The following is a 72,089-nucleotide window of genomic DNA, read 5'->3' on the forward strand; positions in this document are numbered from 1 at the left end:
TTCGATAGGATTAGAAAAATGGAACGTGTAACATTAGGTGAAATTTATATTGTTAAATATTGTGGGATAGTCAAAATTGTTGGTTAATATCTGGAAATTATCTAATGTGTCGGGTCCGATTTTAATTAGCTTTTTTAGTTGTAGGATGAAGACCTTTGTATACAATTTTATTCTTTACATAAAAACACATATAATTAAAATTAGATATAAAATAAAGTTGTAGGAAAATATTTATCTCCTATAAAATTACAAAACGCAATAAAAATATTATTATTCATTTACTTTTCAATAAATATTAATGTATTTATTTGCTTTTCTTATTTATACAATTTTATATTTACTTACATATACACATATATATGTTTATATTTTTCTTAAATAAATACTAACTTTTTAACAGACACTTTATAAAAAAATATAAAACAATAATGTTTTATTTATATTTATAAAAAAAAAAACAAAATACCAATTATTGTACTTTTTATTATACATTAATTTATTTATATATTTTTTATAAGTAGTTGCTGTTTTATTTGTATTTTATTACAAATAAATAATTTATTTACTTAAAAGAGGTAATAACATAATTAACTCCTGTATTTAATTATTATTAAATATATACATATATGTACAATTAAAAAATATTATTTAACAACATGCTATAAATACTAATAAATTTATTAAAATTTATATATGTATAACATTTGTTTAATCGATATTGTGGCCAATTTGTTTTAATCCAATATGTGGTTTTATGACTTTGGCAATCGTTTAATATTTATAAATAATGTTTGAAATAATTTTCTTAATACTTTCTTAAAAAATAGGTATTACCGCTTTTAAGCTATCTGATTTAAGTTTAATTCAAAATAGTTATTAAAATTAGTCTAGTCTGTAGTCTAGTCTATAGTCTAGTCTAGTCTATAGTCTAGTCTATAGTCTAGTTTATAGTCTAGTTTATAGTCTAGTCTATAGTCTAGTCTATAGTCTAGTCTATAGTCTAGTCTATAGTCTAGTCTATAGTCTAGTCTATAGTCTAGTCTATAGTCTAGTCTATAGTCTAGTCTATAGTCTAGTCTATAGTCTAGTCTATAGTCTAGTCTATAGTCTAGTCTATAGTCTAGTCTATAGTCTAGTCTAGTACTATAGTCTAGTCTATGTCTAGTCTATAGTAGTCTAGTCTATAGTCCTAGTCTTAGTCTAGTCTATAGTCTAGTCTATAGTCTAGTCCTATAGTCTAGTCTATAGTCTAGTCTATAGTCTAGTCTATAGTCTAGTCTATAGTCTAGTCTATAGTCTAGTCTATAGTCTAGTCTATAGTCTAGTCTATAGTCTAGTCTATAGTCTAGTCTATAGTCTAGTCTATAGTCTAGTCTATAGTCTAGTCTATAGTCTAGTCTATAGTCTAGTCTTAGTCGTATATAGTCTAGTCTATAGTCTAGTCTATAGTCTAGTCTATAGTCTAGTCTATAGTCCTAGTCTATAGTCTAGTCTATAGTCTAGTCTATAGTCTAGTCTATAGTCTAGTCTATAGTCTAGTCTAATAGTCTAGTCTATAGTCTAGTCTATAGTCTAGTCTATAGTCTAGTCTATAGTCTAGTCTATAGTATAGTCTATAGTCTAGTCTATAGTCTAGTCTATAGTCTAGTCTATAGCTAGTCTATAGTCTAGTCTATAGTCTAGTCTATAGTCTAGTCTATAGTCTAGTCTATAGTCTATACTCTAGTCTATAGTCTAGTCTATAGTCTAGTCTATAGTCTAGTCTATAGTCTAGTCTATAGTCTAGTCTATAGTCTAGTCTATAGTCTAGTCTATAGTCTAGTCTATACTCTAGTCTATAGTCTAGTTTATAGTCTAGTCTATAGTCTAGTCTATAGTCTAGTCTATAGTCTAGTCTATAGTCTAGTCTATAGTCTAGTCTATAGTCTAGTCTATAGTCTAGTCTATAGTCTAGTCTATAGTCTAGTCTATAGTCTAGTCTATAGTCTAGTCTATAGTCTAGTCTCTAGTCTAGTCTATAGTCTAGTCTATAGTCTAGTCTAGTCTAGTCTAGTCTATAGTCTAGTCTATAGTCTAGTCTATAGTCTAGTCTATAGTCTAGTCTATAGTCTAGTCTATAGTCTAGTCTATAGTCTAGTCTATAGTCTAGTCTATAGTCTAGTCTATAGTCTAGTCTATAGTCTAGTCTATAGTCTAGTCTATAGTCTAGTCTATAGTCTAGTCTATAGTCTAGTCTATAGTCTAGTCTATAGTCTAGTCTATAGTCTAGTCTATAGTCTAGTCTATAGTCTAGTCTATAGTTAGTCTATAGTCTAGTCTATAGTCTAGTCTATAGTCTAGTCTATAGTCTAGTCTATAGTCTAGTCCTATAGTCTAGTCTATAGTCTAGTCTATAGTCTAGTCTATAGTCTAGTCTATAGTCTAGTCTATAGTCTAGTCTATAGTCTAGTCTATAGTCTAGTCTATAGTCTAGTCTATAGTCTAGTCTATAGTCTAGTCTATAGTCTAGTCTATAGTCTAGTCTATAGTCTAGTCTATAGTCTAGTCTATAGTCTAGTCTATAGTCTAGTCTATAGTCTAGTCTATAGTCTAGTCTATAGTCTAGTCTATAGTCTAGTCTATAGTCTAGTCTATAGTCTAGTCTATAGTCTAGCCTATAGTCTAGTCTAGTCTATAGTCAAGTTTATAGTCTAGTCTATAGTCAAGTCTATAGTCTAGTCTATAGTCATCCATACACAGAGGTACAAAGCTTAAAATGATTTTGGAAGATTGGTATGGTTTAAAGTAGTAGGACCAATATTTTTGGGCGGTAGAAACATCAGCACAAACGCTCACTATAGTGGTGTAGGGTATAATGAGTTTTAGTTTTATTATAGGGTCATTTCAGAAATTATTTAAAGTTTGAAAATTGGGAAATATTTGTAAATTACCGTAAGATTTGAAGACGAATGTTGATGGTTTTTTTGCTCGATAATGATATGAGTCTATGACAACCCTGATTGTCATTAACTGTAATACATTGGGGTCAAATAAGTGATTTTAGTCAAGTGAAACATTAGACAAACTCCCATTGTTATACGAATACAAAGAAACTCCTGAAACGGAATTCCGTCATCAGTCTTCCCATAGTACGAAATAGTACTAAAAATGTTCCCTTTTATAAGTCCTCATTTACTTCGGGCCCTACATGCTTAATTTTATGTTTCCATGTTCAATATTATAGAAAATTCAAAAAGTACATTTTGAAAAAACGATAAAGTACTAAACATTTTCCTTTTATAAGTACTCATTTACTCCGCGCTCTTCATGCTTAATTTGATGTTTCCATGTTCAATATTATAGAAAACTAAAAAAAATTTCCCTTTTATACTTTCTCACTTACTCCGGGATCTACTTAATTTCATGTTTCTAGGTTCAATATTATAGAAAACTAAAAGAACGGAAAAGTACCTAAAAGTTCGCTTTTAAAGGAGACTACGGACTTAATTTTATGTTCCTAGTTTCAATATTATACAAAATTGTAAAAGTACCTTTTGAAGAATGAAAAGGTACCAGACAAACTTACATTCAAAAAGTACCTTTGGTGAAAGAAAAAGTAAACAAGTAAGAAATAATAGTCGGGCGAGGTCGACCATATAATACCCACACCTGTTACAAAAATAAAATGTGATTTAATTTTCATAATGAAGCATTTAAGTTGAATTGTACCTTGTCTCAGATATACTTAAGCCATTTATTATGGACATTTAAGTCAAATTTTGAAGGGGGCTTTTTGTAGGGGCTAGGGTCAAATGAGGCCCTATAATTTTAATCTTCATGGGGGTTATTAAGGCTAGTATAGAACTTGGTTTTACAGCTTTTTGTCGAGATAGGAGTATATTAAACATAATTAAGAACTTTAAAGGCATATTCGGAAGATCATGTACCAAATTTCATTGAATTATCTCCAAAATTGCGACCTGTAGTTTGATTACAATGTTTACAAGCCCTATTCGAAGGTTCAGTTGTATGGGGGCTAGGTGAAATAATGGACCGATCTTAACCATTTTCAAAATTCTTCGTCCCTAGGACAACAGAAGAAGCAGATTGGTATAATTTAAGGTGGATATATGACCAATATTATTGTGCGTTACAAACATCAGCACAAACCCAATATACCCTCCCCAATAAAGTGGTGTAGGATATAAAAAAAGTCCCCTTTTATAAGTACTCATTTACTTGGTGTACTACATGCTTAATTTTATGTTTATAGACAACTAAAAAAAGTATTTTTTGAAGAACAATAAAAGTACCAAAAAATTCCCTTTTATGGGTTCTCACTTACTACGGGCTCTACATACTTAATTTCAAGCAAAATCGATATCCTCTGGGCAACTCTTATGTAAACAAATCCTTTTAGGATCAAATAAGTGTAATTTTTGTTTTTAACTCTATACAAACCTGTTATACTATAAAGTTAATAAATAAACAAAATATTTAATTAAACAACCATGTATTTCATGTAATAAACAAAAATAATTTTTATTAATTTAAAATATATATATTTTTTTATATAAAAAATAACTTAAATATAATAATAAAAAATAAGAAGTTGCACTGGGTATTATTTATAATTAGCTTTGTTTTCATTTTGATTTTTTTTTTTATTTATTTTCATAAAATTAAAATAAATTTTGAATTTTTATAAAAAAAAAAAAGAAAAATTTAGAACCATCTTTAAGATGGTTGGAAAATAAAATAATATTAAATTGTTTGTAAATTAATAAAAAATAAATTTATAATTAAATTGCCACAATAGTTATGTTTTCATTATCATATTTTTCTTATAATTTGTTGTTGTTGTTTTTTTTTTTTAATTAATTAAATCTAAAATAGTTTTGTTATTTTCTCTTATATTTGGTATAAATTGTGCAAAAGAATTTTTTTTAAATTAAAAAAAATAATAAAATTAATAATTGCTAAATAGTGTAGTGTAGAGTATTTTTAAGATACAATTTCAACTTAGAAATAAAGTTGTTTTAATTATTTAATTAATTTTTGTTTAATATACAATTATTAAGTATTATTAAGTGCCTTTTACACACATACATACAATTTATATTTTTTTGTTGGTTTTTATTATTTTCTAAATATAATTTAACTTTTACTATACAAAATGTTTGTAATTTTTTTTATATTTTTAATTAATTTACAATATAATTTTTACAGTTTTATTTTATTTATATCTACAACAACAATAATAATAATAAAAATTAAAATTATTACGTTTTACGTAATTTTAATGTATTTTTTATTAATGTTTAAATTATGTTAAGAAGATATGTTTATTTGAAGTCATTTTTTATTTAAATTTTAATTTGTGATCAAGTTATAAATTTGAGCTTAAATTTAAATTGAGAAAAAAACATCGATTTTGAGACCTTGGTATATAAAAAGGAAGATGTTTGTGGGTATATTTCGAGAAATTTTATTGGTGATTTGTGAACATGCTGAAAAAAATTTTAACGATGAAATTTAGATATGGAAAAGTAATTGTTTGCAAAATTAGTTGCAACAACCGAATATATATAGAAAGCTTTCAAGTGCAACTGTATGGTTTGTGCATTTAGTTGCAGCAATTGAAACTGTTTTAACAGATTGTGAGTCTTTTACATGAAGTAATATTTAAAATAAAGTCTAGGAAGAGCTTTAAATGGAGAATTTGTTGTAACAACCGAAAGCTTTCAAGTACAACTGTATGGTTTGTGCATTTAGTTGCAGCAAATGAAACTATTTTATCAGATCGTAATAAGACTATTACAAAAAATAAAATTCAAAATAAAGTCTAATTGTGTAAGGAAGAGCTTTAAATGGATAATTTGTTGTAACAACCGAATATATAAAGAAAGCTTTCAAGTACAATTGTATGGTTTGCGCATTTAGTTACAGCAAATGAAACTGTTTTATCAGATCGTAAGTCTACTACATGAAGTTAAATTCAAAATAAAGTGTAATTGTGTTAGGAAGAGATTTAAATGGAGATTTTCTTGTAACAACCGAATACACATAGAAAGCTTTCAAGTACCACTGTATGGTTTGTGCATTTAGTTGCAGCAAATGAAACTGTTTTATCAGATCGTGAGTTTATTACATAAGTTAAAATAAAGTCTAATTGTGTTAGGAAGAGCTTTAAATGGATAATTTGTTGTAACAACCGAATATATAAAGAAAGCTTTCAAGTACAATTGTATGGTTTGCGCATTTAGTTACAGCAAATGAAACTGTTTTATCAGATCGTAAGTCTACTACATGAAGTTAAATTCAAAATAAAGTGTAAATGTGTTAGGAATTTAAAAATGGAGATTTTGTTGTAACAACCGAATACACATAGAAAGTTTTCAAGTACAACTATATGGTTTGTGCATTTAATTGCAGCAAATGAAACTGTTCTATCAGATTGTGAGTCTATTACATGAAGTAATATTAAAATAAAGCCTAATTATGATAGGTAGAGCTTTACATGGAGAATTTGTTGTAGCAACCGAATACATATAGAAAGCTTTCAAGTACAAATGTATGGTTGGTGCATTTAGTTGCAGCAAATGAAACTATTTTATCAAATCGTAAGTCTATTACATGAAATAAAATTCAAAATAAAGTGTAATTGTATTAGGAAGAGCTTTAAATGGAGAATCAGCAATAAAGTTACAAATATATTGACTAGACGACCACCAGTATGGAAAACATTTTTAAAAAATCTCAAAAAAAAAAAAGTTTTAATATTTTGTACTTACATTAAAATTATTTTACTCTCTGCAAATGGATTTTGAGCTTAAAGTTTTGATAACTCAGTTATGGGTTAATCTGTAAAAAGAACGTTGGTATTTCAAATACAAAATGACTTCAATTTGTGTGGTAAATAGAAAAAAATTAACAGCTAAAATTTTAATTAAATTTAAATAAATTAAGTAAAAACAACTGAAATATTTAGGAGATAAAAACTATTTACAAAATAAAGGAATTAGAAATATTTTAACTATTCTTTTATACATTTTTTGCTATTTAAAAATACAAATTTAATTTAATTCTTTTTTTTTTTTGGTTTTTATATTTTTTGTAATTTTTTTAAATTTTTTTTGTATTTTAGATTTTTTTTTCCATTTTATTAATTAAATAATAAATTACACTACTTGACATCCACTATAAGAGGAACTTCACTGATATCGATTAAATTTGGTGACGTTACTGGCTCAACATGGTGGTGAAGCTGATGGTGATGATGATGTTGGAGATGCTCATGATTGTGAAGAGAATGAAGATGATGATGATGTATATGATGTGGGTGAAGATGACCAGCAGCAATATCACTAGCTGTAGCATTTGTCGATATAAGTGATGCTGTATTAACCAGAGTTATGGAAGGCGATGTTGTGGCCGCAGATGAGACCGACGACAACAATGATGCAGATGATGAAGTGGTTGAATTTGTTGACGAGGCTGAGGATAATGCTGAAGATACCAAAGCTGTTGCCTCATTGTTCAGTGGTGAAGAGTTTTTCGATAAACTTGTTAAATCATGTTCATCATTACTAGTGCTGCTGCTGGCATTGATCGCATTTTGACAATTGGCCATTAAGGCGATACGTTGTTGCTGTTGTTGCAAACATTGATTAGCATTAACAGCAGCAGCTGCCATCATCATAGCGGCATCACAATAATTTGTCAACATTGCTGTACTAGCAGAAGCCTGCATAGCTGCTGCTGATGTAGCGGCAGCAGCATATGTTGAAGTATTGGCCATTAAAGCGGTTTGTGTTAATTGATGATGATATTCATTACCAAAAAATGTTGCACCATAATTAACAGCAGCGACACCGTTACTAGCAACACCACCGCTACCCGTATTCATCATATCATTTGGACTAACTGCACCTGTTTCTTCGCCTATAGAGGATGTTGTCGTTGTGGCTGTTGTTGCTGTTGTTGTAGCAACATTTGTATTATTATTATTACTACTATTATGATTACTTGGTGGTAAACTTGTTTGTATAGCATTTAAAACATGACTATTATTGTTGCCATGTCCACTATGACTACTATTTGGAAAATCATTTGCATTTACACTACCAACAATTGCACCACCATGTGTATAGGCATTATGTTGCATTTGAACTGCTGCTGCTGCATTAAACGTTTGCTGGTGTTGTTGCTGTTGTTGTTGTGTGGTTGTTGCAACTGCTGCTGCAGCTGCCACGGCAGCAGCGGATGATCAAGTTGTTGTCAATTGTCTCCACATTGTATGTCACATCGATGGTAAGTAAGGCCAAGAGAAACTGTTACCGGACAATAACATGTCACGTATCAGTGTTTCAATGGGTGTTTTACCGACTAGACGGACAAAAAATAATTGTTCAATGACCTGAAATGAAACGAGTAAGAAAATTACAATGTAAGAAAATTTAATGGAATTGGTTAAAGGAAAATAAAAGTTATTAAAATGGTTTATATTACAAGATAAGTGTTGACAATTTTTTTAACGGATTTTTATAAAATGTATTAAGTTCCTAGTCACTTTTCAATTAAGCAATTTTTTATATATTTTCAGATTATAAATCAATAATTTTTCAAATTAGTTCCATTTTATTTGAGTTTTCAATTTACAATCGATGAAATACCCTTTTTTAGAAAATTGATTTATAGATCGCTATTAAACGGTTAGCAAGGACACTTTTTTATAGCATCTAGCAAAGACACCTTCCTATAGATAAGATCTTAACATTTTACTATCTTCAGCAAATACGTTTCTCTTTCTCGTCAAGACCACTTCTCTTAAGTATGGAGCTGTTCTATATAAAGGTGTTAGGAGAGACACTTTCTATATAAAACTTTTCCATATACGAAAATCTTCGCAAATACACTTAGCAAAGACACCTATCTGTGTGTAAGATATTAATATTTTACTCACTTCTCTATAGTGTCAAGCAATGACACTTGTGTCTAGCAATAAAACTTTCCTATAGATAAGATCTTAACATTTTACTGTAGAAAGAAAAAGTTTCCACAAATAATCTTTTCTATAAAAGAGAATTTGATAACGAAAAATATTTAGCAAAGACACTTTTCATTGCTTAGCAAAGACACTTTTGTATTCGACTTGAAAATGTTTATGTTTAAAATTTGTAATTGAGTCAAGGGCCTTAGGAAAATCAATATAATGACGGTACTTTGCTCAAGTACTCGATCTGTCTTATCTCTGACCAATGCTCAATTTCCGAGATGCAGAAAACCTCACTAACGTTTACAACCACGCAAATGGAAAGGCCACTATTAAGTCGGCAACAGCATCTAAACACGTATGCGATAGGCCGAAACACGAATCCGTCAAATAAGCCGAGAACTCTGTTCTTATTCACAGAGAACACACTGTGGTAAATTTGGTATGATAGATGAAGATACCCTTCCTCCACCACCTTTTAACCCAGCACACTTCTCATTCATTCGACACACCTATAGAGAACAACATCCGACATACTCATTCTAGTTATATGGGGGTAAGATCCGTATATCCCTACATTCCTCTTGTATTATACACACTTAACACCAACTCATTTCTAACGGTTAGTCCCACGATCACTCCTCTGTGGGGTATCTGTTGACGTCGGCAACAGCACCGAACTTATCCCGAATTGCAGATACGGATACACGGTAAAACAGTATTTTAACCGACATTAACTTCCCCCGACTTTGGGTTTAAACCATAGCCATCACATGCACCCTGAAGGGATTTTTCCAATAACCGTGACAAGACAAAGTCCGAAACTCTGCCCTACGGGCTACCGGTTCTCGTGGTACCAGGTTTTGGGGTTCTCTGGTTCGACCCCATGTCAAATCATTCTAAGGAAAGGCCGAGGATGTATTTGATCATCACCAGTATATAGTCCCGGCAGATTAAAGGTATTAGCAGCACCTCTTTTCCACGGCATTGCCATCATACCAAGATGGGGGAAGGTAAGTGTTTACAATTGAAATTCATTACCAAGTTTTTGTCTCGAAGAACTCCCCGGGTGCATGTTTCCTTGATGAAAGACCCTCATCTTGGTGTATTGCAATCCTGGAGTAAAGAGGTGCTACCAATACCTCTAGTCTGCCGGGACTATAAACTGGTGATGTCACTTCACTCCTCGGCTAGTGCTTGGTACGATTTCATATGGGGTCTAACTAGAGCACCACATAATCTGGTACTACGGGTGGCCAGTTGCCCGCTGGACTTGTCCTGGCTGGTCAGTTGGTTGAGGTTCCTTCGGGATCCATGTTGTGGCTGTGGTTTAAACTCAAATTAGCGGGAAGAATGAGTTGCGGTAAAGTCAATATTTCGGGATAAGTTCGGTGCTGTTGCCGAATGACAACAGATAGCCCACAGAGGAGTGACTGTGTGACTATGCGTTGGAAATGATTTGGTGATAATTGTATATGATACAGGATAAATGTAGGGGTATACGAGCCTCACCCACTCGTATACGTAGAATAAGTGTGTCGTATGTTGTTCTCTTATGAGTGTGTCGGACGAATGAGAAGTGCTCTGGGTTGAATGATGATGGATGAAAGGTATATTATACCAATGATACCATTGAATTTTCCTTCCTTGTCCAGGTATGTTCAGAGCTAACTCTGTTCATACCAGAATTACCACAGTGTGTCACTGTGACTAAGTACAAAGTTTTGGCTTATTTGATGTATTCGTACTTCGGTCTACCGGTTACGTCTCTAGGTGCTGTTAGCGACTCAACAGAGGCCATCCCATCTGTGTGGTTGTAAACGAAAGTGATGCTTTTGCATCTCGGAAGTTAAGCAACGGGGCAGCAAGGGTCAGAGATTAGATAGCTCAAGTGCACGTATACTGGACCGGAACTTCCATAAACGTAAATTGCCACCTGTGTGTAGGAAACACAATGGGGCGGTGTTGAGTCGCCATAAAAGCTTACCCAGTGGTTGAAAAAGACCACCGTAAAATAGGCCAACATGGAAGGTGTTCACGTAAAGCACTTCGTCATTCATTTGTCCCGAGGAACATCGTTTTTAAGAATATCATATAGGAATATCAATGCGTTTTAAAGTACTGAACACGTCCTCAGTTCCCTACCAGAGATTAAAAATCTTGAACTTGTGATAAAACATCTTCAATCTTTTTTGAAATTACGGATCGAGCTTAAACATCTCTATTTTGTTACAATATTATATTTCAGTCAAAATAATTCATAATTGACCCAAGTCCCCAGGGGTCACAACCTTTATTTTTAAATAATATCTTTAAAAAAATACTTACTTGTGACGAAACCGTTCTTAAAGATGGCAGCCTTAATAATAATTTACCAAATCGTGTGGGTTGATTTGGATACTGTGTCCTACAATATTCCTCTAAAGCACACTGGGATTTTTCTTGCAGGGATTCTATATGTGTAACATCTGATAAACCACAGGCATCTAAAAATTGTGATAAAAAAAGAAATATTAGAAAAATATTATTTAAATTAAATCATAAATTTTTTAATTATATTTTACTTATACTAAACTATTTGTCATACTTTAAACAATATAAAACTGCTTTGAACTTGGTTAAAACCGCTTTCAATAAAATTTAACATAAAAACACAAATGATAACGTCATTTAAACACAATTTTTTGAGAATCCAGAGGCTACTACTTTAATTGAAACTAATCAAATATAAAAGAAAACTGTTTGTACAAAAATTTCCGGGGCGCAGGAAATAAAAACTTTATTAAAATTTTTATTTTTTTTTTTATTAAATATAATATAAGAAATATAAAAAATTGACTTTTAATAGACTTAAAAGAAAGACTTTATCTAAATTTTTAGAGTCTGTGTTATAAGCAAAAATACTACTGTTTAGAAACTTAAACAAACTTCGGTTAACGTTTGGTTGCTCTAACCATTTATTCCCAGACTTCTTTTTAATGAAAATTTTTGCAAATAAAAAGCAACAAAAAGTGTTAAACCTCCAATCATAGTTATCATTCGCAACAAACACGTTATTTTTAACTGCAGCTTTAACGTTTCTTCTTAGCAAACGACGCGACATAATATTAACCACATATTTATGGTCGATTTAAGTGGACATTAATTGATAGTTTTATATGTCTGCACAATTGCCTCTTTAGTATGGAGTAAAATAAAATATTTTATTTTAAATTTAAAAGTCTTTTTTGTTTGTTAAATATATATACGACATATTGATGTCATTGCAAAACCAAACATAATTTTGGGGTTTATGTTGGTTTAATAGGAGGATTTTAAATAACGTCAAGTAAAACAAGACATAAAATGTTATTGAAAGTTTATTCAAAAAATAATAAATAACTTGGAAAATACAACTAAGTATGTTTTTATACAAAAATTAACAAAATCTTTTAGAATATCCACAAGATCTGTAATAATTTCATACATTTCCCCTTAGTGCTATAAATAGCTTTTAATCAAGAAAATAACTCTACTAAAGTAATAGCGGTTGCTCTAATTATCCCAAAATAAATTAAGTATTTAATTTTTAATTTAAATGTTTTAGTTTTAATATTTCTTATCAGTTACATAAAAAATTACTTTACCATTATTATTAAATAATTTTTCAATAAAATTAATGTTTGGCTAAAGCAAACAATTTGTTTTTTAGCAAATTTAAAATTATGTTTTAAAATAAGTTAGAGAAACAAAAAAAAATGATTTCTAAAGCAATATATGAACAAATTTTAGATCAAGTTTATTATGAAAAAACTCAGCATGAATAAGCAAGTACTGATCGGATATAAAATGGTGTTTGGTGAGTAGTTCAAACACTAGAGACTTGTTTAACAATTATGCACAAATTTTTAGAAGTTTTAGATCTTTTTGAAGCAGACATCGGCAGAGAGTACTTTTAAATACGTTTAAAATCAAAAGATAGAGCTTTTGTGTATCGTTGGTTTAATGCTCTTTGAGATTTTCTGTGGGCTTCTTATTTGATCACAGCTTTTGCTTTTTTCTCTCCAAACTCATCTGTAATAATACATTTAAAGCAGTTAAGAGAAGGAATACATAGAACATAGATGAGCAAAGAGATCTTCTGTAAATCTTCTTGACTTATTGCTTTTACAAATGAGCTATCCGATGAGTTTTTTATACAAATGTATACGTTTGAAATACATTCAAATCAGTTATGAGATGGGAAATAGAGCTCTCCTATGAATCTTCTTGCCTTATTCCTTTTACAAATGAGCTCTCCGATTGGTTCTTTTTACAAATGCGAGTATACCTTTAAAATACATTCAAAACAGTTAAGAGAAGGAATATAGAGATAGGCAAAGAGTTAAGAGAAGACATATATACAGATGAGCAAAAAGCTCTGCTACGAATCTTCTTGCCCTATTGCTTTTACAAATGAGCTCGCCGATGGGTTTTTTTATACAAATACCCATACATTTGAATTACATTCAAACCAGTTATGGGAAGGGATATAGAGATAGGCAAAGAGTTAAGAGAAGGAATATAGAGATGGGCAAAGAGCTCTCCGATAGGTTTTTTGTAAAAATGTGAGTATACATTTGAACTACATTGAAAGCAGTTAAGAGAAGGAATATAGATATGGCCAAAGAGCTCATCTCTATATAAATCTTCTTGCCCTACTGCTTTCACAAATGAGCTCTCCGATGAGCTTTTTATACAAATGTGAGTATAAGTTTGAAATACATTGAAAGCAGTTAAGAGAAGGAATATAGATAATAGGCAAAGAGTTAAGAGAAGACATATATACAGATGAGCAAAGAGCTCTAATACGAATCTTCTTGCCCTATTGCTTTTACAAATGAGCTCGCCGATGAGGTTTTTATACAAATGTGAGTATACGTTTGTAATACGTTCAAAACAGTTAAGAGAAGGAATATAAAGATGGACAAAGAGCTCTCCTATCAAAGATCTTGTACTACTGATTTAACAAATGACCTCTCCGATAGGTTTTTTATACAAATGCAGGTATACGTTTGAAATCAAGAGTACAATAAAGCTCTTAAAGAGTTCTCTACTCATTGCTGTTTTAAAGCTTTCTAAGATTTCCAAATGTTCATTAGCTTTTGCTATTTCTTCTCAAACACTTCTGTAACAATTCATTGCAAGCAGTGTTGAAGGCAGTTAAGAGAAAGAACTCTTAGCGTGGAGATAGGCAAAGAGCTCTTATGTGAACTTTCTTGCCCTATTGCTTTCACATGTAGGATCACATCAGAGAAGTTTTTGTCTAAATTTTTATGTCAACTTTATCTCAAAACTATAAATAGATGTGCATTGCAACACTGACGAACTCTTAGAAACTGTTTTCTTATAATCTCCCTTGCCCTAGAATATCATTCGGAGAGCTAAATTTCATTATCTGTTAAACCTTAAAACTAAAAATAAAAGTTCATTAAGTTAAGAACAATCTCGACTGGAATATTTTAAATATTCATAAGAAAGAATAATAATGATTTTCGAAGTTAGAGGATCTAACACAGACTTATAACAAAATCTTTAAATGCTTTGAAAATTATATTGTTTATGAAGAATTCCCTTCAGTAGAAAGAGAGAGCGAGAAGTTTAAGTAGATCAACACAGTGTAGATCGCATACACTTTGAATGAATGATTGTCAGCTATTAATCCGAGCGATTAAAGTTTATTTTTATAAATTTGTTAAACCAGGCTTTAGTGTACTAAGACCACACTATTATGGTTTATTGAGAGGCGTGAAAAATGTATCATGTAAGTTCGATTATATGCGTCTGGCAAGAAAAAAACTAAATACATTTTATAATAAAAAAGAAAATCGCAAAATTTTTAAACCACAAAACGCAAATACACACATAAATCTTTATGATTGGAAAACTAATTTCAGTATTGAACAGCGGTATATGTAAGATTTAAATTGTGTAATTTATATAAAACTTCAGAAACTATACAATGTAAAATTATTTATCTAAAAGTAATATAAGAAAACTTAAAAACTTAACAAATAAAAATAAAAGGAACTTTAAAAGCATTTACTTATAGATATTAAAATAAAATTCTAATTAAAATAAAATATATATTTATTGCCATTTTATAACTCTTAACCAAATAAAAAGCACTGTGTGAGAATTATTTATTATTTTCTCTACTTTCCTCTTTAAGCAAACTGTTACAAAAGAAATTGATCGCCTTAAACATTAAAACCATTAACAATTAATAAACGAAAACAACACGATTATAAAACAGTAATAATAATAAAATGTTTTTCAAACTGCTGCTATAAAGCTGTAGTTTAGGAAATAGAAAAGCTCTGCGAAAGAAAACTGTTGTGATCACTAAAATCACTCAACTTAACAATAATTGTCAATTGACTTTCTATTAAACCAATAAAGTTGGTCACTAAAATCATGTACTCCCAGACAATTCAAAATCAAAAACCAACCACCATTCTTAGTAAGTAAGTAGTATGTTGAGAAAAAACACCAAAAACTATAAAGAAGAACTTGAAGTAAAATATTGCAAAAAAATTATAAAAAACGTATCGTTAAAATTAGTTGGAGTATAGACCTAAAGCCGCAAATAGTTATTGCCAGAAACCGTGATACTCTATAGAGAAATTGAATTGATTTTTATAGACGAAAAGAAATAAAACAGTAACAAATGCAGCTATAAAGTAAGACAGTCATAAGGTGGGGGTGTTGGTAAAATTCCCGAAATAATACAGACAAAAAAACAACAACAAACGTAAAATAAATTTCTTTCTTAGGAAGCAGAGTACAAAAGGAAGAAATCAAAATTTCATGACATACACACGGTACAATGTAAGGTATGTGCAGAAGTGTTAAATAGTGTATTCATTAAGATTCTAAAACTCTAAAATTTTGTAAAGAAAGAAATTTATCGTAAATTTTCCAAGAAAAAAGTTTATCGTAAATTTTCTATATAAAAAAGTTTATCGTAAATTTTCTAAAGAAAGAAAATTTATCGTAAATTTTTTAAAGAAAGAAAATTTATCGTAAATTTTCTAGGAAAAAAGTTTATCGTAAATTTTCTAAATAAAAAAGTTTATCGCAAATTTTCTAAAGAAAGAAAATTTATCGTAAATTTTTTAAAGAAAGAAAATTTATCGTAAATTTTCTAAAGAAAGAAAATTGATCGTAAATTTTCTAAAGAAAGAAAATTTATCGTAAATTTTCTAAAGAAAGCTAATTTATCGTAAATTTTCTAACGAAAGAAAATTTATCGTAAATTTTCTAAAGAAAGAAAATTTATCGTAAATTTTTTAAAGAAAGAAAGAAAATTTATTGTAAATTTTTTAAAGAAAGAAAAATTATTGTAAATTTTCTAAAGAAAGAAAATTTATCGTAAATTTTCTAAAGAAAGAAAATTTATCGTAAATTTTCTAAAGAAAGAAAATTTATCGTAAATTTTCTAAAGAAAGAAAATTTATCGTAATTTTTCTAAAGAAAGAAATTATATCGTAAATTTTCTAAAGCAAGAAAATTTATCGTAAATTTTCTAAAGCAAGAAAATTTATCGTAAATTTTCTAAAGAAAGAAAATTTATCGTAAATTTTCTATAGAAAGAAAATGTATCGAATGTAAATAAAGCGTTTATCGAACGCAATTTTACGCTAGTAATGAAACCATAAATATTTCATCTAAAGGTTTTCACCCTTGGAGGAAAGAATTCCTGCTGACAAGCTATAGTAATAACAAAAGATCAAAACTTTGATACCAGAAAGTTGTCAACTAGATTTTCAACTAAAATTTATTACTTTACACTACTGCAACTAAGAGTATAAACATTTTTTTTCGTCTTAAAACCATGGGTAGTCAAGCACTTAGTCAGCAGCTCTAACAAGTCATCTGCAAAGTGAAAGACATTCCTAATACCTGATTCTATATACCATAAAAAATGCATACAAACTGATTTACAGGCATTGAGGGTTTGGGAGGGAAAATAGTAAAAAAAAAAAACAAAAATATCCCAACTGTTGTGAGTAGTAAACCTAGTTTGAACTTGGATTATTTTAGATATATATAGTAGAGGATTTCGTTTTTTTCCTATATTAAGTACGTATGTGTAGGTTCAGTTTACTGTGTATAGCTTTTATTCTAGATATTGTTGTTGTTGGTAAAAAGTTCAATGCAGTATTTTTGCCGTTTTTTTTTTTTGTTTTGTTCGTATTTTGAAAAGATCGTGACCGCATGTCTTAAATGCATAATGACCGTAAATGCATTTAAAGTTTGATGCCACAGCTAAAGCCACAATAAACTCCAGAGTGCATCAAGCAAGAAAACAGTTGAAAATGAACAACAACAACAAAATTGCCAACCAGAATAAAATCTCTACTTTAAAACTTATGTTACAATATTTTTCAAACTATAAATGTAGTACGTTTTTTTTCTCTTAAACATAAAAGAAAATGTTTATATAGAAATAAGCCCAAAAACCAAAATCGCACAAAAAATATGAGTTTCTTGACAAAATATGATGGTGTAGAAAAGGTTAAACCGTTTTTGAGTATTTATAAATTGTAGCATAAAATTTATAGCATTTATATATTTTAAATTTTTTTTTTTCTAAAAAGAATATTTATTTATTTGTTTTTGATATTTTTTTATTATTTCTGCTCAAAGTAATATATTTTATAGAAAAGTTTATAACTTTATTAGTTTTGTTAATAACACGTTTCTTGAATAGTCAACTGTTAATATAAGTACGTATGTATGTTGTTTTTTGCATTTCTGCTTTGGATTCGTTGAATAGTTGAGTTTTGAGGTCATAGTACAATTGAATTTATGAACAATTGCTATTTAATGAAAGTTATAAGATAGTAAAGTAAGATATTAGCTACATTTAACTATATATGGTTTAAATACCCCATACCATTTATACCCTATATCAGTATTTTGAACTACACTGCCCTACATAAAGTTTCAACTAATAACACGTTTAAAGGAAAACTAAAATTTTAATATTCCTTTCAGTTGCTAATTAACAGCATCACTTCCTACAACTAACAATAGATGTCTCTCTATGATATATTTTTAAATTAATCAAAATCCCTGCTATAGATGGCGCTTTATTAAGTAGAGTATTCATAATTCGTATTATTGGTTACATGTGCAGAGAGATAAAAAAACTATTACATCTCATATACATTTATTATTGCCTGTCATTAAATCTGTTAAAATATTTCTAAATTGTACTACTCGTATAATTACGAATACTAATGATTTAATACATTTATTACTATTAATACATTATTGCATTTGGCTGTAAAACACATGCTAAAAACAAAAACAAATTCTTGGAATATTTAACGTATTGACGTAACAAGCTAAAAAAAAAACGTGTTTAATTTGGTAGTTTTAAAAAAAAACTCTAGATTCTTAAATAAATGGGTATAAAAAATTACATACTTGTATATTTTAAAGTGTACACGTAACTCAGATTCAGAAGAATGACTTCTGATTTGCATAAAAATTATTACGGATACTTGCATTTTAAATATTTTGGAGAGCTTAGATCCAACTGGCAACAGTTATGAAATGAAATGTCTTATAGCTAAATATTTTAGTCACCCTTTTATAGAGCGGGTCCATAACATAAAAGATATTGTACGGATTCTTCTCTATCGAAGTAGCAAATACTATTGAATTTATGTCTAGAGCTGAAAAAGGGAAAGATAATTCTTTCTAAAATCGTATTACTTACGAGGACCTGTTAATGGTAAGACAATACATGTTAATGTTCATGATCGAATTCTGAGCATTTAGTTTTGGGATTTAATCTCACAGCAGCTAAAATGGCACCAACTAGTCTATAGAAAAGTATATTGACTAGCCTGTGACCTAGTCTATGAACTATTCTATGAATTAGTTAATGGACTACTGTAGTGATTAGTTTATTAACTAGTCCATTCACAAGTCTTTGAACTAGTTTATGGACTATGTAGTAAATGAACTAATCCATGAACGTTTTTGTGAACTAGTCTATGAACTTGTCTATAAACTATGAACTAGTCTATGTACCAGTGTATGGCCAAGTCAGGGGAGTAGTATTATGGAACTAATCCATTAACAGGTCTATGAACTAGTCTATCTATAAACTTCTCTATGAAGTAGTCCATGAACGGGCTTATGAACTAGTCTATGAACTGGTTTATGAACTATTCTATGGACATGTCTAAGAACTCATCTGTAAACTAATCGATGAACTTCTCTATGAACTGGTCTATGGACTAGTATAACTATTGACTAGTCAATGGACTAGTCTATGGTCTAGTATATGGACTACTATATGAATATGGACTAGACTATAGACTAGTCTTCTGACTAGTCTATAGAATAGTATATGGCAAACTAGTCTATGACCTACTCTATGAACTAGTTTATGGAATACTCTATGGTCTAGTTTATGAACTAATTTATTAACAAGTCTATGGACTAGCTTATAGACTAGTATATGAACTAGTCTGTGGACAAGTCTATGGACAAGTTCAATGACTGGTTTTTGGACTAGTGTATGAACTATTTAATGTATTATTCTATGAACTAGTCCATGAACAGGCTTATGAACTAATCTATGAACTGGTATATAAACTGGTCTATGAACTATTCTGTGGACTAGTATAACTATTGACTAGTGTATGAACTTCTATATGAATATAGACTAGACTATGGACTTGTCTTCTGACTAATCTATAGAATAGTATATTGGCCAGTCTATGGCCTAGTTTGTTGACTAGTCTGTGACCCATTAACATGTCTATGAACTAGTCCATGAACAGGCTTATAAACTAATTAATCAATGAACTATTCTATGGACTAGTATATGGACTATTCTATAGATTTGATTTCTGACTAGACTATTCACTTGACTTCTGACTAGACTATAAACGAATCTATGAACGAATCTATGAACTTAATCTGAAATTGTTCGAGTCATTTACCCTTTTTTTAGAACTATCAGTATACAATGTGAACGAACTATCAGTATAGAATGTGATCGAATTTTTTTGAAGAATCTGTTATTGGTATTCTGGTCCGATGTTCTGCTGAAAAGGTTCTAGTTATCATCAAATAAGGTACTTAAAAATAGGCCTTATAATTACCTTCCTCTAGTGAACAATATAAAGTTTGAAAAGTGTCCCAATTTCTAGTCATTTCCTTTTAAGTTTTAGAACTATCAGTTTTGAATGTGATCTATTTTTATTCGGATTTCGGAAAATCCTATCAAAGTATTATATTTAGTTTATATATTACTGAATTGAATTGTTGTTAAGTACTGTATCAGCGAAAATGTTAGGCTCAAATGTTTCTTATATAAAGTTTGAAAAGGCTCCCAAACCTTGACTTTATGAATAGAACTTTTTTACGAGGGTATCTATATTTGGAACAGTAATCACCCCAGGATTAATGTTCTGAATCACTGTAACTCGATTCGAAAGCAAAAATGTTCGAATTTGTATGTTAAATACACTGTGTTTCGAAAGCTTTTTCTTTCGCCTCGAAATACGGACTTATTTAAAATAAAAATCGGAAAATATTCATTTATATAACACGAATTTGAATTAAAATAACAAATCCTAATAGGCTAGTAAGCAAACTAATCATCTCTATAAGCAACAGATGAATTCAACTAATTTTCTCCATAATTTGCACACTATTTAAATATAGGTCATTTTATTTACATACATATCTTTATCTACATAATATGACACATATTTTTTTTCATTCTAACTTGCCAACAGCCAACTTCCTAAATTACCGCTAACTTTAATTTTATTTCTAAACAAACATTGACAGCAACTTCTCTCCTTCATACTGTATATTATAAGAAAGCAAATAAAAATATGCATAAGTAGAAGAAGTATCGGCAATGTTAATGTTAAATCGTTTAGACATCGTTACATACACATTTTCCCGGAGTATCTTTCACAAATAACAACTGTTTAATGTTATAACGATTGTGTTTTTTTCCTGCTTATTTGCTTCCTTTAAACGTTTGTATTTGTTTGATTTTGAAGTTGTTTACTTCTTTTTATAGTGCTGCTAAGGCAATAGCAATTGCTATTGCTTAAACTCTTTTAAAAAAAAGTTTTGTCGTCTTGTTTCGATTTTCTTGCAGAATATTTTGCTAGAAAGATTTTTAATGCACATTTGTGAGCCTCCTTGCCTAAGCTGCAACTGCTGCTGGAGAGGAGTAGAGTAAGAAGAAGTAGTAGTAGGCATCAGTGTGGTTGAAACATAAGCATAAGAAAACAACATGTAAAGATTTGCTATGCTGTCCTTTACTTAAGCGACGACGTTTATTGACGTCAAGATTGCACATTATGAACATTAATACAACACTCGTTTATGTCGCTTATTTACAAGCAACGATCATCGTTTTCATTGTATCTCTACCACATTCATAGATACGTACATACATACATACTCATACTGTAATGTAAAGTACTAAAGCTACACTAGTGTGTACATTGTACATTTTAAATTTTTACGTTGAGTGCTTTGTTCTTTATTTTTTTTTTTTTTTTCGTTGCCTGTTGGTCTTGACTAAAATAATGAAAATAATTTCACCAATTTTTAAGAGGCATAACATTGATGTTTCTTGTCGTTGATGTTGTTTTTTTTTGTTGTTGCAGTAGTAGGAGATATGTTGTTAAACATAAAATATCAGAAATTGTTAGAAAACTACACTGAGGTTTAGAATTTCCAATAGCATTAGGTTTTTTTTACAAATAGTTTATAACTGGATTTAAATTTGATTTCGTCTTAGTCCATAAACATAATAAATTGTTTGTTAATTTTGTGAGTATTGATAAATTAAAAGTGTGTAGTAAATTTTGTTTAGATTTTGAAATGTTTAGAGAGCGAGCAGAGGAAACATATTGGTGAATCATACACAGAGGGAAAAAGAAATATAGACGCCTGGTACCAAATTGACACCAAAGTGTTTATCATTTTTCAATAACATCCGTTGTCAAAGTATATACATACGTACCACAATACTAAGTAATGTTGACAACGCAACGTTGTCAACATTGCAACAATTCGTTGTCACTATTGGCAACGGTGAGCTTACCACGTTTGTTAACGTGCTTTAACTTTACGAAAAAAATGGCGTAACTACTTTGTTCGTAATATTTATGAACATTTCGTGTATAATATGAAATATTATTTAATCAAATCGTTTTGTAATTTTACGAAAGTATAAAAACCTTTTGTTATATCTTCTTCGTAAATTTTTACTAAATTTACAATTCATATAATAAAATTTTTAAAATATTTCGTAGATATTACGAAACAATTTCGTAATGCGTAGCAACGAAGTATTCGCAATTTTTCTTATATATATATTAGGCATGTTTTATTTTCAGTTCCTTACATTGGGACTTTAGGTTAGGTGGTTTACTCGCTAGTTAGCAAGTTCATACGGAGGCCTTGTGGCCCATTGTGATACCCTTGGAATTGTCATTCCCTTATGTCGAGAGAATGGTTTCCCTCCCTAATTTCGTTGACTACTTGGTTCTTGCGGGGTCTTCGTGTTTCTAATAAAACCGATCATGTTTACTATTAACGCATCTCTGAGACAGTTCAGATCATGGAAAAGAGCTCTACCAAGATAGAGTAGTATGTGCTCTTGTAAGGATGGGCAGTCACATAAAAGGTCTTTCACCGATTCCACTTTTCTTCTTTGTCCAAGCAGATTCTACAGTAGCTATAACGAGGGTAAGCCCATACCTTCCGATATATGTCCAATCATACAGTGCCCAGTAATTATACCAGTTAGAAGCCTAATCGAGTTCTTACTAAGAGACAAGAGAGTCCTAGTCCTATCCGTTGTCAGAGTGGGCCGATTTTCTACAAGTGGTGATATTTGACCACCTGAGTTCCGTCTTACTCAAAGCCCAGTCATCTATTAATTTTGATAGAGTCACCAGGGGAGTGTGAATATCCCTTTGCGCAAGGGTTAAGTCTAGGGACGACCCTTTGGTTGCGCATTTATCACATATTTCATTTCTCCGGATGCCCTCATGTCCTGGAACCCATATCAACTCAATGTGATGTTGTGTCAGTTGTGCCAATGATTGAATACAATTGAGAAGACATTTCGACTTAATAACATTGGAATTAAGAGCCTTGATTGATGCAAGGCTGTCCAAGTATGGTCGAATTTTCGAGATTTAGTTCCCGGATTCTTCTCGCGGCTGTATCGATATCATATATATCTTCCTGAAGAACCGTGCAGGTGTCAGGTAGTCGAAGAGACAGTTTTTGGGAGAACATTCCCGATCCCGTGTCCCTTTATGTCTTTGAGCCATCAGTAAATTGAGATCACGTCATCCCTTAAGACAGTGTTATCCCTTGTCGATATTCTGATCTTGAATGACCTTTTAATTTGGGACTTTAAATTTTATAAAACTTTAGAAAAATAACAAAGCAGAAATAACCTTTTCTACCAACCAATACTATTTAGCTTTCAAGGACTTTAAATAATAAATAAAAAATTTAGAAATAAATTAAGCTTTACTTAAAAGTAATAAATAAATAAAATTAAAATAAAATAAATAATATTAAATAAAACCTAAATAATTATTTAAATAATAAATGCCATGTTTTTTTTTTTTGTAATTTTTTTCTTTGTATAAACAAATAAATAAAAAAAGTTTATTGTAAATTTTGTTTGTAAAGTAAAATATACATATAAAAATATATGTAATTAAAAACATTAAACAACAAAAATTTATTATTAAAAATAAAAAACATTAATAAATATGTTAACAAATAATAAACAAATCACCAGAGTTAAAATATTACAATAAAAACAAAACCATATGTAACCAAAATGCGTTAAAAAAAACAATAACTGACTCCTTGATGTTGTAAGCAATAAATGTTGCATGTTAGTTGGCCATGATATCCTTAAATCCTTGTAAATGTTAGGACATTAGTGGGGAGTAGTGGTTGTTGTTGTTGGAGGTTGTGTGGTGGTGGTAGTAATGGTAGTTGGTGTTGTAGTGTTAATTACAATATGAGTGCTTCACATTTTTTTTTCATTATAAACAAATGGATGTGTTGCATTTATGTTGTTGTGGGATGATTATGCTGTTAGGAAAAGTGCTTTTTTATGTATATGTGTGTGTGTGTGAGTGTGTGTGTGCATGTGGTATTAAATAAGTGCTTGGGAAAGTGTGTTATAGATTTAGAAAAAAAGTATAAGCTTTGCAAAAATGAAAAAAGAAAAATGTTTTATTAATAAAAATGAAATAAAATTGATGGATAAATGTTTTAAATTGAGTCTAATTAAATAATTCTTTAAATTTTGTGTATTATTTAATTAAATTCAATTTTTATTAGAACAAAAAAATATGCTAATTTAAGCACTTTTTTTAAAGAAAAAATGGTCAAATTAGCATATTTTTTAAATGGAAATCTACTTTTTACTAACTACATAAGCATAACAACAACAAATACCAAATCTACGATAAGTCAAGGTTAAGATTAGCTACTGTTACGTTTAGGCAAAATAGAAGAGAGTTTAGGGAATGGTTATTCTTTGCTTTGTCAATAATTAATTGATGAACATTTCATTTTCAAAATATATGTTTGTCCAACTCACAATCGGTGTTGTAGCATTGTATCGTTGTATGTTATATCTTTTTTTAATATAGGCAGGCTTGGGGGTGGTAATGATTACATTTACAATTTCAATTACATTTGAAGTAATTGGAATTAAAGCCTTTACCATTGCTTGTAATTGTAATTGAAGTTTAATTTAATTAAATTTACTTCTAATTGTGAATTTTTGTTCCGTATAATTACATGTAATTTGTAATTTTTGATACCTAAATTACAATTACAAATAATTGTAATTGGTAAACTTCAATTGCAATTACAAGTAATTGTAATTGGCAAAACTATTACAAATAATTGTAATTGGTTATGGTCAATTACAAATTACAAGCAATTGTAATTGGAAAAACTTAAATTGCAAGTAATTGTAATTAACCATGTTATAAAATACTTTATATAATCATTACCACCATTCCTGATTATCAGGGTCAATTACAATTACTTGTAATTGTAATTGAGCAATAACCAATTACAATTACTTTTAATTGAAGTTTTTCCAATTACAATTACTTGTAATGTATAATTTACCAATAACCAATTACATTACTATTTTCAGAATTTATAAAAAAAATTCTAAAATTTCAGAATAAAGATAAACATCTTTTAAAAATATAGAATTTATTAAAAAGGTTTTTAAAGTTGAGATTTAAACGATTTCAAAATAAAATTTATCGAAAATTTTCTAAAAATAAAAAATTTCCTACAAAATTCTAAAAAAATGTAAAATTTACGGAAAATTTTCTAAAATAAAACAAATTTCTTTAAATTCAAAATTTTTTGGAAAATTTTCTTAAAATTTAAAATGAAGAAAAATTTTTTAAAAATCAGAATTTGTCAGAAATTTTCTAAAATTTCAGAATTTTAACAAACACTTTTTAAAAATATAGAATTTATCAAAAAGGTTTTTAAAATTGAGATTTAAACGATTTTAATATAAAATTTATAGAAATTTTTCTAGAATTTTCAGAAAAAAAATCTAAAAATGTAGAATTTAAAAAAAAATTTCTAAAATAGAAAAAAACGCTCTCAAAATTCAGAATTTTTATAAAAATTAAGAAAAAAAAGTTTAAAATTTTTCCACAATTTTCTAAAAATATCGAACTTTTCGACAGAACTTTTCCACAATTTTCTTAAATAGAATATTTTCTAGAAATTCTGATTTTGCTGAACATTTTCTAGAAATGTAATTTCTATGAAAAAGTAAAACTTATAAAAACTTTGGTTAAAACTGAAAATTTTAATTTTTTTCTTAAATTCATTAAGAGTATTCTTTAATAATATTCAAATTGTTATCGGTTTAATAGATCACCAATTAAGTCGGAAACGGTGTAATGAGATATTTAGAGAATTTCCGAAAATTTGTTTGGAAAACTCACGTGATAAAATTTCTATTTATAAAAAAATGTCAAAGAAAATTAAAGCAAAACAAAAAAATAGTTAGAACCATTAGTAAAATAAATAAAAATAATAAATAAATTAAGAAAATAATAATAAATAATAAAATAAGATAACATAAAAATAAATAAAAGCAATAAATTTTAAAAAATTAGTATGTTTTGGAAATTATTAGTAAAGTTTTAAATTTAAATAAAATTTTAATTTTTCTTTAAAATTAAAATTATATTTAAATTAAAACCAAAAAACTACAAGAATTTTTACGAAAAGATACCAAAAATAAACCAACTTTTAACAAGGAGTTACATTAAGTTATTGTTTAATTGAAATAACAAAAAAAATGTTAAATACAAAACAAAATCGTTGGATGAAATATTTAATCAAATTCAAAATTTCCAAAATATTTTTTTTTCCCACGTTAAATGTATAATAAAGAAAATTAAGATTGTGACAAAACAATATTTGGTTGTTACAATTATATGATACATTGATTTGCATAGCATTAAAAATAGTTTGTTTGTGAACACAATATTTGTTAACATCAAGCATATTGATAAAAGCTTTTCTTTCAAAACTTTGATTTCTATACTGTAATAAAGAAAATTATGCTTGTGACAAAACAATATTTGGTTGCCACAATTATATGATACATTGATTTGCAAAGTATTAAAGCATATTTTATTTTGTGAGTACAATATTTGTTAACAGCAAGCATATTTATAAAAGCTTTTCTTTAAAAACTTTGATTTCTTTACTGTAATAAAGAAAATTATGCTTGTGACAAAATAAAATTTGGTTGCTACAATTATATGATACTTTAATTTACATAGTATTAAAGAATAGTTTGTTTGTGAGCACAAATATTTGTTAGCAGCAAGCATATTGATAAAAGCTTTTCTTTCAAAACTTTTATTTCTTTACACTTTATCTTTTATATCAAGTTTTAATAAAAGCTTAATTTCATATTGTATACAGCAATCATTTGAAAATATTTGTATTATTTTGTCATAAACAATTTCGTGTTCATCACAACCAAATCTTATAAAGATTATTATTTTTGTTTGTACAAAACATATATTTTTTGTTAATTAAAGCAAAAGTTACTTTACAAAAAAGCGAAAAAATTTCACAATTGAAAATTGTTTTTTTCTTTATTTTTCCCAATTAAAACAAGAGTTGCTGTAAACAAAAATTAAAACCGATTTACAAAACAACAACCCTTTATTCCAAGAAAATCCCATAAACCATTAAAATTTTGTTTTCGTTTTTTTTTTTTTAATAACAATTAAATAAGAGATAAGACCAATAATGTTTTTTTTTTAAATATTTGTTTATATGTATTAAGTAAAATTTTTTTCGTTTTTGTTGATTTTTTTTCTAATAAATAATAATACTTATGCTTAAGGCGTAAATAAATTAATTAAAATAAATAGGCACTAATTTAAAAATAAATAATTTAAATAAATAACTAAACTAAACTAAAATCTTAAGTAATTTTTGGCATTTACAGGTTAAATAAATACACACTTAATACTGTTTAAAACACTAAAGACTTTTTTATGGGGGGAAAACTAAATTTACAATATCTACAAAATATTTGGCAGATTTTTTTACAAACTAGTTTAAGTACACTGAGAGAAATAGAGTTTGTAAAGATTTTTGGTATTTTGAACTATTTGGTATAGGAAATAATATCTAAACGATATGATTTCTACAATTGCCATCTACTGCCGAAACTATAGGGCGAATATCTATAACTAGGACTACTAAATGAACCACCCGTTGAGGAGTGGGCAGCTGCAGCAGCGGCTGCCGCTGCATGAGATACTCCGAATGGTGTACTATGATGGAACATATCAAAGGCAGAACCAAAAGCTGAACGTGGCGGGGTTTGATAGAACATAGCGGCAGTAGCAACAGCGGCAGCAGCAGCCTGCTGTTGTTGTTGTTGCTGATGCTGCTGTTGATGCTGGCTATGTTGCTGAGAGGGTGACAGATAAGCAGGATTAGTCATGATGGTGTTCGAGGTGGGTGTAGACATATTATTGCTGGTATTCACAGGCGAGTTACTGAGATTAAGAGTTTGAGAGTTAACAGAGTTACCCAAACCACTGCTGTTGTTAGTGTGATTGGCATTATTGGCCGAATTATACAAAGCAGTTAATAAATCTTCTTGTGGGGCCGGTTGTTGTTGCTGTACAGCAGTAGAAGCTTTATGAGAGGGAGCACAAGTGCTAAAAGCACTTGTGGCCGAGGGCACAATACCAGCCGTGGTGGAAGGTGAATTAGTTTTCACTGGTTTTTCACTTTCCTGACTAAAGCTATTAGGCATATGATTTTCTTTGCTATGCGAAAAGGTATTTTGCGTAACAGCCTCAACACCAGCTACCGTCTTCATAAATGTTGCCAAATGCATGGCAGCGGCAGAATTATGCTGTTGCAGCTGCTCCGACTCGACACGATTTAATTCATCTAAATGCTCCTTGACCACCATCATGATTTCATCTGCCATTTGTTGGCCTTCATTCGATCTATCCGAACTATCAGAGGAATTGTGACTAGCATTGGCGGCATTATGTGTAAACACTTTCTGAGAAACTTTGCTAAGCAGTGCTGGCACATCCTTATAGAGGATATCCAACAACTTACCGGTGGTAAACAGCACAATAGCCTTCAGACAGGAGTACTCAGCTGAGTCCACATGTAATGCCTTCAATTTTTCCACTTGTTCCTGGAAGATGCGTATGTGATCCATAAACGCTACCACACGATCAGCAGCCATGGGTGAGGCATGTAAACCGGCGGCCGCCAGCAAAGGTGCCACATGCAAAGGCATGGAACACTGACTGGCATTAAGCACAAACAGTTCAGACCACACCAAACGTAAGAGGGCTACCTGATCGGTAACTTGCAGTTCGGGAAAGAAGGGTATATTCTTGGCCCATTCAACAGCCGAGAATAGTAAACGAGCCGCCAGCTCACAGATATTATCAATGCCCATAATATTATTGGGTTGCATACATTGGCCATAGCGGGAGGTGGGATAGGGTTCAGCACGCAGGAGTAATGATATATAGGAACTTAGGTAAGAGTGACCATTGAAACCGGCAACACCCATGGGATCACCATTGGCCAATTGATATTGACCATGCATGCCAGTCAAACCGGGTTGAGTGGGTGGGACACGACCGCGTTGTACAGCTAAAATGAAAAGAACAAGAAAAAGAAAATTATTAGTAAAATTATAGTTAAAGAAAAAAAGTGTTTATGTATGTATTTGTGTTAATGTTTACCTATACTATAGTGGCCTAACAAATATAATTATTTTGACCACTATATCACACGTAATACAATACCTAACTGACACAAATACGTAAAACTCTGAACTTTTCAAATAATATGCCACATATCATAATAAAAGTTGAAATTAAATCAGACAACCTCAATCTTTGCACATTGTTATACAAATTTCAATTTCTATTCTTGGCAGTTTGTTGTGTATGAGAGAGAAGACTGCAACCCTAAAAATTATATGTAAAGTAGAGATTTAAAATAACAAAGGATTTCCTGATTTTACATATGTATGAGTGTGTGTTGGTATGTAGAAATATACAAGTAAGCAGATACTTTTTACTTAAGACAGCCAGGAATAGTCAGACAGACGGACTGACAGACGGACGTACTGTCTATTTAAACAAAAAGTCGTCATCACCAAGCAACAACCCTTCTTTTAAGATTTAAAATTGTAAAATATGTAAATTTTTAACAACATTTTGTTCTTTTTTTGTTGTTGGATTTTTTAAACAATCTTTAATAATTTTCAACGCAGTTTGCTTTGTTTTTTTGTTCTTTACTTAAACTTATTTGTGTAAAAAAATAGACAATATTTTGCTGGTGTATTTTTGTTTTCATTGTTTATCGCTGTTATTGACGACACCAAAAATTTACTTTTAATTAAAATTTACATTAATACAGCTTAAATATGCAAAAATACACACACACTGGCAAAAAAAAAAATTAACAAATTTTTATATAAACATTTATATGGAAAAACACTTTAAGGCATTGAAAACCATGACTGTTATATCTCTATACATCAGTGATCGTTACAAAGAGTAACATAGTATTTTAAAGCGATCATATGTGAAAAAGTTTTGTGGTAACAGGATTTATTGAAATTTCTTTTTTATTTTTTTGCTTTTGAGCTGGTTTCCTGTTTGGCTGTGAGTGCCGACCACTGCTTTTGATAGTCATTTATTTGTATGTCTTGTATGCTGATGTATCCGAGTATTTATTATTATTATTATTTTTGCTTGCCTGCCGCTCTATACAACAAGGTTAAAAACATGTTGACACTTTTTTTTCGCAGCTACTGATTATATTTAAATTGCAATTTTAAATTTAACAAAAAAAAAATATGTAAAATAAAATGGTTGCTAATTTTATGGAATTTATAGAAAATTTCATAAGAAATTTGGCAATTTAGCGAAAAAAAAATTTTGAAAAATTTTGAAATTGTTTTAAATGAGAAAATTGAGAAATTTTCAAAGAGGAAATTGAGAAATTTTTAAAGAGAAAATGGTCAAATTTGCCTATTTTTAGGAAATTTGGCAACAGGGCAATTTTGAAAAATTTAATTTATTCTCAATTAAATAGGTTTCAAATATTAGGAAATGAACAGAAACAATTGTTATAAATTAAGTTTTAAATAGTTTAATGAAATTTGGCAACATAGCAAATTAAATACAAATTTAAAATTTGCCTATTTATAAGAAATTTGAAAAAAGTTTTCAAACTTTTACTCAATTAAAAAAGGTTTCAAATTTTAAGAAATGAACAGAAAAAATTGTTATAAATTTAGTTTTGAGTACTTTAATGAAATTTGGCAACATAGCACTAAAAGAAAAATTTTGATTTAAAAAAATAAAATTTGATAAACTTATTCTCAATTAAAAAATGATTTCAAATATTAGGAAATGAACGGAAATTTTTATAAATTAAGTTTTGAATACTTTAATGAAATTTGGCAACATAGCATTAAAAACTAAATTTTGTTAAAAAAAATAGATAAAAATTTAAAATTTGCCTATTTATAGGAAATTTGGCAACAGGGCAATTTTGAAAGAAGTTATCAAACTTTTACTCAATTAAAAAGGTTTCAAATATTAGAAAATGAGCAGAAAATATTGTTATAAATTTAGTTTTGAGTACTTTAATGAAATTTGGCAACATAGCATTAAAAGCAATATTTTGATTTTAAAAAATTAAATAAAAATTGAAAATTTGACTATTTATAGGAAATTTGGGTTTCAAATATTAAGAAAATGAACGGAAAATTTGTTGTAAAATAAGTTTTAAAATAAATTTTGTTTTAAAAAAATTAAAAGAAAATTAACAGAATATTGAATTAACTTTGAAAGCTATAAATTAAAATTTTTCAAATTTTTTTGGAATATGTTGTTGTTGTTGTTCTTTTTTGCCTTAATAGCACGTGTTTAAGAGTTTAGAGTGTTTAAGAACTTTTGATTTATGTTTTTTTTTAGCAAAAAACGTGATATTAAATTTGAGACAAAAACACTCAAGCACGTGTTATTTTTGCAAAAAGTGATTTAATAAAAATTTTAAAATTTTCTTAAGGATTTTATTAAATAATAAGAACATTTAAGCAAGGGTTAAGTATTTTTAAAGGTGGTTAAAGATTTACTTTTATTAAAAGATTTGCTTTTGTTTAAAACACCACAATATGTTAAAAATCAAAACATTACAAAAAAAAATAACCACAAACAGCATCTTATCAAAGGGGATAAAGAAAAATAAACATTTCAAAATATTAGAACGAAAAAAAAATCTTAATACTCAAAAGATACAACCAACACCTTTTTGGTTGTAAAGGAACTATAAAAGTATCTAAAAAAATCTAAATTCCCAGGCCAACTTAAAACTGGACATTAGGACATAAACCGGTTCTAAATAAAAGTACCTGAACTAACTTAAGAAGTGACCCTTCTTTGGCTTGCTTGACCATTCACTTTTTAAACATTTTTTAGTAGCAAGGGGTGGTATAGAGCATTAAGAAAACTAGACAAACAAGCTTTAGTTTAAGAAATTGCAACCCCCTGATGTCTTAAGGAAATATATATACAAAGACTTATTTATTTTAATTGCCATAAATAATGAGGGTCAAGTTTTAATTTTTGAAACCTCTTTGACAAAACTGACCATTAGTTTGTTTTTTTAATAATTTTTCTTTTCTTGCTGTATTTGAAAGATAGTTTTGTTTTGATCAGTTTTCTTTTTTTTAACGAAAAAAGACGTTACAAAACAAAAAAATCCAGGTGTGGTAAAAGATATATGATTTTTTTTTTACAGAATTTTGATTTTTTTGTATAACAAGCACTTGCAAACTTTTCACAGTAAAATTGCAAAACAATTGTTGGTTTTTGTTTGTAGTTTTTAGAATTGTTAATACATTTATGAGTTATAAGCCTTAAGGCAAAAAATATTTTGCTTGAATTTTTATGGTTTGAGAAGGATTTTTTTTTGCAAAAGATTACTTTAAATGATAAACAATTTATATATGCATATAGTATTTTATATGCATACGAATGTTGTAGGAGTGTTTGGGTACCAACAAAAAAATGGGGGAAAAATATAAACCAGATATTCTAATAAAAAAAAAAAAGAAAAAAATTTAAAAAATCTAAGATTGATATTTATTATTTAAGGAATATTTTACAAGCTCGAGTTCGACTCCCAACTAGGTTTTTTAAACAAAAAGACAAAAATTTTAAAAAATCTGAGATATTTTTTTTATATTGATTTTTATTATTAAAGGAATATTTTTCGCTCCCGAGTTCGATTCCCATTTGATTATTTTTTTTTAAATTGCAAAGATACTTTTTAGGAAAAGGAATTTTTGATCTAAATTTCTATTTTAGACACAAACCTTGATGTGATCAAAAAACAAAAATTCACTTTTATTTAAATGTCATTTGTGTTGCATCACAAAAAAAAAAAAAAAAAAAAAAAAAACTTGTCAATCTTATTTTAATTTCTTTACTATACAGATGTTCTTCTAAATTGTTTAAAATATCTTTAAAAGAAAAGGTAAGCAAAATGTCTTTTAAAAACAAATCCTCTATTTTTTTATTGAAAAAAAAAATAAAAAATTCAAGAAAATTTTAAGGGTTTTATTTTCAAAATAATATAAATTTATTTGCTGGCAAACAACTAGTTTAACTAGTTTTCGTACCCGAATTGTTGACAATTCTTTTTTTTATTACAATAAAAATTATTTTAATTTTAAAATTATAATGACCTCGTACAAGGTGGTGGTGATCTATTTGCTTAAAAAACAAGACATATAGGGTTCAAATGAAACGAAAAACTTGACCATTCTTTAAAACCAAACACCAAATGTCATGAACTTATAACATAAAGTAATACCCAAGAGTTTTTTTTTTTATAAGAAATTTGTAAAAAAAAGTAAATTTTCTCACGTTTTCTTAAGCTTAAGAAATTTGAAAAAAAAAAAACTACATTTAAACAGGAATTTTATTCTGGTTTATTTACTACTTTTCTAACAAGGTGTTGAACTTTTTAATGGTCATTAGAGAAGGGTTAAAGAAATTTGGGGAAAAAAAACCCGTTGCTGGGTTTAAGTATCATATGAAAACAAGTGCTTTAAAGAGAATTTGTTGAAAAAATAATAATTTATTTAAGAAAAAAAATAACAAGTAAAAAATTGAAAATTTGCGACCAGTAGAGTGCGCACAAAGTTTACATGAACACACAGACGGACAGACAGACGGATGGACAGACAGAGAGAGAGAGACAGACAGACAGACAGACAGACAGACAGACAGACAGACAGACAGACAGACAGACAGACAGACAGACAGAAAGACAGACGGACAGACAGACGGACATTTCAAAATCTAACCAGAAAATGATTCTGAGCCGATTGGTATACTTTTAGCTTGAAAAAACCTGTCAATAACAGTGCAAATATTTCACTTAAATTAACCAAGTTTGACATACTGGTATTTGTATAACTAAAGATTGTCATTATCATTATTTGCTGGTTATTTTTGTCGGTTTATATATAGTGATCTGTTTGTAGCTGACTTGATCATTCAATAAAAGTAAATTACTTGTTAAATCAATGCTTAGTTAATTGTTATTGTCATTATATTTGTTTTTTGTTGCTACTTTTGTTTTGTATTTAATGACTGTTGATAGCTAGCTGTCAAAGTCAACAAGTTGCAAGCAAATACTTGTAAAAAAAAACTTGTATACAAATTTAAAAACACTTAGTGTAAAAATGAAACGTTAGGTTGTTGTTGTTTATTTTATGGTTAATAATAAGTCAATTGTGCTAAAAAAAACACACACACATACGTAAATAAAAACTAACAGTAATCATAAACTAATTGACAAAATATTAAATATATATTGAAAAATGTGGCAATAAAGTGGTTTGTAACGATACAAATCTAAAAACCACAAATTTTAAGGAAATTTTTTTGTACAAAATCTTCTACTATTCTTTTAATAAAATGTATTTTTATCAAAATTGAAATTTGGCAACATGTCTTTAAAATATATGCGAGGTAAATGACTGCACTAAACCGATCAAGGGTGTAAAACTCGGCTAAATTATTGTTTTTGTTGTCAATAAAGAGTCTTGTAATTAAATTAATCTATTTCTTCTAATTTCAGACCATGTGTTGACTGCTTAATTACCCTATAATTTAAACGTTTTGTTTTTGTTTTTTCCTCTTTACATTTCTTTAACATTAACTAGTAATTTATGTTTGTTTTTCTCAGTTTGCTTTAACAAGTTTATCAATTTTTGCATTTAGTTCTAGAGGTCAATATAAGGTGGCTTTTAAACTAACACCATTTCATGTTTAATTGATGCCAGTTTTGTAATGTCTATACATAGATACATACTAAGCAATAAATTTGTAGCAACCAAAGCCTATGACAACAAGTATACAACGTGGTGACCAATTTACAAACAGACAGACAAACAGAAAGACAGACAGACATTTATTCATGCCATTTAATAATTATTAATGATATTAAGTCATTGTAGTATGTGGAAATCATTTGAATTTTGTTGTTGTTGTTTGTCATTTTGTTTTTTTTAATATAAATTGAATTTAAATATATGTTTGTACTGGCTATAGATAATTGAAGTTATGATTAGTTATGAATGAATTAGCTTAGACAAAAACCAGTAGTAGAGGTTTAAAGGAAATTTGACAACCTGGCTTTTAATGTTAATTAAAACTGTTAAGTTTTTTTTATGGAAAATAAACAATTTTTTGCAAATTTTTTAATAAAGCTTTTACAACCCTTATTTAAGTTATAATCGGCTTATGTAAAAAGTTAATATGAAGACAATATGCTCATTAACACCTCTTTAAAAAAAATAAATAATTTATTTTATTTGAATTTACTTTTACATCACAAGACAAAACTGCAAATCTATGCCAAGCATTTGACATTTTGGCTATAAGGCAAATTCAAACTCGTGCTACTTCCGTTTTATTTTTAAATACTTATTTTTTACAAATTAATTTGCAAATGTTCTCAAAGTGAAAAAGAAAACGAAATAGTTTTTTTTTTTAAACAATTACATGCAATAGAAAGAAAAATAGAAATAGACGTTAAAAGACCAGCCTTAGCAATTTGACTTTTAATTGACCCTAAGCAAAGATATATACACACAAAAACTACAATGTATGTTTATAAAAATTAAATTAAAAATAAAATGAGAAAATAAATTAGAGAAAAAAAACACTTACCTTCACGTCTCATACCCATTTTGAGGCACTTTCTGAGGCGACAATATTGGCATTGATTACGATGATGCTGATCTATGGGACAATTTCTGCTCCCCCGACATGAATAGGTTAAATTACGTCTTACGGAACGTTTGAAAAATGATTTGCAACCTGTAAATAAACAAAAAAGAAAAACAATTTTAATAAATATAAAACAAAATCATTTGGAAACCTTTAACACTTTTAACATATGTAGTTTAGCAACATTCACTACTAAGCAACATATTGCTAAACGTAATAGTTTTGTTTTTAAAGGGTTCTAAACACATTTTTCTTCATAACTTTGTTAGTTTTTAAACAATTAAAAAAAAACAACAATTTATTTGCCACAACAAAAAACATCAAGCTTGTTTAGCAACATTAACTACTAAGCAACATGTTGCTTACGGTTGAAAACATATTTTTCTTTATAACTTTGTTAGTTTTTAAGTAAATTTAATAATTTTTTGTTTTATAAAAAGAAAAGATTTTCAGTTTTTCAATAATAACAAAAGCTTTTAATTATCTTGTACTAAAGTCCCCTCAAAAGCTTACAAGAAAGCTTACAAAATTGTTGTATTATTCTAATTTGTAGGGTATTTTAAAACTGCTATGACCTTAAAAAAACAACAATTTATTTACCACAACAAAAAACCTCAAGCTTGCTTAGCAACATTAACTGTTAAGCAACATGTTGCTAAACTTAATGGTTTTGTTTTAAAGGGGTTGAAACACATTTTTCTTCATAACTTTGTTAGTTTTTAAGCAATTTTAATAATTTTTGTTTTATAAAAAGAAAACACTTTCAGTTTTTCAATAATAATAAAAGTTTTTAATTATCTTTTACTTAAGCTCTCCAAAAAAGCTTACAAAATTGTTGTATTATACTAATTTGTAGGGTATTTTATAAATGCTACAACTTCAAAAAAAGGCCACAACACAACAAACAAAAACCTTAAGCTTAAACAGAGTGCAACTAAACATCATTTGAAACAAATTCCGTACTATGTAAGCAAGCTTGTTAGCAGCTTTAACAGCCAAAACATCATGCCTTCAACATGCATGCATACAAAAAAAACTAAATACATCTTAACATGGATTTTGACCCTATTTTTGTAGTTGTTGTCTTAAAGCTGCCAGTAAGTTTTCTACTTATATATAGTTTAATGCAAGCCATGTGAACTTATAAACTGGTAGATCACTTTTGCTTAAAAACAAAAACATTACAGTCACCACTAAACTAAACTTTGTCTACTATAAAGTTATCCCTTTTTTGGACAGAAGGGGAGGGGGGTTAGGTTGGGGGGGCTTAAATATAGCAACGATGACTTGCTTTTTAAAACTTTGAGTGTTTTACTATCTTGACTGCTGTTCATGTTAAAGCAGGCTGACGCTGCCTTCCTGGTTTTCTGTTTTTTTCCTAACATCATGTCAATGGCCATGTTACACGTTTCATGGCTTAACGCCTCCCATAAAATTACCTTTAATGGGTTTCAATTAATGTTTAGAGATTTTTTTTTGTAAAGTACTTTAGTTTAGTTTTGGGAGAGATTTTTAAAATTTAGTTGATATTGAAAACTAGGCGCTTAATACTGTTAAAAAAAAGGGTTTACTGTGTTGCTAACAAAACAACAACACGAATTTTTATGTTGTAGCAACAAGCAGCCAGGCAAAAAAACAAAAATGTTTAAGTGTGTTTAATTTTATGTCGCCACGTATCTAAACATGTGTATCAGGCAACTCAAAGTCCTGGTTGTTGTTGTTTTTGCTAATGCTTACTTAAACAAAGTAAATATTTACAATTTTTAAGGTTAGAATAAGAATTTTTTTTGAAAAAAAATTAATTTTTTAATAATTTTTAAGCAAATAGTTAATAATGAAAGCAAAAACAAATAATATCCAACAAATTGTCTTTATTAAATGAAATCCAAAAAAAAAAGAGTAATAAAAATTTTCCCACCAAAGTTTTCAAACTACAAACTAAAGCAAAATTTTACAAAAAAAAATTCGCCCAGACCAGCCAGACATAAGCAACACCACCTTAACCAGTTTTTGACCATATGCACCTTTAAAAAGTTTGCCACACAAAAAAAAAACCTAACTGAGCCAAAAGCCTGCAACAATAAAATTCATAAAAACACAAGAAAAAAAAACATAACAACAATTGTTAAACAATAACGTTAAACTAAATTTGTGTATGTTGTTGTTGCTGTGTTGAATTATGGTAAGCATGCGCAAAAAGCCAACTTTCAGATACAATTGCAATTGTTGTATTACAAAGCCTATATACATACATACGTGTATCTAAACATACATATGTATGTAGATATGTAGCTTACTATATAAAAACTTTACAATGCGGGTGTTAGGTCCAAAAAAACGCTTTAAAAGAGATGGCATACATAGTTGTAAATTCCTTAATATAAAATAAAACAGGATTTTTCTTTAAACGTGCAAAATTCATGGTAAATTTATAAAAAAAATAAGAACTGATTTTGTTATGAGTGTATGTTGCTTTTTATTATTTTGAGTAGGGAGTATATAAAACATTTTTATTTGCGGAGATCCACCCTTTTTCGGTTATTGATATAACACGATATCTTTAATGTAAAATGTACAACAACAACAACAAGATTTGCTAAGTTTAAAGAAATCATTATAAAGCTTTTTTCAAAATCATGAAACAATTGCTTTAACTAAGATCAACAGATGCTGATTTTGAAAAGAGGCTTCACAGCAAAAAAAAAAAATATCTTAAGAATAAAGAAATCTACACTATCTTCATCAATAGTTTTTCCTAAATTCTGTTTTTTAACTTTTTTTTAAAGGATTATCTCGTTTTTCTTAGTTCTTAACTAAAACTATCTAGCAGCCAAGCATATGGTCTTACTTAGGCTAACATATGTTTGTATTATATTCTAGCATACAGGCTGCTAAACAGACTATAAAGGTTTAAGCCTTTTTTGTTGTTTTCTTTAAAGCTAAACAACAGCCACCAAAACTATATAGTATATATTGTAAACCAGAAATCGTGACTATGTAGTATAACGTGGTTTCATGTTGTTCTTGTTGTTGTTGTTGTTGCAGTTTAGATGATCATATAATATGTTTTATATGGGATTTAAGTATAAATCGTCATCATCACCATAAGATATAAGACTCATATACTTCTAGTCATCATTATTATCAATGTGAATTCTGCAAAATCATATCTAAAAACTAGGCGATTTACCGACATGCTAGGCATGCTGATATGTTAAAACAAGTTAGATTTTATATTTGGGCATGGTCGACCATATGATACCCATATGCAAAATATCATCGTGTTATTAGTGTTTATAAGTGAATTTTGACCATCAAGTCATTTTCTGAAGGGGACTTTATATGGGGTATAGGGTCATATGAAGCCTAATCTTTGCGAAAATCAGCAGTATCATTAAGACTTATATAAAACTAAGTTTTTGCTGATTTTTGAAATGATACAAGAACATTTAACATATTTATGAGCTCAAAAGCCCTATTTGGGAGGGTACGGTTGTAGTGGGGCTAAACGAAATAATGGACCGATTTTAACAATTTTCAATAGGCTTCGTCCTTGAGAAGAGTATGTGCCAAATTTAATCAAATTATCTTGAAAATTTCGAACTGTAGAGTGCGCACAAGTTTTACATGGACACACAGATGGACAGACAGAAAGACAGACAGACAGACAGACGGACAGACAGACAGGCAGACATATATATATAAAGCGACACAGAAAGTGATTCTGAGCCGATTGCTATACTTTAAGGTGTTGAACCAATATTTTTGGATGTTACAAACATCAGCACAAACGCATAATACCCTCCTCACTAATAGTGGTGGTGTAAGGTATAAAAATACTAGTGTTTGGTATAAAGCACCCCCCCTCTTCTTCCCTATAAACATCCTTTTTTTAAGAAAATATTTAAGAAAAGTATTGTTTAAGTTGAAATTTCCAGCTTTAAAACCTTTGCAAGCCACAACAGTGTTTGGAGTTTTGATGATATTTTTACAGCTTAAAAGGAATTTTATGAGTTTTAGTTATTGTTTTACAATTCTAGTAAAATAAATGATGGGAATTTTTAAAAGAAAAATAATTTTTTTAAAGGGAAGGGAAGTTTTTTGTTTAAAAATGTTTAGCAAACATTTTGCTAATTATTAAAATACAAACTGTTAACAAAAGCTTAATCTATTAGAATTAAGTTTAAGATTTAATTTTTTTAATAGCAATTTTTAGTTCAACTTCATTAAAAATAATGAACCTAAAAACTTCAACATTTATCTTTTAAACCATTTATTAAGCTGCCGTTTTATTAACATAAATCTTAAATTAAAATTCCTTAATAAGTAATTAATTAAACACACTACTTCTATCTAGATATTAATCTTTTGCGCCCTAATCCTTAAGTTAAGTTTTAAACGTTTTATTATAGAAAAAACAAAAAAAAAGTTCTTATAATTTATGAAATACACTTAGAAGAAGATTTGCGTGTCAAATATTCATTTTTTTACAGTTAAAATAATAAAGCAGACCTTAACGCCACACTCTTAACAGACGAAAAACTAGCAATTCTAGTTTAAAGCTTTATAATATAAGCAGTTTTTTTTTTCTAAGTTAACTGAACATTAACTGCAATTAATTGAACTTCCTCAAATGCGGCAAGCAAACAAAAAACTAAACTATCTAGACTAATAGAAAATTACCTAAATAACATAGAACTATTAAATAAAGTGCAACAAACATGAACTCCATATCAAAATGCCAAAACGAGAAATGAGCAAAAAGAAACACACGTTTTGCGCACGCGCACTTGTTGCGCATCGTCAAGCAATTAAAAGCGTGAAATTACTTTAGAAAAAAAAAACGCTAAGAAAAAAACCCACAACTACAAAAATTTAACTTAAAGTTTTAAACTGCTATATCAAGAGACAATTAAAAGATTGATTATTGTTTAGCTAAGGAAAATCTTAAAGAAAAACTATATTACTTAAATTTAGGAAGTTAACCTAGTTTTGGCTATAAAACTGAACTTAAAACTGCTTAAATTAATTTTGCTTGTTTGTGGATTTTAATTACAAAACAAACGCTAACTTTGAAAAAAACACCATAACTTCAAACTAAATCTTTGGCTAAAACACTGCTACATATGGAGGCAAGCACCATACAAAACTGCTTCTTGTATATGAAGTATATATGTTGCAAGTGCAACAAGAATTATTATGCTTAGATACATATATTGTTATTATTATTATGATGATGATGATGATACATATGTTTACTTTAGAAACTTGAACGAGCATGAACTTTTGTTAATTCTACTCTAAAGTTGGTAAGAAAAAAAAAGAGTGTTTAACTTAATTTATGGTTTAGATTTGGTTTTTCTTTTCACAAAAGGAAAATACAAATTATGTTAGGCATTATAATCACAGTATGATTAAGATTTTGACAGTTTAGAACAAAAACCTAAAAGGGGGAAGTTTCCATATAAACTTGCCACAATGACTAGAAAATTGCTAATGGTTTTTAAGGTTAGAACTATTAACTAAAGTTATAATATAGGTTAATTTCTTACGCACTCTCATTCATAAACAAACCTGTTTATTTTATAAAAGGTTTATAAATTAACGCCCTTATTCCTAAATAACATTTTATTTTATAAAACAGTTTATAAAGCGAAATTTTCATACAAAATTTGTTTTATAAAACTAACCGATTTTTAGCCATTTTCAATAGGCTTTGGATCAAAAGAAGAGTATGTGCCAAATTTCATTTAATTATCTTGAAAATTGCGACCTGTAGAGTGCGCAAAAGGTTTACATGGACACACAGACGGACGGACGGACAGACAGATAGACAGACAGACGGACATAGCTAAATCGACTCAGAAAGTGATTCTGCATTCTGGGCGATTGGTATACTTTAAGGTGGCTGTAGGAGCAATACTTGTGGGTGTTACAAACATCAGCACATAAATAAAATTTTTTTAAAAAATTTTACTTCCTGTTCCTCTTTATAATTTGTTTATTTCCTTTAACAAGTCTCTTAGAAAATAATTAATTAAACCGTTATATTTTTTCGACTCTCCTAAACTTTAGCCTACAATTTGTTAAGGTTTTCTCTCTGCTAACCTCGGCCCCTTCCCCCAATTCCCCCCATAATTTGCTTAAAAACCCATCAATTGTTTTTTTATATTTCTTGCTCTCTATTCGTTTTTTTAACTTTGATCACGATCATGTTACTTATTTCTGCAAAAGAATCCCAAAAAAAAAAAAACTTCGTGCTGCCTGATAGTTTTTCACATTGATATTTTTTGCTTAATTTTGTGAAACGTTTTCTTAAAGCTTACCTTAAATGAAAATCAATTTAAAAAGGGTTTTTTATACAATATTTACTTTATTTTTTTTGGGGGGGAAACAAAATTCTACTGTCAAGTACTACACTATTTGTTTTACAAGAGTTGTTCAAATGAATTACAAGGTTTTTGGAAATGATATTGTACAGCTTGTTGTTTGAGAGAAAAAACAAAAAAACGTTTTTTTTAGGTTGTTTGTCTTGTTGTTTTTTGGACAAAAATAGTAATTAAAGGGGAGTTTGTTAGGAAAATAGGTAAACAAAGTGGAAATGAAAAAAATTTGGATTTTTTTCTAATTAATTGGAATTTGTTTTTATAGAAATGGTTAGTAAAATGCTTAAAATTCACAAAAATTAAGTAAAAATTGTTAGAAATTTACAAACAAACAAAAAGTACCAAAAAGTACTAAAAATACTTTTTTCACAAAAAGTTTATACAAAGCTTTATATGATAAAGAAGTGTTGATAGGTTTGAAATCTTAAAAACATTGTGGAAAATAGAACCAGTAATAAAGTATTTTTTGGGAAAAGGTCTTTTCACCCAAAAATTCTCAAAAATAAAGGAAAAAAGTTTTCAAATTAACAAAAAAGTACCAAAAATAATTTTTCAAAAAAAAGTTTTATTTGAAAAAGAAGTGTTTATAGGTTCGAAAACTTTTGAAAATAAATCAATTTTTAAAGTACTTTTGGGAAAAATCGGCTAAAAGGCCTTTTTCCTTAGTATTTGCTGAAATATGGAAAACAAAAAGTACCAAAAGTACGTTTTCAAAAAAAGTTCATAAATGGCTTTATACGAAAAAGAAGTAGAGGAATTTTCGTCTACATTAAAGTTATTTATGCAGAATATCGTGACATTAGTGTTTATAAGTGAATTTTGACCATTAAGCCATTTTCTGAAGAGGACTTTGTTTGGAGGTTAGGGTTAAATGAGGTCCGATCATTATGAAAATCGGAAGTGTCATCAAGACTTATATAAAACTAAGTTTTGCCGATTTTTGAAATGATACAAGAACATTTAACATATTTATGAGCTCAAAAGACCTAGTCGGCCGGTTACGGTTGTATGGGGGCTATACGAAATAATAAACCGATTTTAGCCATTTTCAATAGGATTCGTCCTTGGGTGAAAAGAAGAGTACATATGTGCCAAATTTCATCAAATTATCTTGAAAATTGCGACCTGTAGAGTGCACACAAGGTTTAGAGGGACACACAGATGGACGGAAAGGCAGACAGACAGACAGACAGACAGACAGACAGACGCATAATACCCTCCCCACTATAGTGGTGTAGGGTATAAAAATTAGTTTAACTTAAAGCTCTACAGACGGACAGACAGACGGATATAGTATGGTATAGTTTAAGATGGGTGTAGAACCGATATTTTTGGGTGTTACAAACATCAGCACAAACGCATAATACCCTCCCCACTATAGTGGTGTAGGGTATAAAAATTAGTTTAACTTAAAGCTCTAAAAAGAAGTTTCAAAAGTATCAAAGTACATTTTCAAATTTACAAAAAAGTATCAAAGTACTTTTTCAAATTTACAAAAAAGTATCAAGGTACTTTTTCAAATTATCAAAAAAGTATCAAAGTACTTTTTGAAAAAGTGTCTAAACTGCTTTTATATTAACAAAAAACCTGTTAATAAGTTAATACATAAAGAAACTCTTAAGTACTAAAGTACTTTTTGTAAATCCCAAAAAGTACCAAAGTACTTTTTGAAAAAAAATCTCCAAAAATATGTTTTAAAACCAATAAATCTTAATAAAATTCCAACTTTTGTTAAGAGCTACTGTTTTCAACAGATACTTTTTAGATTTGTATCTTTATTTTGCCTATTTTCAACATTTTCTTTTAATAATAATTAACTTTTACCGTTAACTACATAAAAAATACAAGTTATTGTCAATTCTCTTAGTATTTAGAGTGAAAAAAAAAACAGAAACTAAAAAAAATTTATTAAAAATTCATTTAAAATTTTAATTTAATAACATATTTACTACATAAATTTTAATGTTACAATTGCAAACAAGAAAAAATTTTTAAGAAATATGTGCGAAAGTTTATTTTTTTTTTCATTAAACATCCAACTATATTATGCCTTTAGGAAAAATTGTCAACTTAATGCAGTTAAAACAATTAATTTCTAGGTTGGTTTTTTCGTTATAAAACAACTAGCTAACTGACTGACTGCAACATCACTAACATGACTGACAAGTTGTGGAAGTATAATGTAGCTTAATCTGGGCATAAAGGAATATGACAACAAATAACATGAGTTTATATCAGGCAATATGCATGCAGTTCATATATAAAACATATAAAAATTCTATGCATTTTAATAGAATTTGTGTGTGTGTTTGTGTGTAAATGTAGGAAACACAAAAGCTGGTCATAAAATATAATAATTTAACATTATATATTTTTGCTGTTACTGTGTTTTTTTTTATTATTTTAATTTAGATGTTGTACTTTAATTAATTAGCTTTATAAAGAAAACATTTACATTTTAAGTTTGCTGTGCTGTTTTTAAAGTTTTTTTTTTAAAGAAAGCTAAAGCAAGTAGTAGTAGTTTGAAGTTATTCCCACGTTTAATAATAAAACTAAACATTAAGAAAAAAAAAAATTGTAACATGTTGTTGTCATTCATATTTATATATGTATATGATGAACATTGTACAATTATGAATAAGAGTAATATGAATTTTTGTTTATTAAAAAAAATTATTTTTAATTTAAACATAAATTAAAAGACATGAAAAAATTTAAGCAGCAGAGAAAAGAAAAACATGACAAACCTAAAGAACTTGTTTTAAAACCCAAATAAATTTTTTTGAAATTTATTGTATGTAGAAAAAAAAAGGGTAAAGTTTAACTAATAGTTATTTTAATTGAAAGAAATTTTTAGAAATTATAACTCTTAATCATGTGGGTGGCTGTTGGGCTAATGTTTGTTAATTGTCTGCTAATAGCTAGATATTATAGGAAACCATGTATATTTTATTATTAATAAACAAAAAATTTTCAAAATTTTGTTTATATAAACTTAAAGCTTTTCAACTTATACACACAAACATTTGGAGGCAAGTTGAAATTAAACTGTTTAGTTGTGGCAAACATGTCCAAACTGATGATGATGATGAGAAAAGCACGATAGCAATCAATTTAAAAATTAAACTCCAATACATACAGCATACCCAAACAACATAATGTCAAGTTTATTCTTAAGTCAAGTTGCAACAGACAAAAAAAACTTTTGCAATTCATTTTAAACCAAATCTTCTAACGCATTGTTTAGAAATCCCAAAAAACTACATAAGCTACACAAATAATATGCCAAAAAAAAAACTAATGTGTTGTTTCTAGATAACGAGCGAGTAGTTTGAGTTAAAATTTTACTTGTATTTTGTTTTTGTTACAATAACAAAATACAAGTAAAATTTGTGCTAAAACTACTCGCTCGTTATCTAGAAACAACACATAAGATAGGTAAATCTTTTTACTTACAACAAACCACAAAAAAAAACATATCTAAGAAAAAATTCACGTGCAACTTAAGATAGCACAACAACTACAACAGCAATATTCTCCACTACCTTATATAATATAAAGGAAGGGGCAACAAAAAAAAACGCGGCATTTCAGTATAAGCTTGATGTTTATTGTTGATGATCGTTTATAAGAAGGTTTATACCATACTAGACACACTCACTCACTCAGCTAGTGTAAACCTAATGTCTAACTAACTGTCTGCTACACTATTTGTATGTCTGTCCGTCTGTCTGTCTTGCCGTCCGTCTGTCCATCCATCCGCTTGACTATCTTAACTATCTCTCCTTTGGAATTATAAATCCCAGTTCACAAAAAAAAACGCATTGTCTGTTCCAGCAGTTGAGGGGGGTTTTTTTGTTACGGATTCAGTATCATTTTATTCTTTAAAATTCTTTAGTTTTGTTCGCATGCTTAAGCTTTTGGTTTAAAAAGCTGTTTGGTTCTGGTTTGTTGTTGTTGTGGCATTGTTTGTACGTGTTCGTTTTACGGCTGCCTTTTCATATTTTTTTTACTATAAAGTAATCTCTATTACTTTTGATGATGATACATACAACACTACTGCTAGGTACAAATATACCTTTTATTTCTATAACAAATGGTTGGTTCATACATACATATGGCTATGTGAAAGATATAGAAAAGTAAGAAATGAATCAGAATGAATGAAGAAGGAAGGCAAAAATTGTATGCCGAAACATGCATGAAAGATTAATTGTGTTGTACGCATAGATGACAATATATTTTGATATATAAGAAATATGAAATTTAAATGAGATTGTTTATAAATCGAAAATTTTGCAAGTAAATCATACAAAAGTAAAGTCTGAAAAATACTTAAAACAGCATAAATGACTTTAACAAAATCTTCAAGTAATTTAAAAGGTTTTTGCAAGTTATTTGTATGATCAATCTAGATCATACAAAATTGTCTGATGTAATAAATATTCATATTACAAACTTAACTAAATATTTAAAAATGTTTTAGGAATTTTTTAAGTTCACCAACATAATATTAAAAGTTTTGTCTGACTGGTTGCTTAAACATACAAAAAAATGTATGACGAAGAAATCATGCAAAAGAAATATTTAAAAAATAGTTATAGTTTAAGCTTTTTTTAGTTCAATAAACAATTTGATCAAAATCCTGTAAATCGTTTAAAATGTTTTACAAAATAAGCGAAGAAACTTTTTGTATGATCAATCAAGACCATACAAAACATGTCTGCAGTAATCAAGGGTTATACTTAAAACTCAACTAAATACATATTTATAAACACTGAAGAAAATAAATGTTATATTAACATTTTTGTCTGTTAAACATACAAAAAAAATGTATGACGTTGAAATTTGATCAAAATCCTGTAAATCTTTTAAAATATTTTCCAAAATAAGGCAAAAAACTTTTTGTATGATTAATCAAGATCATACAAATTTGTCTGAAGCAACCAAGAGTTAAGGTAAAAACTCAACTAAATATTTTTAAACATTAAACACAATTTAAAGTAAATAATTGTAATATTAAACTTTTTGTCTGATTTGTAGCTTAAACATACAAAAAAAATGTATGACGAAGAAATCATACAACAGAAATGTCTGGAAAATAGTTATAGTTTGAGCTTTTTTGGAACAATAAACAATTTTTTCCAAATCTTCTAAGACATTTTAAATGTTTAACAAAAGAAGCGAAGAAACTTTTTGTATGAGCAATCATACAAATTTGTCTGAAGTAAGAAATGTTTATATTTGTAACTCAACTAAATATTTATAAACATTAAAGACAATCTAAGGATAATTATTGTAGTATTAAACTTTTTGTCTGATTTGTAGCTTAATCATACAAAAAAATGTATGACGAAGAAATCATACAACAGAAATTTGTGAAAAATAGTTCAAATTTTAGGTTTGTTTGGTCCAATAAAAATGTTTATTAAAATCCTTCAATACATTTAAAATGTTTAACAAAAGAAGCGAAGAAACATTTTGTATGAACAATCAAAATCATACAAATTTGTCTGAAGTAAGAAATGTTTATATTTGAAACTCAAAATAATTATAAACATTGAAGATCATTTTAAAATAAGTAAATGTTATCTTAAACATTGATGTCTGATGTGTTATTTAAACCTACAAAAAAATGTATGACGAACATTTTCATATTCTGCCAGCGACAGGTTCCCTACTCATGGCTTAAGGGTTCATTAACTTAAAGCAGGGTGTTTACACTTGTGCAAAAAGAAACCAAAAAAAAAATCCAACATATTTGTTTTTTAGTTACAATCTGAAAACTCATAAATATTATTTGTGGCGAAATTTTTTTAGCCACTTTTTTGTGGGCGTTATTAAATTTTTGTTCTGGTGGGATTTTTTTTATCTGTTTGTTTTTGAAAACGCATTTTTTTTCAAATCTCAAAAACATTTGGATTAAATGATTTATAACGAGAATAACAAAAAAAAAACTAAAAACCAAAATTATCAAATAAGATAAAGAGGCGCTAAAAATTTCTTTTAAAAACGAAAAAAAATCAACACCAATATCTATAACGAAAAAAAATCTGGTTTAAAAATCAGTTTTAAAAAAGCTAAAAGAAAATTCCTTTTACAAAAACAACATTTGTTAAAGCTTTGCCATAAAATCTATAAAAGCTGCTGGCCATTTAATGTATGAATTTAAATTGTAAATTGAAATTTTTATTAAAGATCGTTTTTGGTTTTGTAAGGCACACTTTTTATTTGTCTATTTTTGTCTATTTGGGAATTTCTTATAAGATTTGGTGTTTAAATTTTAAACATCATTTAATTTTTGTATGGTCATCATCATCATCATCAGCATGATGTTCATGTTTTAGCACACCTTGTTTTTCTATCTTTGTTGTATTTCTAAACATAAAAAAAAAGATCTTCATCAGTTATAGTAGGCTGTCATAAAACGCGTGTTAAGTTTTTTTTTTTTTCAGATTTTTAACTAAATGATTTTTTTCTTTACAAAAACCCAACATAACCCCAGATGTAATAATAATTGCTTGATTTTTGTTTTTTTTTTTGGACTTACAACTTTTGACAATATTGATTGGCAGTTATGCCACAGATAACAAATCAATAAATTCCTAAACTTCAGGTAAACCAAAGGCCCTTTAACTATAATTTTTACAAAACTTTCAAAACTCACCTTCACATGTAAATTGACCATAATGTTTGCCGGAACTTTTATCACCACACACTACACATTCGATATTTTGTTTAGGATCGATTTGTGAGCCGCTATTACTACTTTGTGAATGTGAACTATTGGCCTGTGAACTAGGTGTTGTACTGCCACCACCACCATTATTATTACTATTGCCGCCGGTATTGTTATTGCCACTACTACTACCACTACCCACCATACAATTCGATTGGGAACCCTTAAGCATGGAATTCATATCATGTGTATTTTGATGCTGACCCGCTGACGTATGATGTGATGTATTGGTCATGGCGGATAGATCTTCTTTGATGGTATGATGTGTGGCCGTTTGTTGCAGGTTATTTGGATTGACACTGGAAGCATTTAAGGCGGATAAATCTTGTTTAATGCCCACCGATTGATGGCTGGCCACACTGGAGGGTGTGGTACCACCGCCGGTGCCCACCGAGCCGGCATTTGTATTTTGTGTGCCGGCCAAAGAGCCAGGACCGGCGGAGGCATGTAAATGTTGTCCCAAATTGGGATCATGCCAAGCGGTGGGTGGTGGTACTCCTAGAGCCATAGATCTGGGTATACCCAATTCAAAGGGTGATAGTTCAGCTCCCGATTGGGGTCTGTGATTAAAGAAACCGGGTGCTGTTGAGGGTGAAGCACACATAACGCCGCCTCCGTAGACACTTAAAGAGTTGTGTGTTATCATTTTGGCGGCCGTTGGTGTACACGAATTATAAGAAGAATGCACTTTTGTAATTTTTATAAGCCGTAGGCCTCAAAGGGTCAACGGTCTTAATATGTGTTTTAGTAAAATTTCTTTTTTTTTGTTTTAAAAAAAATCCAATTATTTTGGTTTTCACTTTGGTGTTATTGGTATAATTTTTATTTATTCCAAATTTTCTTTTTGTAATATTTTTCTATAAATTTTCTTTAGATATTTTCATATCATTTTCTTTTTATTTTTTGTATTTTCACTTTTTTTAAAAATTTTCTTTATATATTTCTTTAAAATTTTTAACACTTAATACAAATTTTCTTTTATCTTTTGTAAATTTTCTTTTCTTATCTTTTTAAATTTCTTTTTTTTTTGTATTTAACTTAAAGATTTTTTTTTAGAAAAATTTCGTATTTAATATTTTTTATACATATGTGTTAAATTTTAAAAAATATTTTATCTTTGCTTTAGAATTTAATTTTAAATTTTTGTGTTTTATTTTAATAATTTTTTTGTTAAGTTTTAAGAAATGCGCGTCATGCGAGCAGCGTAAATCTCAGCTGTTTTCGTAAGGCCTCTTAGAGCCTGACTGGCAAAACATTCGTGGCAAAAGGTACACGACCCGACCCGACTCGACCATTTCGACCTAACGACACATCACACAAATCTCTCTCATTCCACCACTCAAATATCCCACAGATACATGCAGTATCTTATGGTTTCAAGTTAAAACCACCCCATTTTTTCTACTCTTCTTACCATACATTTGTCTCTGTTGCTCTTTCGCTCACAGCGAGAAAATACTCTTGCTCACTGTTTGCTGATGGTGGTGGTGGTGGTGCTTTGGTTTGTATATTGTTAATGTGGCAAAGAGTGAGTTTGTGTTGTGTTGAGTGGTGTTGGGGCAAGACCTTAAAATGTGTTTTGTTTGCACTTTTGAGTCAAACATTTAACAGCTACCAACTACTTAGTATCTGTATGCTTTAATACTCACATCCACCAGAGATACATTTGCTCTTTTGTTATTCTTTCTGCTAGAAATGTTAACGAAAGACACATACATTCAAAAAATATACTCATAATATCTGTGCAACTCAGTTGTTTTTCTTTCCTCTATAGGTTTTGTTTTTCTTATTGAGTTCCATTTAATATATATATTTTTTCATTATTTCTACTACTGCTTCTCAGTCTGTTGGATTTCCTGCTCTCATGTTTGTGTCATTTTATATACGTTTTTGTATTATTTTTCTTATTAGTTCATTTAGTGTAACTGACAGTTACCTCGTTGTTGTATCTTCTAGTTTGTGTTGTTTACTTTTTTTATGTGTATTTTCAAGATTTTTTTATCTTTAAGTTTTCTTATTCGTTTCTATATTTTTTTGTTGATTTTTTTATTAACATTTCTTGTTGGTTTTTTTTCTCGTATTATTTATTCAGTCATTTTTAATCTTATTTAGTACTGGAAAAAAAATCCCTCCCTATATGTGTTTCTTAAATGAAGCTTGTATTTGTTTTTAACTATTTCTTTCTTATTAGCTGGTTGGCTAATTAAAATGCGTAACTATTCGTTAACTTTTTTTCTAAACGTTTTTTTTCTTTTAAGTCTAGAGCAAGAGGGAACTAGTGTTGCAGATTTCTTAAATAATGGTCTTTTTTCTAAGGATGCATGCTGTTATTACAAATGAAATATTTTGTACTTTAATATGGAAAAAATTTCATCTTAAAATTGCTAAAAAATTAACAAAAATATTAAATATTTTTTAAATCCAGCGGATATAGCTTTAAAATTCATATAAATTTTAACAAAACAGCAATTTATTTAATAGCAAACAAGTAACAGTGGATTTTTTGAAAATTTTAACAATTTTTTTTAAATTTTTGAAAATTTTTAGAATTTTTTGAAAATTTTTTGAAAATTTAAAAACTTTTGTATGAATTTTTAAAATTTTTGAAAATTTTTAGAATTTTTTTTTTTAACAAAAAAATCCAAAATTTTTACATAAATAGTTAAAATCTCTAGAACCCCTATTTTTAAAAAAATCTCAAACATATAATATACATACATAAAATAAAAGGTCTTTGGAATACATTTCTTTTGATATACATATCTTTAAATATCTAATCACGGAATTTCATACATAACTGCAGACAAAGTGCTTGTACATGGTCCAATGACCGCCATAGGGATCTCAAGGCCTTTCCTTTGATACTCACATGAAAAATAATAGATATTTTCAACTTTAGAACGGGGCATATTTTGAAGTACTCAGTTCGAAAGCAATACATTTTGAGTTATGTCAGTATTGTGGGAAATAAGCGATAAATATATCATCATAGAAGTGACGCGCATTATAGTAAAGTCGTTTAGTTATTTATTCGCGAATTTGCTTATATAACTTCTTATTTAAATGCAAAAAATATTATTATAAATTACAAACAAAAAAAATAATTATAAATTATTCTAATATATCATACATATTTAAAAAAAGTACTAATTACTATATATAGTGCACGTATTACGCACATGTTCATTTTAGAATATTAAGTATTAATAATAAAGTACAAGTAGTCAGTCAGACTAAAACTTAATAACTAATTGTATTAAGTTATTAAGACTGAAATAACAAAAAAACAAATTTTCCATAATGACCCATGGAAAAATATGGATTACACAATAATTTAATTTAAAAAATATATAAAAACAAATAAGTAATAATTAATATTTTAATGCATACATATATTTGTTGTTAGCGTGTGTTTCTTTTAATTAAATTATAACTAAAAATAAAACAAGTTATCAGTAGGCAAAAACAAAAATATACGCTAGAATACTAGAGTATAAATACTTATCATTTAAATTATATACATCCACACTGTCTACAATAAATTGCATGTATGGAAAATTGGATTGATCAGAAGTACAGTTAATGAATGTGTTTTTATTTGTATACATGTTGTTTTAAATTAATAATAATCATACGCCTAGGTAGTTTTACAAAGAAACACAGTCACCCGATTTTAGCAGACCGCAGGTTATTGTTTGATTCCCACTAGAGCTACTTGTAAAAGGAGCGCAATAGACTAACTAACTAACTACACGAAGCTAACTAACTAACTAACTAACTAACTAACTAACTAACTAACGTAACTAACTAACTAACTAACGAACTAACTAACTAACTAACTAACTAACGAACGAACTAACGAACTAACTAACTAACTAACTAACTAACTAACTACTAACTACTACTAACTAACTAACTAACTAACTACTAACTAACTAACTAACTACTAACTAACTAACTAACTAACTAACTAACTAACTACTAACTAACTAACTAACTAACTAACTAACTAACTACTAACTAACTAACTAACTAACTAACTAACTACTAACTAACTAACTAACTACAACTACTAACTAACTAACTTAACTAACTAACTAACTAACTAACTTAACTAACTAACTAACTAACTAACTAACTAACTAACTACTAACTACTAACTAACTAAAAACTAACTAACTAACTACTAACTAACTAACTAACTAACTAACTAACTACTAACTAACTAACTAACTAACTAACTAACTAACTAACTAACTACTAACTAACTAACTACTAACTAACTAACTAACCTACTAACTAACTAACTAACTAACTAACTAACTAACTAACTAACTAACTACTAACTAACTAACTAACTAACTAACTAACTAACTACTAACTAACTAACTAACTAACTAACTAACTAACTAACTATACTAACTAACTAACTAACTACTAACTAACTAACTAACTACTAACTAACTAACTAACTAACTAACTAACTAACTAACTAACTAACTAACTAACTAACTACTAACTAACTAACTACTAACTAACTAACTAACTAACTAACTAACTAACTAACTAACTAACTACTAACTAACTACTAACTAACTAACTACTAACTAACTAACTAACTAACTAACTACTAACTAACTAACTACTAACTAACTAACTACTAACTAACTAACTAACTAACTAACTAACTAACTAACTAACTAACTAACTAACTAACTAACTAACTAACTAACTAACTAACTAACTACTACTAACTAACTAACTAACTACTAACTAACTAACTAACTAACTAACTAACTACTAACTAACTAACAACTACCTTACTAACTAACTTAGTTTTAAAGTCATTTTCTGAGCGGCCAATTATAGATCGATTCTCGTAATATATTTTAGAACGATCTTGGTTCATACAAGTCATGTTTATATCGAATGTTATCGCTTTACTCGTTTTTTAGGTCAGTAATGAGCGTAAAAGTAATTTTCTGATGGAGACCGTATATGGGGGGCGTTAGTGTCAATTATGGACCGATCCACAGAAAATTTGGTGGAAAAGTTTTGGCCCCTAAGATGCTTACTTATTTCAAATTCGTCGCTATTTTATAATGAGCGTTAAAATCATTTTCTGAAGGGGACCTTATATGGGGGGTAGGGTCAATTACATAAAATTTGGTGGTCCACATAAAATTTGGTGGAGAGATATTGATATTGAAACTTATGTTTGTCGAGTTTCATCGCTATATTCCTATTTTTAAGCCAGTAATCAGCTTTATAGTCATTTTCTAAGGGGACCTTATATGGGGAGTAGAGCCAATTATGATCCTATGTCCGCCATAGTTCAGAATTTAATTTCGGAAGTCAAAAAACTGACTTATGCGAAATTTTGTTGTATTTGCTTCATAAACAACGAATTTGTGGGTATAAAAATCATGTAAAGACAATAATTCCGGACAACAGGTACCGTAGTGGTCTAGATAATCATATATCTTAATAATTTGTATAGCACCCTTCATTTTAAACTAATCTCTCTAAAATCTTTTCTAAATCCTTTAATTTTGAAATACAATTTTGCTTAGACAAGTTTAATAGCAATATAGAAGATATGTTAATATCATCATTAGTCTAGAATGGGTATATAGTCCAATCAAAGTCCCAATAAATGATCGAACTATCAAATTTTAATTAAAAATATGTCCGCTGAAAGCTCATTTATTTCTGTAGGAAAAATATAAATCTTCTTTCGATCAAATTTATATTATTAGCATATCTCGTCCAACATTTCCATTTTCCTTGCATAAAATTTAAATTTTAAACAACATTTACACACTTATAAAGAATTAAAGTGGACACATAGCAAATACAGCATGCTGGGTACAAAAAGTGTCCTTTTAAATATAAAAAAGGACAATCATGAAAAAAATACATACTGCACAAAAAAGCAGAAAAAAATAATAACTAAACAAGAGTATAACACAGTATATAAGGCCAAATAGTGCCATGGTACTTTGCACTACATTTACAAACTGAATTGGACCACAACCTCTTATACTCGCACTACAACTACCAAACATTTGGTTTGCGTTTTTGGCCATATAGACACACACATACATATGTATATACAGAAAGGCAAAAATAAAACTAAAGTATATAAAAAAATATTGTTAATGTTGTTGCTGTTCGAGGCGCAAAGGCTAGGCCATTTGGAGCAAACGTACAATTGGATGATGAACGAGTGAGAGTTCGTCTAGGATACATTGGGGTTGGCCTAATGTATTTTATTATAAAAGTACATTCTTATTTTGTTTTTGTGCTTTTTTCATCTGTATTTTCATTACGGTATTGTATAGATGTTTGTCTGTCTATCTGTCTGTACTCATGGTTTGTATGTTTGTTTATATAGAGAGTATTTATACCACCTATAAATGGCTTTAACACATTTTACCGAGACGCCCCCTTTGACTTGTATGTTACAGACAAGTCATAAGTAGTACTCGTTTTGTTTTTTTTTTTTTTTTGTGGTTGTGCTTTTGTTTTGTAAATGGAGCATTTAAGGAAGTCTAGTTATAAACAATAACAACAACAAAAATCATATAAGAAAATTATACACTCAAATGATTGTTTGTAGTAAAAATCCAACTCATTTTAAGTGCAAAACAAAATTACCCATTTATATCACAACTTGTAGCGCTATTTCCTCTATGGTGCCTTAATAAGTCTGTTAATGTTTTTAGTTCTAATAAGAAGAATTTTTGAGCATTTCCTCTTTTTGAATTTTACTCTTTAAATAAATTCGTTAAGTTTATTTTTTCACTCACTCAATATTTGCTTAAATACTCTTGCGCTCTAAATCTTTTGTTTTCTTTCGAAATACTCATAATTTTTTACTCATTTGTACTGTAAAAAGAAACGCCCTATTTTATTTTTCTGTTATATGTTGTCTCTTTTCAACAAATGTTTTTTCCCCCTAATAAGGTCTTTTCTAACCTCTATATTAGACGCATATGCTTATCATTAACTGTATCGGAATTTAAGTCAAATGACAACCAAAATAATAATAATACACAAACAACAACAACAACAATGATAACAACTATTCTTCTATTAAGCGCCGCTAGATGTCTCGTTTTGGCTCATTTGTTCATACAAAACACATCTCTTTGGGCCATACTATGCCACCCAAATGTGGTAACAAAAAACGAATTCCATCTAACAATATAAGGGCCAAAGGGGGAGACATACACTTGCAGTTTAACTTAGATTTTTCCTTTTATGTTTTGTGTGTGTGTGTAAGAACGTGTATTCGTTTGTGTGTGTTTGTGTTTTTCTTCTATTTTATTACATTTGAACCTAATTCTGTAGGTTCTCGTTACCTCTTGTTAGTCATGTGCTTAGTTTAGAGATGATCAAGAAATTTTAATGTTGTTCAAAGTTTAAGTACATTTTCCAAGTACTTTTTTAATTGAGAAATGTACCTAAAAGATGTTTGATGCATTTACTTAAAATTAAAACTAATATCCTAAAGGAGGACACGATTTCAAAAGTTCAATTCAAAATTGTACTCAACTTATAAAATCCTTAGTTTTGTTTTATGATGATTCCAGGTTTCGTGAACTGAACCGATTTTAAAGAACATATTTTGATTATTTTTAAATTTCAGAGGTAAAGCTTTAAACCTCTTTCAAATGATCCCCTATAATAGACCTTTTTCGAAATCGACTCAGATTAAGAACGGCCATAGCTATTACTGATCAGCTATATCAAAGTTTTTGTTCGGTATTCAGCCTAATGTACATTAGAGTGTGTCGTGGAACTGGAACTTTTTAAGAATCTCATATATGTATATATTATCTGTTTAAAGGGGCCTCAGTTCCCTACCAGCGATTGAACCTAATTATGTAGGTTCTCGTTACCTCTGGTTAGTCATGTGCTTAGTTTAGAGATGATCAAGAAATTTGAATGTTGTTCAAAGTTTAAGTACATTTCCCAAGTACTTTTTTAATTGAGAAATGTACTTAAATGATGTTTGATTTTAGCATTTACTTAAAAATTAAAACAATTATCTTAAAGGGGACACAATTTCAAAAGTTCAATTCAAAATTGTACTCAACTCAAAAAAATCCTTAGTTTTGTTCTATAATGATTCCAGGTTTCGTGAACTGGACCGATTTCAAAAAGCTATTTTGGTTATTCTTTAGTTTTAGAGGTTTTAGCTTTAAACCCTTAAATGATCCCCTAGACCTTTTTTAGAAATCAGATTACGAATGGCCATAGCTATTAATGATCACCTATCGCAAGATTTTAGATTCGGTATTCGCTCTAACGTACATTAGAGTGTCCAGTGGAACTGTATTTTCAAAAATCTCATGTAGGAATACCCCTGAACACGATAAATATACATATATGTATACTGAGGCCCCTCAGTTCCCTACAATATGATCAAAATAAATGTTCTGCAATCTTTTCTAAATGGGTCTCAAAAATTTCATAATTTTGAGCTAATTATGGAAAAAATAATTGTAAAATTGTTTTAGACTATTTTTGGTCCACAAAATAATATTTATTTTGTGGGTGTAAGAGGAAGTTTTGAAAACTATTGCGAAAAGATTTCAGACATTTCTTTATAATATATTATACTGAGATCAGGATTTTTCAATCGCTGAGGCCGTTTGAAATAGTTACTTTTTATTTTTTCCTATTTATCACATTAATACGCATCCTATGAGAAATATTCCTCCATAAAAAGTAGTCCACTGTACACCCAAAAAGTGTATGTCCAAAAATCCCCTTATATCACATTTTAGTACCTTTAACATACAGTTCCAAACATCTCCGCTTAAATTTTACCATATTTTATTCTATGTTCATTGCTCTATGATTTTATGCTTCTTTTTGTTTTGTTCTGTTTTTTTCTCATATTTTATTTTTTACTTTTTATTGCAGTGTGTGCAGTTTGTATGTGTTGTAGATATATGTATAAGTTGGCTTTGGCTCTTTCTAACTCGATTCATTGGAAGTTCGCGCATCCGTGCAGCACCTACACCCTTTTGGGTTAAATACTGACAACCCCATGTTACGAACCTCGTTTGCTATATACATTTTTTTCTTGTGTTTTTTTTTTTATTTTGCAACCAAAAAAAAGAGAATTTCAGATTTCTTTTTTTTTAGTAGATTGTTTGTGGTTGTGTGGCAAGCACCACAGTTTCTTCTCAATGTACTATAGTGTCCATGTGGGTTGCTTGTTAGGTGGCTTTATGGTGGTTAAAGTGTGATACATAATGAATTTCATTTGTGTCCTTGTTTTTTTTTAAGAATTTTTACAACTTTTAAAACATAGCATACAAAAAAAAAAACATCAGCATTTCTAGTTTAGTATATGAGCAAAATGTTTGAACGCAACAAAAAAAAAACATCTTTACTAATGTGTTAAATGGACAGTGTGCCATTAAGTTAAAAACTTAAATCGTTTGATATATGATGTAGCATTGTAGAAAAAAAGACATTAAGACAAGTCAAGACAATGGAATGCATCATTCTATTATAAGTATGTGTTTAAAAACTTGTAATTTGTTGCAATTTTCTAGTTAAGTTTTATTGCAGGGTGTGATCTTTGTTAAACCTTTTTTTTAATAATTTTCTCAAATATTTTTTGTGTAATTAGCATTGAGGAAACTTTTTAATACAGGTATTAGAAAATTAAACATTTTTACAAGTATTTTTTTAAATGGTTAACTCTTAGTGATCTTTGGAAATTATTAATTTACAAATTAGCTTAGTTTTTTTTTGTAATATACATCACTATAGTGGGGAGTACATATTCAAAACTCTTTATCTTAAACATTATACGTTTCAGGAGAGTAAAAAACTCTTGATATACTTGACTAACTTTATAGAACATGGTATAAATCGGCTCATTCCCCTGGAATATTGTTTCGACGTCGAATTACATTAAAATTAGTTATATGTACATATGTATGTGTCTAAAACCAGTAGTAGTAGTTTATGAAAGGTGCCACGCCCCCTATTGCTAGTTCACCAATTTATTACCCAAATGTTTACATGGATGTAAAAGTTGTTCGTGCAAAATTCGCGCTAATGAAAGTCCGCTTATTTTTTCCTCCAAATGTTTACATGGACCTTAAAGTTCTTCGTGCAAGATTTGAATATTCTAATAATAGTTCCTTAGATAAACATATTTTTGTATTTAATTCATATGGGAGGTGCCATAAAAGTTCCTTAGATAAAAGAATTTTTGTGTTTAATTCATATGGTAAGTGCCACGCCCCCTAATTCAAGTCCGCCCATTTTATTACTTAAATACTTATATTGACACTGAAGTAGTTCCGACAAAATTTGAGCACACTAACTGTTATACTTTCTCAGATATACTAATTTAATATTTTCTTCATATGGGAGTTTCACCTCCCACTATAGCTGTGGCAGTTTCAGAGATATGCGACATTTAGGATTTATTTGATATGTGGGCGTGGCACTTCCCGCCCACTTATATTGACACTAAAGTGGTTCCGACAAAATTTGAGGATACTAACTGTTATACTTTCTCAGATATACTAATTTAACATTTTCTTCATATGGGAGGTGCCACGCCCACTATAGCTGTGGCAGTTTCTGAAATATGCGTCTTTTAGCATGTATTTTATATGTGGGCGTGGCATCTCCCCTTCTTGAAGTTTCGAAATAAAAAGTAGCCTATTGTTCCTTCCAGACATACAGGATAGCACTGTGAAAATTTCCAGAAAATCGATTCGGCCGTTTCGCCGTCTATTGACTTCAAACAAGCACAAATTTATTTTTATATATAGAACAACATTGATCACTTTACTGAAATTAAAGGATCACTTCATTATAGGACTTACGTTACATTGCCAGATATACCACCCATATAAGATATGAGGTGCACTTACAGTCGAACGGCTCTTAACTTTAGACCAACTGACTAAAAGCGGTTATAGGACAAATTATCAATGTATACTGGACACATTGATAGGTTATACACAAACATCGAACCAAATCGGACCATCAGGGGTACCAGGTCACTTTGGATTAGTTGGCAACAAAAGAGCGAATTTACTTGCTTTAAAGGGAAGGGAGATCGAGGAAGTAAACTTGAACAATGCAAAACCATTCGACGCAACGAGAGCCGATTGAGCGAGAGAGTCCTATAAGACCTGTTAAAACAATGAAATGTTAATTAGAACTACAAAGAGCAGGACAAGAAGCCTTCTCAAGATGAACAAGCCTAAGGTTAGTATGATGGTACCTATTTTGAGTGGACACATATGATTAAGGGTACAATTTTACAAAATTAGATGTGAGGGATTCAATAGAATGTAGAGCAAGTGGTGAAGGCTTTCCAAATATCTCGGAAGTGATATTATTCCGGATACAACATTCATAACGAACACTCATTGGAAAATTCTTAGGAATTACGTCCAGAAAACGTCATTGATCAGTATTTCTTTTCATCAGCATACATTTTCTATGAAAAAGAGTGCACAATAGGCCCTATAGTGGCATGCATGTATTTCCACCTAATCTAAGAATTATATAAAGTTTCTACTTTTGAAAAAAATGACGAATTTATTACCCTCCAAAATTCTCCACCAAGCCCACTGTTAAGCCAGGCATGCAATTTACACACAATAAACTTAACAAACTTTAACAAGCAACTCCTATTAGCATATTTTAAGTTAATACGAGTACCAACCAATGGTAATATTACACTGCCATAGACCACAAACTGGCCACCTTTTTATAAATATATATATTTTTTTTACTTTTTCTACTTTTGTTTTAAGTAAAAGTGACATGTAATAGATGACCAAGTATGTTTTTTTATGTCTGTCTGTCTGTTTATATGCTAAAATGGAGAAGCACTTAAACATATTAGTGTGACAGTCTGTGTTGGTCAGTCCAAGTGCTTTAGGGGAAGTAGAGTTGGATGGTTGAAAATGTGAGTGTTCGGACAAAAAAAAAAAAAAATAACAAGTGTTAATGGACATGACATGCAAAGTACTGAGAGTTTTTTCTATGAAATGAAATATTTAGAATATAATTGAAAATTTAATATGTACACACATACATATGTATGTATGTTGTATATGTTTCGAATAGAAGTACATAATTGAGAAAATATGAATATAATTCGGAAACACTAAATTTTGATAAAATCGAACCATAATTTGATGATACAATGTCTGATTTCTCTGACTATATAATAAAATTACATAATTTCTGTTTAAATTTAAAAGTTCCCTTCAAAAAGTAAAATTTTAACATTTCATTTAAAACCCAGATATTTTGTTATTTGCTAAATGCTTTGATATTTATCTATACACATACATACATATATACATATTTATGTATAGTAAATAATGTAATTTATACATTTATGTTTATTTATACATACATTTTCATACTCATATGTGTAACAAAATATATTATTTAAGTAAGCGCATGTCAAAAGGTCAGACAAGCTTATAAATATACATGAAAATATATATATATTGAATACACATTTAAAGAAACTCCCCCTTTTGTTCCTCGCATTACTTTGAAATATTTTTTTTCTGCTTTATAGCTTCTGTTTGTGTCTTTGGTAAAGTAAAAGTCTTAAAAGTTTATTTTATGGGGAGAGTAAGTAGGCTATGTTACCGGAAACAATATGGCGACTGTACATGTTACAAAGATAAGATGTATTACACGAAACTATTTTAAATACTATATATTGTATGAAAAGTTATTTAAATATGTTTAATAGTTTTACTAATGAATTTAGTTAAATTTTTTAAACAAAATATACCAAAACGCCTAAGAATTCGTTTAAGGAATGTCACTGTGTCCCACTACAAGAAACATCAACAAATGCTTTCGCTTACTATGCATTCGAGTACTATGTACCTTGGGTTTCTCTTTACAAAATGACTTAAATATTAACTTATAGGTATAAATATCATTACGAAATTCTATATAATTTATTATGGTTTCTTATGTTAGCCTAAATTTCCCTATTACATTATATAGGGTTCGATCCATAACTGATCCCATTCCCTTATAAATACTCATTCGGAAATTCTGTTTATTATGGTGACCCCAAAACAAAATTTGTTAATATTCTTAACGTAGCTGGAATTAAGTTGAGCGCAATGTAGGATTAACATAGGTTCGATACCTAGTCTTAGTCCAACTATAGATTCATAAAAGCGTAATTGTACCTATTCTAACTTTCGCTTATATAAACTGTTGCAAGGCTTTCGATTATGAAAGCATAACACAATATCACTTCAGCGTACATATTGCTTGAGTGTAAGTGGGACCATGAGCACTACATAGACCAAAGATATTAGGCGCCACTGAGAGAGGAGTGACTTTTATTTCTAAGCTAACTTAAGCCGGTAAAACAACATTCCTGCTTGACTGCATAACGGAAACATAAGTTGTCGGGAACTATATGACTTTGGCCCCGGATAGGACATCGTGGTATGGTTCTAAACTGGAAAAAATAGGTTCCAATCACAACACTAGCTTCCAGGCGTAAGTCCATTCTATCACGAAATATATTAAATGGATTGGTTTTAATTAAACACTAGCTTTCAGGCGTAAGTAAATTCTAACACGGAATATATTAAATGGATTGGTTTTAATATGGCGCCAACAAATTTAACATATTTTCCGATAGCAAGAAGGCAATTACAGCGGACACTTGGATTAACAGAATATTGTGTAGGACCTTTAAATCCTATGTAACTATACCAATTCAAACTTACTCTTCTATAATCTAGGGGACTGCTTTCCATTATGAAAGTGTAACACAATACCACTTCAACGTACATGTTGCTTAAATGTACCATGATCACTACATAGACCAAAGATTGTAAGATTAGGCGTCACTCACAGAGGAGTGAGTTTTATCTCTAAACTAACTAATTTAATCCGGTAAGAGGCACATCATATTGGATACCATATTTGCCCGATTGCATAACGGAAACAGAAGTTGTCGTGAACTATGAGACATTGGTCCCAGATAGGACATCGTGGTATGGCTCTAAAGTGGGAAAAACGGATCTGTGGATCCCAATCATAACACTAGCTTTCAGGTGGATGTCCATGTTATCACGAAATGTATTAAATGGATTGGATTTAATATGGCGTCAGCAAGAAGGCAATTAGGGCGGACACTTGGATTAACGGAATGGTGGGTAAGACTTTTAAATACTATGGGGAGCAGTTCGAGAAGCTTCCTCAGAATAAATAAGTCCGGATTTACAGGTTAAAGGGCGTGACTAAACTAAATTGAATGAATTCAGACGTATGTATGTTTATGTCGAAATTAGTTCCACATATCTGGCCAGCGATGTTATTCAAGATCAGGCTTGGGGGAATAAGATTATATTTTCAATTGCAATTAAACTGGAACTAATTTTAATTAAAGTTATGACCATTAATTGAGCAATAACCAATTACAATTACTTGTAATTTCAATCGAATAATATCCAATTACTTTTAATTGTAATTAAAGTTTTGCGAATTACAATCATATTGTATATTTTTTCGCTTATAATTACATGTAATTGTAATTATTAATACAATATAAGTAATTGTAATTGCTAAACTTCAATTATAATTACAAATAATTGCAATTGAAAAAAATTCAATTAGAATTAAAAGTTATAATTGTAATTGGTTATTGGTTAATTACACATTACAGGTATTTGTAATTGGTAAAACTGCAATTACAATTGCAAATAATTGTAATTGTTATTGCTCAATTACATATAACAAGTTATTGTAATTGATCATGTAGCGAATTACTTTATGTAATCTTTAACCCTATTAATCATTACCTCTCAGGGGCACATCCAGGGAATTGAGATTCTTAATATTGGACAATAATTTCTTTGTAAGCTATTTCGCCTTCATTATTACTCAAAGATATACTAAACAACTGTACAAAATTTAAATATGTAATCCTTTCAAAAACTTACATTATACATACATATATTCCCTAAAGTCCTTTTCTATTTAAAATCCTACCAAAACTTGTTTTTATATTTCTTAACTTTTTTAACCCATTTCAATAGGATTAAACCATAACATTGCCATAAAAGAAAAAAGGATTTTCTTTCAATAAAACAAACTTTTAACACAACAAAATAAAAGAAAAATTTTCATTTAAATTTTACTAATTGTAAAACGAAATTTTATTATTAAGAAAAACTTTTTTTCTTTTTTAAAAGAAAAATTACAAGAAAATGTTTTAAAATCAACATACAAATCTAGCGACCACAAAGTGTTACGCTTCATTAAAATCGGATTAATTTTCTTGTACAAAACACCACAGGATACAAGCAGCAAACCAACACAAAAAGGAGAAATGACCAATACAAAAAACAACAACAACAACGATTAAAATACACACAAGGAACATTTTCTAAATACGTCAGCCAAGAAAAACAAATATTCTCACGCTGACCAATATGCTTAAGATTAAATAAAGAAAAAAACTTTATACAGTTTATTGTAGAAAAAGGAAATTAATGAAATTTTGCATATAAATGTAAAATTGAAATGAGTTTAAAATCAAGAAAAATCACCCCAAAAAACTAAAAGTTTGATTTGAAAATTTCTATTAATATTCAGGTAAATTGTTACGCAAATTTTATTTAAAATTTAAAGATTAAAAATATCTACGTGGACAAAAGAAAATACACAAATAAATTTTCAATTTAAGGCATAAAATTACCAAAAAATGTCCTTTTTATTGTCAAAAAAAGAAAAACGCACAAACGTTTTAGCTGACCAGTTTATGTGGCGCTACCTAAACAGTGGTTGTAGGTTCTAGATCGCAAAGGATTCGTATGTACACAAGCATCCCTTAAATGTTGTTTCCTAACGTAAGTCTAGAAGAAAAAGGTTAATTCTTCTTATTTCGTGGGGTCAATCACTTAGACAATTGACCGCGTGCTAAAAGATACCAAAAATTTTAGAGTTTTTACCTAAAAATTGTTTTAGTTGTGTTGTTTTCTTACGTGTGTTTGTCTGTTGACACAGATGCTGTATGTGACAGTTTCAATTGATTAGCGTTTTTTTCTCTCTTCTTTAATGCTTGATCTTGTTGTCCTAGCAGCCTCTGACCTTTTTCTTGTCACAGTTAATTAGTGTTCCCTATTTTACATAACCTTAGTTGTTGGATTGTTGTTTGCATATGAATTCTTGATTTAAATTTGAATATTTATTGGGTCTGCATAATAATTGCGCGTATTTGTTTGCATAAATGCAAGATGTTTTTCTGAAAAATGTTCCATTTTAGGTAATTTTTACTTTACATAGAAATTTTTTAGTTCTTAAACAAATTTGCTTAATATTGACCTTTATTAGACTTGTGAATATATTATGCAGTTTGGGGTGGTCACTAGAGGACAAGGTGTTAAGTTTTGAAGTATTTAACAGTTTCTTAGGAAAAGTTGAATTTTAGTTAAATTAAACATATGTATGTATATTTTGATAAAAATAATGTAATGAAATCACCTAGATTTTCTTACGAAATGTTTTGTTGTGGATTCCGGTAGGTTCGTGGATTCGATTCCCACTTAGGAACAGATAAAGGAGCGGACAAAAGCATAATAAAGGCCAAGGCTAACTAACTAACTAACTAACAAACTAACTAACTAACTAACTAACTAACTAACTAACTAACTAACTAACTAACTAACTAACTAACTAACTAACTAACTAACTAACTAACTAACTAACTAACTAACTAACTAACTAACTAACTAACTAACTAACTAACTAACTAACTAACTAACTAACTAACTAACTAACTAACTAACTAACTAACTAACTAACTAACTAACTAACTAACTAACTAACTAACTACTAACTAACTAACTAACTAACTAACTGTAACTAAGTAACTAAGTAACTAAGTACTAAACTACTACTAACTAACTAACTAACTAACTAACTAACTAACTAACTAACTAACTACTAACTAACTAACTACTAACTAACTAACTACTAACTAACTACTAACTAACTAACTAACTAACTAACTAACTAACTAACTAACTAACTAACTAACTACTAACTAACTAACTAACTAACTAACTAACTAACTAACTAACTAACTAACTAACTAACTAACTAACTACTAACTAACTAACTAATACTAACTAAATAACTAACTAACTAACTAACTAACTACATAACTAACTAACTAACTAACTAACTAACTAACTTAACTAACTAACTAACTAACTAACTAACTAACTAACTAACTAACTAACTAACTAACTAACTAACTAACTAACACTAACTAACTAACTAACTACTAACTAACTAACTACTAACTAACTAACTAACTAACTAACTAACTAACTAACTAACTAACTAACTAACTAACTAACTAACTAACTAACTAACTACTAACTAACTAACTAACTAACTAACTAACTAACTAACTAACTAACTAACTAACTAACTAACTAACTAACTAACTAACTAACTAACTAACTAACTAACTAACTAACTAACTAACTAACTAACTAACTAACTAACTAACTAACTAACTAACTAACTAACTAACTAACTAACTAACTAACTAACTAACTAACTAACTAACTAACTAACTAACTAACTAACTAACTAACTAACTAACTAACTAACTAACTAACTAACTAACTAACTAACTAACTAACTAACTAACTAACTAACTAACTACTAACTAACTAACTAACTAACTAACTAACTAACTACTAACTAACTAACTAACTAACTAACTAACTAACTAACTAACTAACTAACTAACTAACTAACTAACTAACTAACTAACTAACTAACTAACTAACTAACTAACTAACTAACTAACTAACTACTAACTAACTAACTAACTAACTAACTAACTAAATACTAACTAACTAACTAACTACTAACTAACTACTAACTAACTAACTAACTAACTAACTACTAACTAACTAACTAACTAACTAACTAACTAACTAACTAACTAACTAACTAACTAACTAACTAACTAACTAACTAACTAACTAACTAACTAACTAACTAACTAACTAACTAACTAACTACCTACCTAACTAACTAACTAACTAAGTAACTAACTAACTAACTAACTAACTACCTAACTAACTTTACTTTTAAGCATCCATTCATTTTTTTAATATTGGACCAATTTCAGCCATTTTCAATAGGTATTGCCCTAGGATCAAAAGATTCGTTTGTTCTTTTAAATTTTCCTCTATGAGAGATTTATTGCATCGATTTCAACCATTGTCTATAGAAGTTCTATTGAAGTCCATGGATCTAGAGAAAACTATGTTCCAAATTTCATCAATTTATCTTGAAAATTGCGACCTACAGGATGCGTACGAATTGTATGTACATGCACACACAGATGCACGCATAGCGGTGTAAAGGTAAGTGTATGACCAAAATTTTACTGTGTTACAGCCATCATCGCAAACGTGTAATACCTAATAGTGTAGTGTACCAACATTCCCCACTAGTTATAAGTAAATTTTAGGGCTTTAGTCATAAACATTTATCGAAAAAAATTGCGTACTTCTGAACGCGTTCCAGATTAATTTGAGTGCGGATCACTCAATTCCTTTTTTAGTCTATAGATATAAAGATTTCTGAATAATAAAATAAATATATTTAGAATTTGGGTTTATATTTTAGTGTGACAGATTCTTTAAATCTAAGGGCCTATTTAATAGGAATTTATTTGTTTCAGATGTAAAGAAAAGGTATTTCTGACATTGTATCTGAATTCTCAATAATATTTTAGTTTAATAATTAAAAAGCTAAGGTTATAATACTTTTACGAGACTTATTCCTATTTTACATTTGTGATGCTTTTCAGTTTCACTTATTTGACAGTTCTTGCTTTTAGTCATTGATATACTTTAGAGGAAACTCTATATTGTTGATGTATTTTAGAAAAATTCTATCAACAACATTTTTGTGGGTGTTCTGCTTTGAAGTGTCAATTTGAAATTAATTTATGTATTTGATTTGGTTTTTTGAAAACAACATTTCTATCGATAATCCTAATAACTACAAGTAATAAATTAAAGCAAATAATCTCAAAACATTTAAAAAATGTCCAAAAAAAATTTAAATTTTCATAGAGATATATACATATGTATGTATATAGATGCAAAATAATTCCCATTAACAGATAAATCTTCTTAGCCACAACAATCTAAATCTTACTTTAAAACAAACACACACCGCAACGTGAAACATTTCTTATTTTTTTTTATTATTATATCAATAAATTTTATTATGAAAATGTTGACAAAACACAAATAAACAAATAAAAGATGCATACAAACAGATTAAAATATAAAATTTTGTAAAGAAGAAAGAATACTAAATGATAATTATGACAATAGTACGTGATGATTGCTGAAAATTGCGTTGCATTTAAAAGAACAATAATATAAAAGATGAACGAAAAAAAAAAAAAAGAAAAACACCAGAAGCTCTTAAAAATAAGCTAAGTGGCAGTATCTGACAATGATTTCGTCTGTCCATACGTGCGTTCCCCCACATTATATTCGAAAATTCTCAACAACACACATACACACAGCTGATGCTGATGGTGCTTTTGCTGCTGTTGAGGGGGATGGCTGACTACTCCATACGTACTCATATAGACACACTCAACATCCGTAAAAAGACAACTTTGACAAGCCCGAGTATCTTGTAAATTTATGAAGGCAATCATCAACCGAATAATACACTCTGATCTACTAAATACATATATGAATGAGGCATATGCCGGCATTCAACCTACAAACTGCAGCATACACTACACAAAAATTAACCAAAGTGGCTCATGTCAGATTAAGGCATAATTAGTTGAATGAATGAAATCTGTTTTAAGTACTTTTAAAACATATATTCAAATAGCCTAAGACATGACTGACTAAAACTGATCAGCACTACTTTCAAACATCAACAATTTATTAATGTTTGGTATTTTGTGCTTGTATGTTAGGAAAACACACGTTTATTTATTTTTTATTAATAATTTTTTTTTTTAATATTAAAACAAAACAACTGTTCTTTCTTGCTTTCTTTTGTATAACAGAAAAATAGAATGGAAAAAGGTCACTGATTTCCAATTGGTAGAGGTCAAGTTTTGCCCCATTTAATAGAAAAAACGAGAAATATTTATTCTATTTTTATTTCATTTATTTATTCAATATTGATTGCGTAGTCATTTAAAAATTAAACAAAAACGTGTCTATTTTGTGGTGTTTTTTTATACAATTAAATAAGCAAATAAAAAAATATATATTCTTTTGTCTACTTAATAAAAAAATAAAACAAAAAAAATATATATAGAAAATTATTTGTTATTGAAAATTATCAGTCATGTACTTTCTATTTGTAAGTATGTTTGCCATACAAAAACTGATGATATTGAGTATTGGTATTGAAATAAAATTTCGTTCCCACTTATCAAATAATTGACAAAATTGATGCGACCGCTAGAAAGTCATCATTTTGATTTAATTTGAATATATGTATGTCTATTTACATATAACATAATATACCAAACAACAAAAACATTTAAAAAATAGTGATTATCTATTTTTCCTCCAATATTTGATAGATGTGAACGTATGTATCTTAATATTCAAAAAATGTGTTAGTAACAATATTACTAGATACAGTTTTAATCAAAATAATCAAATAATAACAATTAAGACTCTTGTATGTAAATGTATACGTAAATTTAAAGTGAATTTCGGAAGGCGATCCTATACATATGGGCAATTTCATGTCAATTGACCAAACTCAAAAAATCGATTTTGACGAAATTTGCACCAAGGTTAGTAATATTGGATAGTAGGTCAGACACAAACTTTCAGCTCTATCGGTCAAGAACTCCCGGACTTAGACGTGGTCAAAGTTGGACATTTTGGTCATACAGGGTTTTATTTAAATGAGTGTAACTTTGCACCTATTGGTCCTAGCGAAAATTGTCCAAAGGAGTTCAGATAGCAATTTCTTCTTCCTTTCCAAAAAATTTGTTTATTTAAAAAAACAAAATTTTTTTTTTTTCAAAATGGGCCTTTTTTGGCACTTAATTTACTCCTTTTTTTCAAAATGAAAGCTTAAACCATTTCCTTTAAGAGCCTTGTGGTCATTTAGTGGTGCAAATTTCATCCAAATCGGAAGACATCGATTTTAAAAGTTGGGTCACTTGACACGAAATTCCCCATATGTATATGCACCTAGGACTTTTTGATTCAAGCTTATGACATTTCATTATCAAGATTAAGTGCTTTATTTTGTTTTTGCAGAATTGAATTATGATATATCGTTATAAATATGATGATTTTCGGAATGATGTCTTTTATGGAAGCACTAATCTACTATGAACCGCATTATACAGAATTTGAGATCATAGAACAAATTATTTATGTTGATTATTTTCTCTATATCCCTTATTTATACGATTATTGACCGATATTTATCAAATTTTTTAGTCTTATATCCCTAGACCAGTTTTATGTTGACCGTCTCCGTAGCATGTAGCTAAGGAACAGATGGATAAGCTGCGAGATTTACGATATAACTATCAGGAAAAAGGTATTTCGCGGTATACCATAGGGTGGCATTTTGTCACCTTTTCTCTGGGTTACCAATATTAAGAGCCTCCTAAGGACCCTAACCGAGACCTGTCTGCTATGCAGACAATGTTGTAATATTTTTTTTAAGGGAAAGGACCCAAATATACTTGTGTAGATGAGCTGAGGAGGCTCTGAATACGGCCTTAAGCTGGGCTCAACCGAGAGTCCTCAAGACCTGGAGAAGACGGAAATCTTTCTTTTTGTAAGAGAGACAAAAATTCCTACCTATACTGAACCTTGATATTCCACCCATTGAAACATATTTAGAATATGAGGCGGCGATTACAGCCGAACGGCTCTATACTTTAGGCGAACTGGCTAAAAACGATTATAGGACACGTCATCAATGTATACTGAACACATTGGAAGTTTATACACAATCATCGAACGTGCCTCATCGCATACCAGACACAGAGAGCAAGACGAGAAATCTTTTCAAAATGAGCAAGTCTGAGGTAAGTATGATGGTAGGTATTCTGAGTGGAAACACAGAATTACGAGCACAAATTGGACGTGCGGATTCAGACGAATGTAGAGCAAGGGGAGAGGACAGAGAAACTCTGGAGAACTTTGTTTGCCACTGTCAGGCATTCGTCGAAGTTAGATCCAAGATCGCAAAAAGTATTTTTGTTTAAATTTGTTTTCTTGTTCAGGTCTATAAGTAGCAAACCGTTCAAAATTTAAGAAAACAATCCACTACAAAAATATACTGAAGATCTCAATAAACAACTTTCAAGAACATATGAACTTCCTAGGAATGATAGGTAAGTCGCAAAAGTGAAAAGTTTCCTGAAAATTTTTTAATTTCATTTGTTTTTTCTTTACTTAAACATTGAGATACAATGCTATCTATTACAAAAATAATAAAAACGTATTAATATTATGTTTATAATGTTGATGGCTCTGGAAAGAAAGACACAACTGGCCCGATAGTGGCCTGATATTTCTTCGGATTTTGTGTAGTATGCAATCTTCTATCAACCTATCTTACTAGTGCATCTACAAAATTTAACTCAATAAGTTTTTTATAAGACTGATTGATTTACTTAATGATCGGTGATTGGCCCTAGCACCCACACCAACTCCCCTTCAGAAAATAGCTTGGACGTCAATAATACACATATAAATAGGATAATTTTTTTTTGTTGATCGACCTATATTTGACTCTAGACATATAAAATCCGTATCAGAAAATCAATTATTCACAGACATCTTTGGTATCAAAATCTTAAATTATTATATCGGAAATGATTACGAGAAATTTGCAATTCAAAATTTCTTTATAATTTGACTTTTTTTATTAAAAAATGTTTTTTACCGCGCTTTTACTTGTTTGATTGTAGTATAGGCTTAATTTAA

The 72,089-nt window shown here is 29.1% G+C and overlaps 2 protein-coding genes across 3 annotated transcripts; both read right to left on the reverse strand.

Moving 5' to 3' along the window:
• Positions 1-5,837: 5,837 nt before the first annotated feature.
• Positions 5,838-8,182, reverse strand: LOC119616434 (lateral signaling target protein 2 homolog). Its single transcript, XM_037972769.1, has one exon. It carries the CDS (start codon positions 8,144-8,146, stop codon positions 7,166-7,168), a length of 981 nt encoding a protein of 326 aa, XP_037828697.1. The 5' UTR covers positions 8,147-8,182; the 3' UTR covers positions 5,838-7,165.
• On the reverse strand, positions 5,838-50,777 carry LOC119616433 (steroid receptor seven-up, isoforms B/C). 2 transcript variants are annotated; one of them, XM_037972768.1, is made up of 5 exons: positions 48,973-50,412; positions 35,860-36,009; positions 28,694-29,245; positions 11,303-11,460; positions 5,838-8,398 (listed from the first exon to the last, which is right to left on the reverse strand). In XM_037972768.1, exons 1-5 carry the CDS (start codon positions 49,688-49,690, stop codon positions 8,282-8,284), a joined length of 1,695 nt encoding a protein of 564 aa, XP_037828696.1. In that variant the 5' UTR covers positions 49,691-50,412; the 3' UTR covers positions 5,838-8,281. The 2 variants fall into 2 exon arrangements, with proteins under 2 accessions (XP_037828696.1, XP_037828695.1); XM_037972767.1 differs by lacking the exons at positions 5,838-8,398; positions 11,303-11,460 and having other exon boundaries at positions 27,460-29,245; positions 48,973-50,777.
• Positions 50,778-72,089: the final 21,312 nt, after the last annotated feature.

This window comes from Lucilia sericata, unplaced genomic scaffold, assembly GCF_015586225.1.
Source record: "Lucilia sericata isolate MDLA Ls3-8-SP2 unplaced genomic scaffold, ASM1558622v1 Contig000072F_arrow, whole genome shotgun sequence".
NCBI lineage: Eukaryota > Metazoa > Arthropoda > Insecta > Diptera > Calliphoridae > Lucilia > Lucilia sericata.

What these genes read in the sequence shown, in the direction of transcription:
- LOC119616434 (XM_037972769.1), bottom strand. Translation starts at nt 8,146, where the DNA reads ATGCAACATAATGCCTATACACATGGTGGTGCAATTGTTGGTAGTGTA.
- LOC119616433 (XM_037972767.1), bottom strand. Translation starts at nt 49,690, where the DNA reads ATGATAACACACAACTCTTTAAGTGTCTACGGAGGCGGCGTTATGTGT. An exon ending in TGGTCAATTTACATGTGAAG is followed by an intron (nt 36,010 to 48,972) that starts GTGAGTTTTGAA and finishes GTTTATTTACAG; the next exon opens with GTTGCAAATCATTTTTCAAA. An exon ending in AATGGGTATGAGACGTGAAG is followed by an intron (nt 29,246 to 35,859) that starts GTAAGTGTTTTT and finishes TTTTCATTTTAG; the next exon opens with CTGTACAACGCGGTCGTGTC.